The sequence below is a fragment of the Nannobrachium achirus genome (genome assembly GCF_963921795.1).
Source record: "Nannobrachium achirus genome assembly, chromosome: 8".
In the NCBI taxonomy this organism is placed as follows: Eukaryota; Metazoa; Chordata; class Actinopteri; order Myctophiformes; family Myctophidae; genus Nannobrachium; species Nannobrachium achirus.
Genome location: NC_137817.1, coordinates 14,920,530 through 14,978,029, shown reverse-complemented (window position 1 = coordinate 14,978,029; position 57,500 = coordinate 14,920,530). Strand labels below are relative to the sequence as shown.

Here is a 57,500-nt window from a genome sequence, read left to right as displayed (position 1 = left end):
TGATTTAAACTAGTGAAAACAGCCGATCTACAAGCACACAACGCCTCGCGGTGCGAGGCGTTGTGTGCTTGTAGATCGGCTGTTTTCACTACTTTTGTGCGACGGGCCGACGGCCTTGTATGATTTGCGAAAGAACATACAAATTTGGAGATACGAGATTTCCAGACAGGGTCGCAAATGGCCAGCGGCCCGCCTATTGGGGAACCCTGATGTAGAGCCTTCGTCCTACTCCTCCCGCCCAACACTCCCTGCTGTCAGGTGCCTCCCCAGCCCGTAGGAATACATGCCATGGCCAATATCACCCCTCCCTCCCCCAAACATGGAGCAAATGTGTTTCTATAGACTTCTGACAAAGCCGGATGCACCACGGTGGATTCCAACTTACAACCTCTGTGGTGGTGTGCAGGGACTTTACCACCGCACCAGTGAGTAAGTGAATGCAACCAGCTCAGTGTAACTGGGAGGTTGGGTTTCGATCCCCGGCCGGGTCATACCAAAGAAAAATGCTTGACACTCAGGGGCCTTTTCCACCAAAAGAACCTTGGTTCATGAACCAGTGCCGTTCAACTTTCTTGGAACCTTGGTTCGTTCTTGCGAACCAGCTTGGGTTTCCACCATATTGAACTAGACTGAACCAAAGGAACCAAGGATTTTGTAGTTCCCGTTCCGAACCAACTTTTACGGTTCGGAAACCAACCCGGTTCTTGGTGGAACAGCTCAGCCCGAATTGGTTCTTTGCCGGTCGAAAAGCACCCTCAGCATCAAGGGTTGGATCGGGGGTTAAGTCCCTGTGACATACTAGCGTCATGTCCAGGGGATGTACTTGTGCATCAAGCTGCCTCACGCTACAGAAACAAGAGATAGGCTCCTGCCCTGTGGGCCTCAATGGCTCGGCAAGACATACTTAACATTATTATTACAGTGCGAGTATGTGGCTTCATAATGTATTTTCATAACTTTGGGTCCCGGGGAGACACACAGTGTCGAGGTGGATCCATGAGGACCAGGAGAACGTGCTGCCTGGAGCCCAGTAGCAGTGTGAGGAGCTGGAGGTCTTGGTGGATCAGGGGGAAGCTGTAGAACACGGTGCTGCCTGGAGCCCATCAGCACTCTGTCTGTCCAGCACTGACTCAATGTAACTGAGCAGAGACGAGAAAAACTGAGGGACCCCCTCATAGCCTACAGAGAGAGCACAGAGGTAGTCAGAGTGTGTGTGTGTGTGTGTGTGTGTGTGTGTGTGTGTGTGTGTGTGTGTGTGTGTGTGTGTGTGTGTGTGTGTGTGTGTGTGTGTGTGTGTGTGTGCGTGCGTGCGTGCGTGTGCGTGTGTGTGTGTATTACTATACTTATGAGGATCAAATGTCTAGTAGAATTTGAGAAATAGACCTTAAAGGAGTGGTTCACCCCCAAAATGACTTTTTCTATTGATTACTCATGCCATGGAGAAATAATATTTTTTTGTATTTGTCGCATTCCTAAGACAATAATTTGATTACAATAAATGTACCCCCATTGATTCCGGGTCCCCATCCGGAATCAATGGGGGTAAATTTACTATAATCACATTTTTGTCTTAGGAATGCCACAAATACAAAAAAAAAAATATATATATATATATATATATATATACTGTATATATATTATTTAACTGAAGTCTCCATGGCATCAGTAATCAATAGGGAAAAAAAGTCATTTTGGGGGTGAACCACTCCTAACTTGTGAGGACCATTTTCCTGGTCCTCACAAGAAAATAAATTGCTGTTTTATGATTGACGAAAGACTTTTAGAGATAGGTTTACTCTTAGGAAAAGATTCAGGATGGCGTTACTTTTAAGATCAGGTTGGGGTTAATGTTAGGACCAGGCATTTAGAGTTTAATTTAAGGGCTAGAGCTAGATTTATGCCTGATTTATACTAACTTGCATGCTGCTGTCGTGCACCGAAGGAAGAAAGATTGCGTATTTTATAAAATAATATAGTTAGTCCTCACAAGTAATAGTAATAGAAACGTGAGTCTACCTGGGAAGATATTGATATCGATGACGGTAAGGGTGTGCGTGTGGATGTTGACGATGACGTCCACTCCAAACAGAGCCATGCCCAGCAGCACCCGCAGCTCTCTGACCAGAGCAGCCACGGCCTGCGAGCTGGGAGGAGGCAGGCAGGGTGTCTGCTCATCCAGCTGGGGAGGAGTCACAACACTATCTTAAAGCAGCTGTATCTCGGTCTTCTCAGGAAACTGACACGTTTTAAGTAAGGGATAACAGGCAGGGACAAGCTGGGCCCCTGATTCAGCCCGGGAAAAACAGTTGCAGAGGCCCTCATTGCGCGCTATAGAGAGAGATCTCTCTCTATAGCGCTGCTGCTACTTTGCCATTTCAGATCATGACAAGTGACAAGCCAGTGGGCCAATTACATGAGTTATATTTCGTCGTTGTCGGGTGGAAACCGTGTATGTCCAAAACCGCTTGTTTTGTATTTATCATTTAAAAATCAAACCTCGGTTCGAAGTGGAGCGGTGAATCTGAGCAGCTATACCCTGTGTGTGTTGCTAAAGGCCTAAACTGTAAACTGTAAACTGTGCCTGTGAGTGAGTGGTGAGTGTGCCTGGCCTGCACAAAACAGCGCACCTCCTTTAACTAGTGTGTTGTGTGTGGCCACTCAAGGTATTGCCAGGCTACGGACACGGCCAGCCACCCAGCCACCCACCCAGCCACCCAGCCAGGGACATACCCACGGACATACCTGTCTATTGGGAGCGCTTTCACCGCTCCAAAATGATTTAAACTAGTGAAAACAGCCAATCAACAAGCACACAACACCTCGCACCGCGAGGCGTTGTGTGCTTGTAGATCTGCTGTTTTCACTACTTTTGTGCCACGGCCTTGTATGATGAAGCAGGGATTTGCTTTGCAAAAAGATTTACTAATTTGAAACTTGGAGATACGAGGTTTCTGCCCGACAGTGACATTTTATTTTTCTTTTTTTCCTAATGGCTGGCCTGGACCGTCCGGGAATGAACCGGCTGTTCGGGAGTTTTCCCGCTTTTCCCAATGGCCAGCACGTCCCTGACTGAGACGTTTTAAGTAAGGGATAACAGGGTTATCGTGTGATAGGAGCCGGACAGGTTGATATGCCACCGACGGGGCAGCTGTAGCTGAGTGGTTAGGGAGCCTCCCTGGGGAGCCAGAGCTCCTGGTTGTCACAGGTACGATTCCCGGTTAGGCAGCTATGTGTCGATGTGTCCCTGAGCAAGACTCTTAACCCCTAATTGCTCCTGGGCGCCACATATGGCTGCTCACTGCTCCTTGATATAGGATGGGTAAAATGCAGAATTAAATAAATTTCACGTAGGTGCAAAATAAATGTACTGTGACAAACAACTCCCCAAGGAGTGGGGCCTATATTATTTATTATTACGCGGAGCAGAGGTGGCATATCAACCTGAAGGGCTCCTATCACTCGATAACGACCGCTGAGCGAGATGTTATCATGCTTATTGCACGGTTACTTAATAAATAAATGAATACATTGACCCAAGTAAAAAAACAACAGAAGTGAAAGTGTTGCACTGGCCGTCCGCAGAGCGCAACGTTGCCTCAACGCAAACAAGGAAGTGTTGATCAAACAGAATCCATATTGGTTAGTGCATGGTTAGTGTCTATTTCTCGCTTCAAATGTTTTCAAAAACATTCTTGAGAGCAACGTTTAGTTGTAAATGTCGCTGTGTGTTTGTTTACATGGCTGACATGTTGGATACGGCACAAGATTCACACAGTGCAGCCTCAGCGCAGCAGGTGTTCTGAGCCTTTGATTAGGCATCGGTCTGTTATCAAGCGGGGCGGTCTGTTATCCAGAAATATCAAACCACTGATTTCGGCGATTGACCAATCAGAATCAAGCATTCAAACAAGCCGTGCAATAATGCTTAGTAAACACACCCTGACCATGGTCTACAGCCAGGTCACTCACTGAGAGCGGTTATCACTTTTATCATTGTCTCCTGGTCAGTTAGAGATAGGAACAAGCTCAGCCAGGTAGTCAACCCACCCTGGCCACAATATGCGCTGTGGGCTGCATAACTGAAGTGGCGGAAGTGCTGCGGTTAAAGGGGCCACACCATGCTTTTAAAAATATATATTTTATATAAATATTGGTCCATAATGCGGTTTTATACAGGTTTTAGCCTGAACAACCAAGATCAGATATTGAAATATCATGTTCTGTCTGTCTCTAATTCCAAGCCATTTCAGATGCAATACCAAAATGTCCTTTGTTGGTAACAGGCCGCTGTCTTTGGGCTAAAATTGGAACGATACAGAAAAGATACCATGGCACCATGCTAATCTTCTCTGTATTGTTCCAATTTTAGCACCACTTTACCTCATGGTTTCACCTCATATATAGTCTCAATAGAATATAGCCTCCCAAAAAGTACCGCCCACTTCTCGAGGAGGCCCAATAGGAAATGAGCCCCCTGTGACATAGAATGGGGCTGATTTCAAAAGAGTACCGTTAAGACACGCCCATTCAGAAAATCACTGAAATGAAAGACAAGGCTTAGAGTTAATGAATTGGGTTTTTTGGGTCTGGAAGAGACACTGGGAAGAGCAAAAAACAAGAAAAAAATTAAAAATGTGAAAATCATGGTGTAGTCCCTTTAAGGGAAGTTACGTCATGCAGTGCAGGTCTGTTTACATCCCCCACCGAAACAAACCTAAATAGATCGTAGCTCTTACCTCGCTCTTAATAGGTGTAACTCTGTCAGAATCCATTAACTAAAAAGAAGGATTACAAGAATTTGTTTGTGCCATCTGCAGTGGATATTTTAAAGCATTTTAAGCCTGCCACCCAATCCCTACAGCCAACGATCACTGTTGCTGTGGAATGTATTTTATACTGTAATTTATCGCATTTGTATATTCTATGTATTAGTTGTGTTTTTATTGTTTGTATACTGCTAGTGTGCAAATGGTAAATTTCAACTTTTATGTACATTTCTAATGAATAATAAAGTTTTCTTCATCTTCATTTGATAATTTTATCGGTTTTCAACCTTTTCATTGTCAAGGACCTGCAGAATGAAATGCATTATTAGGCCATTGGACCCGCATTTGATATGGTCTTTGGCTGCCATGTATAAGTGATAAAATGGGTGGACCGCAAACGCTTTCACGACAGGACAGTTGCACATAGCATGTTACAGACAGCTGAGTTGACTGTACTGTATGTGGATATATGATATACTGACTGCGTTGAGGTGAGAGCTGGACTCTGGCTTGGACACTTCATGGCTGTTGAAGAAGATAGTCTTTCTGTCTGGAGACATAAAATAAGAAAGATGCTGAAAATGAAACATGTGTGACATCGTCCTCCTTTTAAAGTTTAAAATTGTATTTCTCAACTGGGAAAGCATCTGTGTCATTTTAAATTCTAGCGTTGGCTATTCAAAAACTGCAGACGTATAAGATCACAGCGAGCTTGCACATCTGCTATTTTTGAACATTTTTGAAAAATCTTGAAAGTATTTGAAAAGAGTTGAATAATTTTGAATGACGAAACAGTTTGAGAACTACAGATTTAGGCACTATGTTGTAAAATCGGTCTCGGATCTTAATGGGTTCATGTGAAAAGGTGGCAGCAGTGCCCCGTTTTGTATTTTGTTTAAGCCATTAACTGTAGACCGGGGATGCAAATCTGTGCCATGTTAGATTTGAACTACTTTAACCATTATTTTATGCTTTAGCTATTGAAAAAAAGCAGATCTACAAGCTCACAGCGCGGCACAGAGTGCCGCTAGATCTTGTAGATCTGCATTTTTTTTTTAATCGTGAACATTTGTGCAAGTCTTTGAATATTTTTTGACCCGATCTATAAATGTCTTCTAAATCCTTCCTCTAAATCAATCATTTCATGTCAAGGACCCCCAAAATTACATGCACTTGCCCGCGGACCCCCATCTCAAAATATGTTGTTCCAGGGACCCCCCAGAAGAAAATATTTGAGTTACAAATGTCCGCTTTTAAAAAGATATATTCAAAGACTTGCAAAAACAAATCGCAATTTTTCAAAAAATAGCAGATCTACAATCTCACAGCGCGGCACTCGGTGCCGCGCTGTGAGCTTGTATATCTGCTATTTTTCAATAGTTAAAGCATTAAATCATTCTAGGCCTAAACGGGTTAAAGGAGAACAGTGTGAACGTGGAGGAGGTCTGCTCAGCTGAGACGTGGACTGACCACAGGGTCCAGAGGGGAAGTTCTTCAGCGAGGGTCTGTCCACACAGTAGTGTTTGTCTCCCACCACAAACACCTTGTGGAGCACGGCCCCGTGGTTGACGAAGCTCTGGAGCACGCAGGGCGGCCGCACCTCAGCCAGGCTCCCTGCACCGAAGATCAGACTCATCTACAGCACATCATAGTGACGGCAAAGAAAACACCTTAAATATAGGGCTGTGACTGTAAAGCCCTTTGCACACAGACACAGACGATTAATTTCTTTTTAAGAAAACAATGATTCTCTATGACCTCATGCACACCGGCTCCGAATTTGCCATGCGGCAGGTGGCTGCGGCTATGCGCTTTTTTCCCGATCGAACCCAGTTCGATTCGCTGCGGTAAAAGCTCATTGACTCCTTTTATGACTCTTCGGATCCACAGTGTGGATTCCGCACAGCCTTGCACACCAAATCCAATGCGTTTTAATCATGCAGCAAACGGAAAGAAACGCAACGGTCCTGTGTGCAAAGCCCTTAACTCAGTCCTTACACTATCGATTACTTATTTTTTATACCGGTATATTGCTGCAGGCGGGCAGAAACCTCTTATCTCCATATTTGTAATGTCCTTCTTGATCATACTACAGTGTCACACAAAAGCATCAAAAGTAGCAGATCTACAAGCGTGAAAATCTGCTACTGAATTTGAATCCTGTAAAGTAACGGTTTTGGACATTCGAGGTTTCTACCCAACAGAGACGATATATACCGGTACATATCAACAAATCGATGTGAGGAACTTGTAATTGTTTTGTTTGTTTCTTTAGTCTGATTCATCATACAACAAATAGCTAAAATAGCCAATCACTAAAAGTAAAATAAAAGTATTAATCATTATGTGAAAGATTAGTGCAGGCCTATATAATGACAGTGTGGACAAAGAAATTTGCTGCTGATTGGTCCAGTGGTTTGTGAGATAACCTCCAGATACACAAAGACCATACATTCTCCTTTTGGTACGGGGACAAAACTGCACTCACCTCGTGGGAAAGGGAGCCGTGAGCCACTCTGGTTTTACAGACTGAAAGAAGACAAAGGGAACAAGGTTCTCACGAGGGTGTGGCTTAACCCATTTAGGCCTAGAATTATTGAATGCTTTAACCAGTGAAAAATAGCAGATACACAAGCTCACAGCGCGGCACCGAGTGCCGCGCTGCGAGCTTGTAGATCTACTATTTTTGAAAAAGTCGTGAAAATGAGTGCAAATCTTTGGATATATGTATATTCAAAGCGAACGTTTGTAACTCAAATTTTGCTTCTGGGTGGGCCCTGGAACTAAATATTTTGAGATGGGGGTCCGTGGCCAAATACATATCATTTTGGGGGTCCTTGACATGAAAAGGTTTGAGAACCACTGACATGGTAGTCTCTCAAGAACAGACTAACTGAGCTCCAGTAAAGTGAAAAGGACCTTTTCTTGGACGATGGCTGGCCAGATTGCTGACATAGAAACATAGGTTTTTCAAAAAATCTTAGAATGATTCAAAAGACACTTATAGAATCGGGTCAAAATTCAAATTTTCACGATTTTTCAAAAATAGCAGATATACATATCTGCTATTTCTCAATAGTTAAAGCATAAAATAATGATACACAATAATGTGTACCCGTTCACAAAGTGGGCACACACTAACAAAACGAACATACAGACAATTGAATGACTTCATAAAATAAGAGAAAACGTAAGACCTAAAAGCAGGCAGTGTGAGTGAGATTACAAGCCTTATCGTTAATGCTACAGTATATGTGCATCTGATGGTGCTAAATACAGGAGGTGGAACCAGCAAAGCCACAGCACTAAGTGTTGCCCTGATAAGCAGCTGAAGGTGTGCTACTGACGGAGAGGGAAGCTGAGGCCTTTGCTTTCCATTGCTTCCTGGACAGATGAGATGTCCCCGACACTGCTGATCTCCAGGTATGGTGGACTGCAGATACGCCAGTCTGTCATACACAGTAAACACAACAGAGCATTAGTGTGTGTTTCTTTCTGCAGGATCTGTTGTATTTAAACGATATATTCGTTATATGATCTTTTTCCATTTCCTGAACGGTTTTGGACATACTGTATACAAAGTACAGTAACACCCCACAATAAAGCATTTCACAACTCCACCCACCCACACATTCACATGATACAGCATTTATGACACCCTGCCTCACCCACACACTATCTCACACAGGATACAGCAAGACACACACAAACACACACATGCACGTACACACCCACGCACGCACGCATGCACGCGCATGCACACACACACACACACACACACACACACACACACACACACACACACACACACACACACACACACACACACACACACACACAACACACACACACACACACACACACACACACACACACACACACAGACAGACAAAAGACTAAACAAAGCGTCTTTCTAACATGGAATCCATGACAGTGCTGGATAAAAAAAATATCCAGCGAAGGAGAAATCCTTATGAGTCTGTTTGCTACTTAATGCTCACGTGAGAGGTGTCTAAAGCATGTGAGACTAAGCCAGGGGTAGACAACCTTAGGGTGGCACGGGTGCCAACATTGGCACAAGGGAGGGTGATCCCTGGCACACTGGCATAAGTGTGAGACAGAGGATTCTTCTTTTAAAATTCACGTCCGTATGCAAATTGCATTCTGCATATAATGTTACATTAACACTCTGAACACTGACTGGGGATGGAGTCTGAGATAGCTTGGGTTATTGCTCTATTGAGTCTAATGATCATTTAAATCCTGATGTAAAAAAGGTTGTTATGCATATGGACAATCAAAATATGTTTTATGTTGTGTCATAATTAAACGCAATGTTGATTTGGTACTGACTATCAAGACAAACATGGCACTTAATGTCAAAAAGGTTGGACCAGGCATTGGTTTTTAGTTTTTTTAATTTGGAAGAAAAAATCCTTTAGCACACCTATGGAGACAGAGCTGCGTTGGAGTAATCAACTGCACCTGCACACTGTCTTTCACTTACAATATTTTATTAATAGGGAAACAATGTTTTGGTGACTCAGACTTGTGCCTCTATGCCTATTAATACATTTTTGTAAGTGAAGGAGAGACCCTTTTTCTGCTCTTAAGCCTTTTCCACTAGGAAGATCATCACTGGGCAAACTGCCAATGAAAAGTTTATAGAAGAAAACGTCATATAATTTTGTTACAGAAATCTGAGGCTTTCATTCCCACTTAATCTGCAGTTAAGAGTTACATAAATATTCAATATGCACCTATATGGAACATTGCTAGTTGAATTGTAAGTGTGAAAAGCTTAACTAATGAGAGAATATAACACATTTTATTTGACAACATGACACAGAGAGACAGGTGTACTGTGGATATCTCTCTCTCTCTCTCTCAGTGATTTTCCTCCTCATGTTTATTCTAGGGCTGGGATGCGATTAAAAAAAATATCAAATTAATTACAGGCTTTGTAATTAATTAATCGCATTTTAATCGCATATTAATATTTTATCCGAGAAGCATTTTTTTCAAGTAAAACACATTTTGTTGTACGAGTGAATCAACGAGTGAGTTTTTTAAATCTACATTTTGCATCCACTGGGCCAAGCAAAGCGCTCTGATCGGCTACTTCTCCCTTTGCGTTTGTTGTCTCTTCTTGATTTGTGCATCACTATGATCGGTATGGCCGAAACGGAAAGTTCTGTGGTGCAAAAACTAAGTGTGATTAAAATGTGTTAAATTTTGTAATCACGTTAATTTTCTGTAATTAATTAATCACAATTAATCAGTTAAAGTCCCAGCCCTAGTTTATTCATTTACACATATTAGCTTCTGAATTGTGTAATTGCATAGTTAGATATGTATGTTTATGTTTCACCCATGTTCTCTTTAACTTGCCGTGTAAATGTTTCGTAACGCTGTTGTCCTTCAGTGTGCTGCACCAACCGCACCAAGACAAATTCCTTGTAGGCACATACCTAGCAGACAATAGAAAGGATATCAGCTGTAGCCTGTAGCATACCTCTGAGGGAGTTCTGCAGCGTGCTCATAATCCGGTAGGAGGCAAACCGGTCTAGTAGCTGGCTCATAGCAGGCAGGGGGTCCAGAAGAACTGTGCTGGGATGAGCTGACACATAGCTCTGCAACGTTAAAAGACACAAGACACAGAGCATGATACTCTGATGAAGGCTCATAGCCGAAACGCATAAGACATTTTGGATGTGCTACCTTTTGGGATTTTTTTTAATTCCTACTTTTTATACTGTATGTATACTAGGGCATTCACGAATAGTGATTTTTAGTATTCGAATTATTCGACCTCAAAGTATTCGAATAGTCGAATATTCGACAGGACTCGCCAAACATCATCGTCAAATATAAAGTACAAGAGACGAACATTGTGAAAATAGCCCACATTAAATGTTATACCTACAATTCCAAGTGCTTGTCAGGGTGGGGGTCCCAGTTCAAATATGTTTATTTTGGGGGTCACGGCCTAACCCCTGGTATAGAGCATTAACAAATTCATCCACCAGGGGCATTGACAAATCATGACTTCCTATCTAGCCAAGTGTTATACACTATATGTTTTTTAAAGAGAAAACAATAGAAAAACTAAAATAAGCGAATATTCAACTTCGGTGAACAACGTCGAATAGTGACTTTGATATTCGAATATTTGGTGAATGCCCTAGTATGTATACTGGATTGTGGGTCTAGCACTCCACTGAGAAAAGCCATTGTTGATGCACATTGTGCAATCTCTTTTTCTTATTTAGTATACTATATAGTTTGTTTGTTTGTCTTTTTTAACCTGGAAGTTGGCAAGGAGCTGCTGTGATTGGCTGTCATGCTCTGCCTCCACTATGACATCGGAGAGCTTGTGGACGATGACATCGAAGGGTCCCTGGGACATCAGGGGCCGGCTGAGGTCAATCTGAGTGAATAAGTACAAGGTACAACATGCTTCTTCACACTTCACAAAACCCTTTAAAAAAAATCAAGGAGGGACAAGGGTTTGGCTTCTTTTACAGAATACACAAATGCACACGCACTCACTCACTCACTCACTCATTCACTCACTCACTCACTCACTCATGATCAAGACCCACCTTTTCACTTTAGAGGACTGCTAAGTTCACTTGTTGTTTTGTGTTTTTTTTGTGTGGGTTGTGGGTGTGTTGTGAATTTAGATGAAAGGGTGCTGAATGAGTCACGGGCACACAGAACAAGATGACACTACTAGGCAGTATCACACGACAAGTTCAGGAGCTTATTACACAAGTAGATAATATATAGGCTACAGATGTCAGTGGTTCAACACTTTATGGGTCAGATAAAGACATAACAGTGTGTGTGTTTAGTTTCTACTCCCTCCTGTTGTGACTAAGTGGCAGTGTGACTGAGTTCTTCTTGTCCTATTAGTCTAGTCTTTCATCTTTTTTTCCCGCCTCCTTCTTTTCTCTTTCTTCGGACTGTGCCCCGGGCCAGTGTAATAACTGGATAAATGCAATTTCTCATAGAAAGGAGGTGTCATTCACTGTCCTAGTGTCCTAAGTCTGTCTTCCTTGGCTGAGTAAGGAAGGCTTGTGTGGAAAAAGGATCCATCAATTCTTTTTCTATTTTCACCAAAGCTGGAGCATCCGATGTTGTTTCTGGCAGGTTTGATTTAGACAACTGGCTGAGTCATCATCAACATCATCATCTTCGATGACTTTAAACTGGCTGAGTGAGAATGCATAATGGTACCAATCTAATCTTGGGCACTCCAAACCACCATCCTCCGACCACTGCCACATATAGCTTCTTCTTATTGAATAAGGGCTTCTTGTGCTGTTTACATTTTAGTCAAATAAAGTATTCAATCAATCAATCAATCAATCAATCAATCAATCAATCAAATACCTATTATGACTATAATTATGACTATTGTGCAAAAGATAATTGTGGTTATCTGAAATGATTGTGATCGGGCGATTATGTAATGATTGTGCCAGCCCTACAGTAAGTGCTCTAACTGGTTGAGCCACCAGGCGCCTCTTGCATTTGATAGAGATGGTGGCTACAGGCAGGTGGCCCTGACACAGAGTATAGCATGGAGGACAGCTGTACATGACACTCTGGGTGTGTGTGTGTGTGTGTGTGTGTGTGTGTGTGTGTGTGTGTGTGTGTGTGTGTGTGTGTGTGTGTGTGTGTGTGCCTATGTGTCCTTTAAATGTGTAAAGACAAGCACCCACTTAACTGCAGTCACTACAGTCTACACAACAATCACAGCCAAATGGCAGCATAATATTTTAATGGTTTATGATAATTGCTATGATTCACAATCCTAGCCCTTTCTGATCATGTGTTAGAAAACCCAGCAAATAACATCTTACCTCAACCACCTCCACCCCATGGCATCTGTGGAAAAGAATCATAAATGTACACAAATTCAATAATTAAGCTATTTACACTTTCACAGTTAATTGGCTAAGTACTGAACCACTGATAGCCTATCCTTCTATTTCTCCAACGACAGGGAGTTGTTAGGCTACAATAGCCTGTTCGGCTGTTAAAGTTGGTTGACACCCCTCACGCTAAATATAACGTTTTTAAACTTACGCACAGAGCTCAGCAAATGCATCCAGGTTCATCCTCCGCCGTTTCTTCTCGCTGAGGCAGAAGCCCACCTTGCGAGATGACATTGGGACCACCACCACCTGCTGCTACAGCTATACTACACACCGACTGATCTGACTCCCCGCAACGAGAGAACGAGGAGGGAGGGAGGGAGAGAGAGAGAGAGAGAGAGAGAGAGAGAGAGAGAGAGAGAGAGAGAGAGAGAGAGACTATGACTGTGAAGATAACAGATTGTTACCTGCAGGTTTCCCAAACAGTGGGTCGGGAGACCAATTTTTATGGGTCATGCATGACTCAAGTAAAAATCCCATTTTCTTTTTCTACATTTAAAAAATATACACACCTACCTTTCAAAAAGTTGTATAATGTTTTTCTTCTTCAAATAAACAGACAAATCTAAGGGGGGAACAATATAAATAAATAAAAATAATTAAAAAAAATGCTAGTGAAAATAGCAGATCTACAAGCTCGCAACTGCTGAGCAGTTGTGAGCTTGTAGATCGTCTATTTTCATTAGTTTGGGTCGCAGGCGATCGAACGTCTGATTTATTATTTGGGTCACAAGCTAAAAAGTGTGGGAACCACTGGTCACTTGACTTCCTTATTGGCTGAAATCGTCTGTTATAAATCAGCAGCCCCGTACAGCACTGCACGGTAACGTATCATCCTAAATAGAAAGAGAAAGTAAAACATTCACGGGGAAGTTCAAGTTCAGCTGCTCTCCTGATTAATCCAACAGGCTGTGTCGTCGTTATTGTGTTGTTAGTTTAGTTACCACCCCACATAAAACAGGCTATAAGCTCAAGAATATCCCAGATAAAGCTGTGTGTGGTTGGTTAGAGTTCAGGGTGAGGTCGTGGGGTTGCTCCAGGTCTCCAGGAAGGAACCATCATGTCCCGTGGAACTAACGCTGGCTTCGACCGGCACATCACCATCTTCTCTCCGGAGGGCCGCCTCTACCAAGTCGGTGAGAGGATTTCTTCTTTACTCTACTACTTCTTCTACTAGGCCTACTTCTTTTATACAGGCCTATACTATATCTACTGCATAGTACTGTGTTCTATCCGTCTGTCATTCAATGTTAGGTCTATATGAGATACTTCAATGGTTTCCTATATGGAAATAAGCTTAGTCTTTTCTAGGATCTCCTTTTAGTTGACCTTGTACCAGTGAACTGTACCGTCATGAAACTGTACCTTTTTCTATGCAAACTTCTAATAAAGTATTCAATCAATCAATCAATCAATCAATCAAACTACCCAGTAGACCTACTTAGCCCCGTTCACATTGAGCCGATCTAAGCTGGCCGCACACTAGCCGATAATCGGGCTATTTAATTACCCCCCCGACAATCGGGCTTCCTCCGACTGAAACGTGCCCGACTATCGGGCATGAACGTCGTCTAGCGTGAGGTCTCACAGATCCACTCGGAGCCCAGCCGAGTGGCTCGGAGGACGATCGGGGTAGCCCGACTCTTTTCAAACATGTTTGATATTTTCCTGGATCAGTACTGGTCTGGAAGACTGGAATAGCAGCAGGGAACTGATTGAAGTGACAGAGCTATCTCTTTTTCTCTCTCCACACACACACACACACACACACACACACACACACACACACACACACACACACACACACACACACACACACACACACACACACACACACAGGGCCGTGCTTACCATACAGGCAAAATAGGCAGCCGCCTGGGGCCCCACACAGGCTGGGGGCCTCATGAGATTTTTTTTTTTTTTTTTTTTTTCACTTTTTTTTTTTTTTTTTTTTTCTTTACTGGGCATGGGCCCCAGTTGGGCTGTTGAACAGAGAACAGTTGAAGTGGGGGTTAACATGAAACAATTGCTTTGGACATATTAGCTCATTAGAATCTGAAAAGAGCTTGGCTCTCAAAGGTGCAGACCAGATAACAATGGCCCTGATTACCCAAGCAGTTCGTTCATGTCTGTTCTGTGATGTCACATACAGTACATCTTTAAGAGGCCCCAGTAAACCCTCTGAAAATGTTATCTCATCCTGGGGGGCCCACTTCAAACTGTCCAGGGCCCCCAAAATCAAAGGGAGTTCATGTATATATCAATTTGGGGGCCCTCAAAACTTTTTTTAAATGTAAATATATTTACACAGATTTGAGAAGAAATGTATCCATTCCGGATGCAGGGAATGGGGGCCCCCCAGGATGAGATTAATTTTTCACACACGGTTTAAACTCATGATTTATTTTCTCATTTCTTAATTATTTGAAAATATTTCCAAATAATTAAAAACAAAAATGTAGGAAACCAAATGTAAACAGGCATTTACTTGCGACCCCTAGAAATTGGTCCGCGACCCACACATGGGTCCCGAACCAGGGGCCTCAAACTGGGGTTTGCCTGGGGCCTCCTAGGCCCTAAGCACGACCCTGTACACACACACACACACACACACACACACACACACAAAATCAATCAATCAACAAAGACGTAAAACTAGGCCAAACCAATTAGTGCAAGAGCCACAGCTGTCTGGACTCGCTAATAACTTTCCAGCTCTGCTCTCCTCCTCCAAGTTACATTAAACTTATGGTTCTCACTCTTAAATGTATGATAAACCTGTGCATTCTCCATGTTTCCACCTCAAAATGCTGGATTACAGTTCTTCAAATGGACCAGACAGAACCGTCCTCTCTTTCTTTCTCTCTCTCTCTCTCTGGGACATTGAATTTGGATCTCCGTGCCCTCGGATCTTTATTTAATGATTATATTTGATTGATCCATCCGCCCACACCGCGATAATTTGTTAAAAGACAGGGATTGAAAGCCTAGGCCATGGCCACTAAAGTAAAAGCAGACACTTGCCTGTCTTGAACTTGAATCTGTCTTGAACTTGAACCGTCCGTGGTGGAAGCAGCCTACAACAGCAGCTCACCCCACGTCAGTCACTTTCTCTGATGGTCCGTGCACGGTGCAGTTATGTAATCTCTAGGCCTACTCCTTTCAAGTTCCAATTGGCCATAGGTACAGCGTGTAGCTTAATTAATGGGCCATCATCAACTCGTTGTTTGATCTACCAGCAGGGCCGTGCTTAGCGATTTGGAGGCCCCAGGCAAACCCCAGTTTGAGGCCCCTGGGTCGGGAGCCATATGCGGGTCGCGGACCAATTTCTAGGGGTCGCGAATAAATACTCCCTTATGTTTTGTTTCCTATATTTTAGCTTTTAATTATTTGAATATATATATATATATATTTTTTTTAATAACACAAGTTTAATAGCCTATAAACTCTAGCACTTTTTCAAAAGAATTCCAGAGAAAATAATAAGAGGAGGAGGGAGAAAACAGGGGTTGAGTGTTTTACTCAGGGACACTGCAACACATTGCTAACCTGGCCTGGAATCGTACCTGTGACAACCAGGGATCTGGTTCCCTTGGCAGGCTCACTAACCACTCAGCTATGGATGGCCACAATGTTTGACATATAGAAGATAAAGAATGAGCTTCAACTTCTCTCACCAGAAGCAACTTACACAGGACAGGTAAAGTAATAAGAATAAGAATACTGAGTTAAACATTACATTACATGACCATGTTAACATCCTTTTGTTAAGGGCCCTTTTACTATTTATATATGAGGGTATTGAGAGCTTGAGTTTGAGAGCTGGTGGGGCACCAAATGAATTTGGGGGCCCTCAAAACGTTAAATATAAATATATACAGTATAAATCTTGTTTATATTTTTAAGGAGACTAAAGTAACTTGTGACATTAAAGCTCTTTTCAGATAATCAGAGCCCATTGTTGCAGCGACAGGCCAACTTCTTTCAGGTGGTAATTAGCTGCATGTCTGTGGCAGAAATGTCATCTAAGGATGGTTGCTTCATGTTAAATAACACACTTCAGCTCACGTTTCATACACTATTAAACCTATGAATTGAATCAGTTTTATTACTTATAGTGTTTTAAAAAAACGTAATTATAATAAGAATATAAATAACTTTTAAGTGCATGTTTTGCAGTGGTTTTCAAAGACAAAGTTTGTCTCACAGGACAGTCAGTGGGTTAAAGCTATACATATCCATTCGAAGTTAAACACATACATTACATAACTATGTTAAGGGCCTTTTTACTGTTTATTTATATTTGACGATAACTCATGGAGCCCCCTGGGTGTTTCTGTTTGAGAGATTGAGAGGCCCCAAATGGATATATTTGGGCCCCTCAAAATGTTAAATATAAATAAACAGTATACAAACTATGCGTGCCATCTTTAAGAAGCCCCAGTAAACCCTGTGAAAGTATTTCAAGTTAAACATCACATTTCATGTTAAGGCCCTTTTTACCCTTCTTTTATATTGATCTCATCCCGGGCCCCACTTCAAACTATCTGGGGCCCCCAAAATGAAATGGAATTGATACACATATGTGTCCCAGCACCCCCAGCAGCTAGTCATCTCGGGGACTGTCATTATTCCCTGTAGCCAAAATGATTTTTTTTTTTTTTTTTGCATTTTTTTTTTTATGCCACAACAGCATCTCATAATATCTAGGCTACATTTCACTTAAACGCCAGAGCTTAACTCTGCATGTAAATAAGACTTTTTTTAATTAATGTGAGAGATCGGTACATAATTCTGTTAGTCCTCCCAGTTTATATTAGCTAAAATGCTAACTAGCCAGCCTTTGTTAGCCGTTTGTAGCCAAATGCGGTAATATCGGGACTCCATTACTTAGCGAAGCAACCCACAGTATTTATCCCATTAATTTAATGCCACGTGTGTTCCAAATGAACAATTATTAACCACGTAATGTATGATTTTGTGTATTATTATTTATTATTCTTCCGCCGTTCTTCCGCTGTTTCTTCTTCTACGCTGGTGAAATGATCCGTTCCTGCCTGGAGGCGTCTGTGACGTATGCGTTTGTCTTCTGTGAAGCTCCGGTGCGGAAGCTTCCTTTGTCACTGAGTTAGCTTAGCATTGAATAGATCAGCGTCGTCCTAAACTATCTAATTCTAACGTTCAGGGTGTTTGTTTTTTTGGACAATAAATTGACAGCCAAGAAAACATGGATGGAATGCAATCGTTCACTCGCCGTCGGAAAGTTGACTTTAGAGTAGACTATTCTGGTTGACTGGCTATGAGTGGCTAACGGCTAACGCTAGCTAGCGTAGCTAGCGTTAGCTAACGGCTAACGCTAGCTAGCGTTAGCTAGCGCTAGCTGCAGCGCTAGCTGCAGGCTATAAACAAATAAAACGTGACCCAACTCTATTGTTGCTCTCTTCTACAAGCTCACAACGCGAGGCGGTTAAGCCTGTAGATTGTGTTTTATTATCAGGTCAAATAATCCTTCTGAAGTTACACAAACACTGATTATGCTACATTTAGCACAGTTAGCCCTGTTGCACACGTCATAAATTCACTTCAACCTCGTGTTGAGCAGTTAATCCTATTTGCTACGTACGTCTACAAAAACCTTCATATTTCAAAGATAACGTGCTTACTGAAGTCTCACAGATGTCACAGTATGGTACGCTCAAGCAGAATTACCCGTATCTTTCGTATTGTTTAATAAACTGCATTTTAATCCGATCAGATGCCATTTTCTGTTGTTTTTCAGCCATGCGACCCCATCGGTTGCGAGGTGTACTGCACTTAGATACATTAATACCTTTTTAAGGAAACGACGACCGATCGGATTAAAATGCTCCTCATTAAATAATACGATCATTACGGGACATTCTGCTGGAGCGTACCCTATGGTGACATCTGTGAGCCTTCACTAAGCAATTTATCTTTGTAATCTGACCGTTTGTGTAGACGTATGTAGCAAATTGGTTAAACTGCTTCACGGTTGGCGCACTGTAGCGTCTTTACATTTAGCCCAATAATGCTTGAGATGCTGTTGTGGCATTATCTTTTTAGAGAGCAATAACTAAAGTTTAAAACATACATAAACCACTTTAGCCCTATGTTATACCAAGGCTATTTGAAAATAGACAATCTACAAGCTCACAACGCATTGCGGTGCGACGCGTTGTGAGCTTGTAGATCTGCTATTTTCAAACATTTTGTACTTTTACTTTTGGTACTTTAAGTACATTTGGATACCAATACTTTTGTACTTTTACTCAAGTACATTTTTTATTCTGGACTTTTACTTGTAACAGAGTGATTCTACATTGCAGAATTGATACTTTACTTTATTATAAAATGTTGGTACTTTTTCCACCACTGTGTAAACGTTTGTGTTCTCATGCCAATAAAGCTTCTTTGAATTGAAGATTGAATTGAAGATTGCTCCCCATGTGGCGGAGTCAGGTCATTGCAGGTTAGAAATTTATTTAAAACTTGAATATCTCAAAAGTCCTATTTCAGCATGGCATCATTCTATAAGCCATATCTTCAAAACTGTTGGGTCAATCTCCACAACCAATATATCATTTTGTAGCTATGATCCCCAGCTTTCAAATGAAATGAAAAAATGAAAATGAAAAAAATTGCAATGACTGGCTCCTGGGGAGATTGGGACACATATATTATATGTATATATAAATATGGGGGCCCTCAAAACTTTTTTTAAATATAAATATATACACACACTTTAGAAATAATGTATCCATTCCCTGCATCGATCCTTCTTAAAGTTAAAGTAATGTATGTGACATCACAGAACAGACACAAAAGAACCGCTTGGGTAATCAGGACCATTGTTCTCTGGTCACACCTTTGAGAGCCACGCTCTTTTCAGATTCTAATGAGCTAATGTTAACCCTCACCCTCACTTCAACTGTTCTCTGTCTCACAGTTGAGAGCTCAACTGGGGCCCCCTGATGGCCATGTTGGTTAAAAAATTAAATAATAATAATAATCTCATGAGGCCCCCAGGCTGTGAGGGGGCCCCAGGCGGCTGCCTATTTTGCCTGTATGGTAAGCACGGCCCTGTCTACCAGCTGGGTTAACAACTCCTGGCTACTCCGGGCACAGCGCGCCCCGCATAGCCAGGCGTTTCGCATGCACAAGTATTTTAACAGACAGCAGGTTTAGAAAATATGCGCGCACGTTACCTTAACTATTATAAGGTTGTATCATGGTTGTATCATGATTGCTTGCGATGGGAATTAAAACTCAATGGTCGCGAGTTTGTTTTATATCAGCAGAAATAGTCACTACCAGTCAGTCACAGACTGAAGTGGGAACAGCACACGAGTGCAAGTAGCCTACGCGCCCACTGCCTGATCTACAAACCCTACAATGTGGCGCGGAGGGACGCAGTTTGATCTTGGAAATCTAATGTTCTGTGCGCCACACACACAGTCATACGACTAATCATAAATCAGGCACCATGAGAAGCAGACAGCACGCAGCACGCAGCACGATGGTGTGTTGTGTGGATAACGTTTATGTGTTGTTGTGTGCGTGTGCGTGTGTGTGTGTTGCAAGGCGAAGAACAGCCCTGTGACATTTTGTATTTTATATTATGTAGGCTATTATTGCTTTGTTCAGGCCCGACTCAATCTGAATAGAATCCTGTAGCGTGCGGAGCGCCCGACTGTTCAAAACGGCTAGTCTGAGCCCGTTTAGATTATCTGGTAAAATAATCTGAAAAAATGATCCTGTAGTGTTTAATTCTACCCGATTCAGTCGGGCCCGATTATCGGCTAGTGTATGGCCAGCTACCCGTCTGAGTCTCGTACCCGCCCCTCTTCCAGAAGCCTGGAATCCTCCTGGAGAACGGAAGTTGGTCGTTTACTAGGCTAATTTAGCCTACCCACAAGGAAACTTATCTTCGGTCCATTATATCTCCCCTTAATAATACCAATTGGTATTGTGTTTTATATAATTTTTATCACTCACCTTTACAACGACTCGAGGTAGGCTAGTCTATAGCCCTGAGTTTCAGAGCTAGTCTGACTCTACAGCTCGTAAGAATCAGACATTCGTGGAATGAACAACACAGCCAAACGTGTGGGTAGGCCTAGTGACCCCCAAAAAATGTGCCAAAGTTAAGGGGAGATAATGGACCAAAGTTAAGTTTCCGAACTTTTTGTGCGTAATTTGACATGCACATCAAGAATTTGAAATAGGCTATTGCGCCTTTACTCTTAATTTGCCTCTTGTGTCAATGTCATCATTATGCGTTGTTCACGAGGCTTTTGAGGGTGTAATAATAATAGGCCTATAGTAGGCTATAAAGCATCTGCCTGTCTGCCACTACCATGATTCATTATATAGCTATAGTCTATTAAATCAAGACATGATGAAAGTGCTATCCTGAGGTCACTCTGACACATTTTGCAATCATTTTCCTGGCTAATGTGCTCAAGTGGCTCTAGCCTCTATTCATTCTATATTCACATTAATTTTCACATTCATGTTATTTTCTGCTCTGTTGTGTTGTGTTAGTTTCTGTTCATTGTGTAGCTGTTGTAAACGTGTAATGAAGGATATTGAGTAGAAATGATGGATGTTCGTGTTCCCTTTTCAGAGTATGCCTTCAAAGCCATCGCCCAGAGTGGGCTGACATCAGTGGGGGTCAGAGGAGCAGACAGCTCTGTGGTGCTCACACAGAAGAAAGTGCCTGTAAAGATCAAGCAGAAACACGCACGCACGCACACCCAAAAAAATAATCTCTCAGTTGAACACATTTTAAATGTGTGAAACTTTTCCACCCATTTTATATGAGTAAATTTATATATGGGATATATGTAGTCCCAAGTCAAATCTACATTCAATGCAATGCATGTTGTTCAATTAGTCCAACTCATTTTCATTAACTTAAGCCAAGTTAATTATATGAACTTAATTAATTTACGTTTGTCCAACTCAAACAAATGTTAACGTAAATGTGTTGGTTCAACTCATTTTTATGGAATTAAGCTAAGATAAATAAAATACTTTTACATTTACATAAGAAGAGTTCGGTTTCAGGTTTTCTTCTGGATGATTTGTTTCAAGTTTTACAATATCAACATACAGATGCATAATGGATATATGCAATAGCAGTGATTATTGAATAATCAGAACATTTAAGAGAAAACCAACGCAATAACCTCAAAGTTACCATGAGTTCTTCTCTTTTAGCCTAGCATGGGGAGGGAGCTCAAGCTTAAACTAGCAGCCTAGCAGTTAGGGTTAGGGTTAAGGCTCAAATACTGACAAATCAAATTCTGACATATGACAGTCATCTTGCCAAGGCAGACACATTGATATGATACATTTAGCATTTTTAGCTCCCGAAAGCTTAAACATTTACCTGAAAACCTAGAAAAATGCTGTTCCCAGCATGCTTTGCATAACATGTGACCAACTTATTTGACCAATCAAGGGAAAGGGCTGGAGTCACTTCTCAGATCTGTAAAATGTACTTAATAAAATTGAGTTGGATTCAAACAATATTCTCAGAATGATTTCAGCCTTAAAAACTACTCAATAAAATTGGTGAGAGGCGTGGTTTATGGGACTCTGGGAGTTTTCATTGGAACTCATTTTCAATGTGTTTTTAAATTCCATTACTAAGATTTGAGTTACATGAATGTAATATAAATGCATAATGTTAAATGAATAGATTTTGTATAAGCACTATTAATTACATTTGAGTTGGAACAATTTAATAAAAATGCATATATTGTAAATGTATATATTTAAGGTAAGCACGATTAATATTTGTTCAGTTACATCAATTCAATACATTTGCATATATTATAATTAAATACATTTAAATAAAGCCAACATAATGTAAATGTATCACATCTGGCACTATTAATAATATTTGAGTTATATCAATTAAATGTATATGCTTATGCCTTGAAGTGAAGTAATTAAATAAAGCAAACATAATTTATATGTGTCACATTTATAGGGGGGTTGAATCAGTTTTTTGGGTGCATGCACTCATGCACGCACGCACGCACGCACGCACGCACGCACACACACACACACACACACACACACACACACACACACACACACACAGGGACTTGCAGAGGATGTTAGAGGCAGGGGCTGACATTCTAAAGGAGCCTTTTGGTGGAAATATCGAAAATAGCAGACCTCCAAGCGACGCGTTGTGAGCTTGGAGGTCGGCAATTTTTGGGCGTGATACCACACTGAACTAAGCATAATCATGTCATTATTGGAGTTATGTGTGGTGTACGGCATGGATTTCTACACAGAGAGGGAAATCCTTTGAGCATAAGATGCTGCATTCAAGTTCAGGAGAGTTTTGGACAAGGCAATTAACTTGAATGGCATGGAAACGGGGCATTTGCATTCATGGTCTGGAGAGGGCAATTTTTACAGACGGATAAAAGGGCAGGGGCTCAAGCCCCCTTTGATGTCTATGTGTGTGTGCACGTGTCTGCCTGCGCACACACACACACACACACACACACACACACACACACACACACACACACACACACACACACACACACACACACACACACGCACGCACACACACACACACACAGGCTCACACACACGCTGAGATGATCCAGTGCCAGTGAAGCCAGACAGAGTGGGGACTCCAGAATTCTGCTGATTAATAAGATAGGATAATGAGATAAGACAAGAGAACATCAAAAAGCATCCACTGCTCATCTTACGGACATGCATCCTTACACCTGTAGCTTTTGCAGTGTGTACCATTTTCACTATTACAAGTTAAATGTACTACTACTATAGCATGAGCAACAAAATGATCATCCGAAAAGACGCCACCATTTTCTTCATTTCCATCATCATCATCATCATCATCATCACCATATTCACTTTCTTCAACTGTTCCTTATCTCATCATCATCATCATCATGACCACTGTCATTATCATCTTAACAATCTTAACCCTATTTAAAAGTAATAACTCAAAACGTGTTGCATCATGACACGTTGGATGCTATTTTCACTATAATTGCGACCGTAGGTCGAAGTTAACTAAGAAAACCGCCACATCTTGTCCGCGTATCCGTACAGTACAGTATTATGTATATCGTTGCTTTCGGGCAGAAACCTCTTATCTCAATATTTTAACTTTTTGCATTTTTTTTTTTTTTGTAAATTAATGACTTCATCATAATACAGTGTCACACAAAAGTATCCAAAATAGCAGATCGACAAGCTCGGAACCCGGCGCAAAGCAACACGTTTTGAGCTTGTCGATCTTCTATTAAAATAAATAAATAAAGTATGTCCAAAAAGTAACAGTTTTGGACTTTATCTGTCTGTCACTCAATGTTATATAGAGTTAAAACCTCAATTGAAACAAGACATAGGCTTTTTTGGGTGACATATAGTTTCATGACAGTACAGTGAACTGTACTGTCATGAAACTGTACCTTTTCCTATGCAGACCTCTAATAAAGTCTTCAATCAATCAATGAGGTTTCCATCCGATAGGGACGATATACTGTATGTACTGTATGTATACGTGTGTGTTATGTGTTTGTTCACCCAGGACAAGCTACTGGATCCCTCCACAGTGACCAACATGTTCAAGCTGACCCAACGCATTGGCTGCTTGATGACCGGACACAGTGGTATGTATTCCTACATTTCCTAAAAAGTAACAGTTTTAGATGTATGAGGTTTCCACCCGATAGAGGAAATACTACGTTGCACGGAATCCCCCAGGGCTCTAAACTTGGTCCTTGCCAATCTCTTAGCCGATCCTCTCTCTCTCTCTCTCTCTCTCTCTCTCTCTCTCTCCCCGGCATGCAGCGGACAGCCGTTCCCAGGTGCACCGGGCACGCGTGGAGGCAGGGGACTGGAAGTACAAGTTTGGTTATGACATCACGCCAGACGTGTTGTGTCGCAGGATGGCCGACATCTCCCAGGTCCACACACAGAACGCCGAGATGAGACCGCTGGGCTGCTGTGAGTGGGCTGGGGCAGGGGGTCTGTTCTGCTGTGAGTGGTCTGGGGCTGGGGCTGGGGGGGTGGCTGTTCTTGACTGTGCTCTGCCTCTCTCTGTTCAGCGTGGTACTTCCTTGTTTTAATTGGAACTGGCAGTGTGGCCATCAACTTGAGGCGGGACTGTGCGAAAACAGATGAGACAGAGCTGGGTATCACCAATTTATTTTTCACAGTACCGTTTTGATTATCCCATCTGGGACCCATTTGTGGGTCGCGGATCGATTTTCGTGGGTCCCTTTATTTTTTTTTCGTGATTTCTTTTTAATATTTTGGAATAATTATATTAATTGTTTTTTTAAAGAAATCTCAGAAAACTAAAAAATAAAGCATAAATAAGCAAAAAAACATATTTACTTGCGACCGATAGAATATGTCCGCGATAGAATATGTCCTCAGTAGAAAACAGCCAGATTCGGTCCTAGATGAAAAAAGAAAGAAAGACATGCTATCTCCGGTTTACTTGCCGTATCTGCGTGAAGTAGGTGGCTGCCTTTTTAGGAGACCGGAAGCAGGCTGAAGTCTATTATTTCCAAGAGTGAACGTGAACACATGTTTAGCCCCATGGCCAATGAACTAATTGGACACAGTCATCAGACTCATCACAAGAGACACAATCCTTTCATACTAAATGGCTTTTTTTCAGGGAGACAAATCAGGAGTAAAACAACTTCATTATCAACCTTTCTCTGTCCCAGTAACACACTCTCACGGGATCTAGCACCCGTAAACATCAAGCGTTTGCGAGATCTTCCACCAGATGCCGGCTCCCATTTAGGAGATTATTTGCAGGATTTGTGTACCATTTCACCCCTATAGGCTCCAATTGGGATGATATTTATTTTCGAAGTCAACCATCTTTGGATCGGTCTGTCCTCATGACCCCGTCATCCACGTCTGCATCCTCCCCTCTCCCTCCTCACACGTCTCCCTCCCTCCCTCCCACAGGTATGATGCTGGTAGCAGTGGACCCCCAGCTGGGCCCAGTGCTGTATAAATGTGACCCGGCTGGCTACTACTGTGGCTTCAGGGCCACGGCGGTGGGGGCCAAACAGATAGAGGCCAACAGCTACCTGGAGAAGAAACTGAAGAAGAGACCTGACCTGAGTCATGACGGGACGGTGCAGGTATACCAGGGGTTAAAGTTCTGTCCCGGGACTGATTTCAGTCTTGAGGATTCCATAGGGGCTATTTCTGAGCTCAGTGCAGATACACAAAAAAATAAAAAATAAATAAGGGGGAGGTGTAGTGATGGCCTCGGCGTAAATGACAAAGTCGTCAAAACGCTAATCAAGTGAGCTCCAAACTAAGCAGTTATATGAGTATTTGAATTGGCCAGACTAGCATAAAATACAACAGAACTTCAGAAGATACTTCTATGAAATGAAGCATGGATTGACACACACACACACACACACACACACACACACACACACACACACACACACACACACACACACACACACACACACACACACACACACACACACACACACACACATTCAGTGAAGGCAGTTCAGCAGTTCAATATTTGGGGGAAAATCACATATTGGGACATGGTCTGAAAAGAAATTCAGTCTTGGGATTCTTTGGGGCTTTAAAGGTGTATTCAGTGATAATGAAAGTGGCCGGGGGTCATCTTGTCCCTTACTGGCCTTACAGCGTGGACATATCTATTTTTTTATAGATTTTTTACACCATTATAATGCTCTTGTTTTGATCATTAGACCCAATCACTGAATATCGGTAGGTCTACGTCTCCAGCTTCAGGATATGTATGATACTGATTTACTACGAGACTGTGGCATTTTATGAGTTCAGTAGTTTAAAATCTAGGCTTAATTCAGAGCGACTGTGGTTCTCAAAACTTTTATTTTGACCATCATAACTAAACATCATAACATAACTCCGGCCATACTCTACCCTGATTGGTCGAGGACTGGCTGGCCACCTCTGAAATCCGAATCTAGCTATGCTCGTAACACAGGCCTTGGTGGAAGTCCTTATATGGTCAGCACACATTCTAGTGAGGAGAATTAATGGAAAATGTACCAATTATATTTTTATTTGAATGAAATTCAATCACTGAATATACCTTTAACCCCTGTATACAACAGTGACCTCAAGAGGAGTGACCTTTGCCTGCTACTGTTGTGCTCCTGTTGTGAGATATTCTGGGCTTGTCATAGTAGGCAAACATTCTACAAAAATAGGAAACAATTTTTCATAAACTTTTGATTGACTGATTGAATTCTTTATTAGTCAGAAATGTAAACTGCACAGGTTACAGTCTGACATTAAGGCTAAAAGGATAACACAAAAAAGTCTTATGAATGTAGTAAGGCAACAACAACGAGGCAATTCAATGTGCACAGAAGATCATGCAAAGGACACGGCTGCTCCTTTAAGGCCTTCGGTAAGGTGTTCCACATTTTGGTGGTATAGCAGAATAGCAGACCTGTATACTATATATATATATATATATATATATATATATATATATATATATATATATATACTGTATATACAGTATATACTGTGTATATATAAATCCACAATATACTGTATATATTTCATATATAAACCCACAATATACTGTATATATTTCATTCAATTTACTTGCACAATGGGGACACTTTAGGCAGGCCTGTCAATGCTCCTGGACCAATGACCCCATCCCGTCAATGCTCCAATGACCCCATCTCCTGGGAATCTCCTGGATTGGCAAATCTCCTGGATTTCTCCTGGATTTGGTATCAAACTCCCCAAATTCACCAGAACACAGGAAATTACATCTACTATGTTAAAAATGTTCTGGGGGAGGACCCCCAGACCCCCTGCTTTAGGGGTGGGGGCAATGCATGCAACAGATATTCACTTGAGTAATGACTTAGAGATGAGAAGTCATTTTTAAGGATGTCTTACTTTGCTTCAGTCATCACATCTGTACTCCTACATTTGGCATTTTAAGGCTGAAATTGTACCCATGCTAGTAAAGCAATCCTGATAAAAGTATCAAACATGCACAAAATTCACCAGAACACAGGAAATTAAATCTACTATGTTAAAATGTTTCTGGGGGAGGACCCTCAGACCTCCCGCTTTAGGGGTGGGGGCATGCATGCAAGATCATACAGATATACACTTAAGTAATCACTCCAAAGGGACATCCCTATGGAATGAGAGCAGATACTAGACTTTTGAGGCTTCAGGCTGGGGCTGCGACTCTCTCCGCCACACTCACCCCCCTTTGATCTCCTCCTACGGGGAAGCCCGGATCCGGGTCACGGCACCAATGTAACGGAGGTGAATCGGACCACCCCACCCGGGCTTCGAACCCAGGCCTCCCATGCAAAAGTCCAATATCTAAACCATCGCTCCAAAGGGACATCCCTATAGAACGAGAGCAGATACTAGACTTTTGAGGCTTCAGGCTGGGGCTGCGACTCTCTCCGCCACACATACATTCTGTGTTCTAGATCTATACTTTCTATGTGCTTTAGTTCTATATTTTTATGAATTCTGAATGAATGAATGATTTTGTCTGGAGGGCCAAATTGGCATGTGAAGCTTGCCCAATCCTCAATTGGTCAAGCATGCACGGGACATGTACGGGACAGACAAAATTGACCAATCAGATGGCCCACATCTACGGGACATGTACGGGACAGACAAAGCCACACCTTGGAAGCGGCTTTCACCGCTTCAAAAAATAAGTCTCCTGGATTCTGACAGTCCAATGTTGACAGGCCTGCTTTAGAGTAAAACCAACTTTTACGGTTCGGAACCAACTGGGTTCTCGGTGGAAAAGCTCACCTCTGGTTCATCCCATAGGCGGGAGAAAGAACCTGAACCGGTTCTTTGCCGGTGGAAAAGGTCCCTCAGTGTCGGCAGCTTTTGATAGCGAGGTGCGAAAACCGCAAATGTGATTTAGGGAGACAGACTTAAAAAGTCCATCTTAATGTGTCATTACACCCACATCCATGAGAGCTGGTGTTTTGTAATTGCTGGTATCAGTCTGTTCGTTATGTGTGTCTTTGACCTTCACAGCCATAACTGACAGTTTTGATCAAATTTGATTCAATCTTCTTGGCAGATGAGTTGGGTGTGGGGTCAGGACCTACAATACTCTATTGATTTATTTTCTTCCAATCAGTCAAAGATCAAGGCAATAGCACAAGGTCAAACAAAGTTTAGCCCTATGCTCATACACTACATAACATGTCCATTAAAATCGCAACCTTCAACATGGTGTCCCTAATTTTGGTATGTTATAGGCAGAGGAAAAGCAGATCTACAAGCTCACAACACATCAGCTATTTACGTTATTGATGTATGATGATAATGATGTCTATCCTGGTATTTAAAGGAGTAGTTCACCCCCAAAATGACTTTTTTTCCATTGATTAGTCACGCCATGGAGACTAGAGTTCAATAATATTTTTGGGCTTTTGTCACATTCCTAAGACAAAAATTTGATTCGAGTAAATTTACCCCCATTGATTCCAGATGTTGACCCGTTTCGAAATGGGTCCCCATCCGGAACGAATGGGGGTACATTTATTGTTATCACATTTTTGTCTTAGGAATGCGACAAAAAACTAAAAATATTATTGAACTCTAGTCTCTATGGCGTGACTAATCAATGGAAAAAAGGTCATTTTGGGGGTGAACTACTCCTTTAAGTATAACTTATTTAGTCCAGGGAGAATGATTTAATCCCAGGGAAGGCTTTTCAAACCACTGAATGCTACCTCTTACCCCTCACATCACATCATCAGTGTATTCCTGTCTCTTCCATCAGTTGGCCATTACCTGTCTGTCTTCTGTCCTGTCCATGGACTTCAAGGCCAGTGAGCTGGAGGTGGGCGTGGTCACAAGAGAACAACCTAAATTCAGGTATTTTGACCATGACCTACATTATACCAAAAAACAGTCGCACGAAGTTTAATTCTACCTATGAGGGTGGATTCAATGGGAACACTGCGTTGTTTTGCAAAAAATCCAACAAATCACTCCGTTCCTCCATTGAAAAGCATTGGCAGAATACGGCCTCATAGGTAGAATTAAACTTCGGTATGACTGTGTCCTTATGAAGGATTTCATTGATCATTGATTTGTACTATATTAGTTTCGCCGAGCCAGGTGATCACAGAGATCTCTGCCTGTAAATTCAATGTACAGTATGGGCATAAACAGCCGTGGACAAACATATGAACAGCTTTGCAGTGGTTCTGCAATGCAGTTATTTTTTTAATCTCCAAATTGTTTCTACCATTTAGCCCCTATATTGAATTTGCATTTCAGACATATTGGCAGAGATCTCAGATCATGTGGCTACAAAAGACTACAGTAGTAACGTACTTTAGTCTTTTTTTACCGTGTCTCCATTCTGTCACTTCTGTTCATTTTCCTTTCCCACCCTCTTATCTTCATCATGGCCTCTTTTGTTTTTCTCTCTGTCTCTTTTAGAACCTTGACAGAGGCAGAGATAGAAGCCCACCTGGTTGCCATTGCAGAACGGGAGTAGTCGCTGCCTCACGATAGAAATCTGTTTTCAATGTGTACCATTTAAGGCCCATTCCCACTGGGCCAGATAACAGATATCTGGAGATATTTCTCCAGATATTTTTCCATGCAAAGTGGATGGTAGATACAGATAAAAAAAAGTCTACCACAGATATTTGCCACAGATACTTTTATCTGTGGCAAATATATGTTTTATCTGTATCTACCATCCACTTTGCATGGAAAGATATCTGGAGAAATATCTCCAGATATCTGTTATCTGGCCCAGTGGGAATGGGCCTTTAGACTTACGCACTCTGGTACTAAAGTGCATCTTTAGTACCAGTGCGTAAGTCTAAATAGTACACATTGAACACCTACTCTGTATCCACTCCAGAGAACTAAAGCATACCTTGCAAAGGTCAAGTTTTTAAGCCCGAGTTATACTTCTTTGCGTACAGGACGGGTGTCTTCAATGCAGGACACCTGTGCACAACTGAGAAAAATCAGGCAATATGGCTTACATGTGTTTTGTTTGTTTTTTGTTGTGTGTATAGAATACTCACACTAATTTCAAAGCCTACTGTTTATCACAAGCAGGCTTACTGTCACAAGAAAAATAACTGCAATTGGGCTACAACAGATCACTAAACAAACTAAAACTGTTCAATAAAAGACAATATGCCATCAGAGGTGCACTGTCTGTCATATACAGTATATAATAAATCATTTTATCACATTTCAAAAAAGGCGTATTTTGTGGAATGTGTTTCAGTGGAATAATATCAACCGTGTGATAATGAATGGCATGCATATTAGGGTGAGAATAATGCTTGTTGGAGTTGGGCCTTTTTTGCTTGAGCTCCTGCCCCCCAAAATGTCTGTGCACAGCCATGGTCTGTTTTGCAGGGCTTTTTTTTTTTTTTTATTGTCACAATACACACAATTCTTTTTTTTTTTTTCAGGACAAAATCTATTGTGACCCAGTTTGGTCAGCAGGTGGCAAAAATGAGCAAATCACAGGAGCTACTATTCCCCATTTAGACATTCATAATTTCATATTCAGCAGGTGGGCAATTAGCCCTATTCCCTATAACTTCCTGGTGCCAACGTCAGTTTTGAAGGGGAAATGAATACAGAAATAGCTGGACTTAAAGCCAACAAATCATTATTTCGAACGGTAAAGTAAATTATAATGCTTTGTGCCTTTTACCATCTTGTGTTCTTGATCATGCTAGCCGTATTTTATACTTTACCTTTCGGAAATTGCATTAAATTTGCGATTTGTGTTAACTCTATGGGCTTTTAGCAGGGTTTTACCCTTCAAAACGTGACTTCAGCACCAGGGGGATGCTGAGTGGGCGGGCCGTGAATAGGGCTAATTGTGACTCTTAACCACAATAACCCTCGCTATAGCGTCATAGTAAAAAGTGATAGTTTATTTATTGTGTAGCACACCGGTACCGTAGGGAATGGAGTAAAGGGGCGTTTTTTACCCTGTATTTATCATATAAACCACATGGCTCGTAACGCGTATCCCCATTTTAAATAAATGATCAGACCACACTTTAAGGGTAATCAAATTTACTGAAAGTTTTTTTTTTCCTACATCATGTGTTTTACCCTTTTTTAAACATTAAATCAAAATAAAAACATTCAATTAAGACAAAAAAACTGGTAAGTCAACCCTTTAAAATGAACCCACTAGTCTAATGCCTTTTATAAAATCAAAAATAATGTAAAATATCTTAATTGCCTTTACAAAAAAACACAATTGACTTGGAAAATCAAATCAAAAGCCCAACTCAAAACCTTCTCGAATAATCGCTTTGCAAAATCCCTTGTTCACTTAATTCAATCTAAAAAGGCTAACACCATTTTCAAATTAAATAATACAAACATCTTCATTAAGTGGGCCCACACACACAAAACAAAAAAGGTGCAGGCCTGATTGATGAGATCGGGAGATGGTGAAAAGTCCAGCAAGAACTGCTCTGGGGAACAGTTGGTGATGGGATAAGGTGTGTGAGGTGAAGCAGACGGCAGGAGGGTAGAATCCTTGTCCAGAAATATACTCCCAACAGTCTTTTAAGACAGTATTGATGTCCTCGTGTTGATTAATCCACTGACTTTTTCCCTCAGCACAAACAAACTTTTTCTCTACTGCCAAATAATCATTCCCTTTTTATAATCTCTCCTCTTCCCACTCCCACCAAAATCCCCAATCAGAACAAATCACCAACAGCATAAAACTCAGTTGCCTAGTTACTTAAAGGGGAAGACCACCCATTTTCAATATTGAACTATGTCATTAATATACCTTAGAGGAGTTGTCTGGAAATAAAATAAAAAGTTCCCCCTCTTCTGTGTTGCCTAGAACTGGAAATTGATGTTGGGGTATTGTATTGCAAATCACAACTTGATGACATGCATGTCCACACAACTCCTAAGGTATATTAATGACATAGTTCAATATTGAAAATGGGTGGTCTTCCCCTAGTTCCCCCTTTGATCAGAAACTCTTCACAGTAAACTCTTTGATCAGTAAACCCAGTAACACTGGCAGGTCTTTTCTATAATAGTCTCCTTTATGAATATGAAGATGACCTTCCTCCTCCAGCTCCTCCTAAGGCTCAGGGATGAAGGTCATCGCACCCTTGTCTTCGCACGCTACGGGAAGGTTCTGGACATTCTCCAGCGAGTGCTTTCCAACAGGGGATTCAAGGTGGGCACTTGTTGACAGTCTTATTTGCTGGGCGGTTTGGACAAAATCAACACAAATGTTTGACTAAATACCTCCACATCAAACGCAATCTGGTTGGCCTCGTAAACCAGGCTCCCCCCTGCCTTCTGAATCAGAATGAGGAGTCTAGTTCACGAGGCTACAATCTGGTGATGTCCTATAGGAAGAAACCACGCCACTGACAGGCCAACTACAGAACTAAATAAAAATGTATGTTTGAGTTCTGAAGAATAAAGTTGTTGATTTGCCATGTTAAAAAAAAAAAGTCTAGGGCTATATTGTATGTAGCAAAATGAAGCCTAACATCTCATTCCAAACCAGAAGCCAAGAATTGTGCTACTGCTCAGGGTCTAGGGGTCTATTTGTACAGTGAAACTGCAAAAGGTTCAATAAATCAGTTTGGGTCCACTGAAAGGTAGCCCCTAATTATGTTTCTACTCTTAAAAAGGGCCTAGGGCTCACCTCAGCCAGCTGTCTAGTAGCAAGCTCAAACAGTAAGAGACCACACCACTGACAGGCCAACTACAGAACTAAATTAAAATGTATGTTTGAGTTCTGAAGAATAAAGTTGGTGATTTGCCATGTTAAAAAATGGGTCTAGGGCTATTGTGTGTAGCAAAATGAAGCCTAACATCTCATTCCAAGCCAAAATCCCAGAATGATGCTACTGCTCAGGGTCTAGGGGTATATTTGTACAGTGAAACTGCAAAAGGCTCATTAAATCAGTTACGGTCCACTGAAAGGTAAAGGGGTGAATCTTTTGGTGAATGATGAAGATGTCCAGAACCTGATTAAGAAAAAGGTCTATGGGAATCCAGAATGGGGGAAGGAAACCGCGAACCAGGTTGTGTAAATTACGTCACACTTCACTACTCTATTGCAGGGGTTCCCAAACTTTTTTATGCACTAATGAAGCTAATTACAACAACAAAAATGTTAATGAAACCAAACGTTCTGCTAATGATAAAAAGTTGCAGCAAATTTTTATTGTTTAAAAAAAAAGAATTCTACTTTTGCATTAAAAAAAAAAGTCTAGGGCTATATTGTGTGTAGCAAAATGAAGCCTAACATCTCATTCCAAACCAGAAGCCAAGAATTGTGCTACTGCTCAGGGTCTAGGGGTCTATTTGTACAGTGAAACTGCAAAAGGTTCAATAAATCAGTTTGGGTCCACTGAAAGGTAGCCCCTAATTATGTTTCTACTCTTAAAAAGGGCCTAGGGGCTCACCTCAGCCAGCTGTCTAGTAGCAAGCTCAAACAGTAAGGGGGTCTTTAAACGAGTTCGCTTGGAAACGCTGCCGTGTCTCATTTTTGATTTATTACCCAAAAAACGGCGCGTTTACACCTCGTTGTTGGTTCGTTTTTCTGCGTTTAAACGACAAGTTGACAACGCATGAATTCAAGCAAAATGTGTCATGTTCCCACTCCAGCCTACATAGGCCTAGCCTATACTGTGTATTTACCCTTCAACTATAAAATATATATTGTTTTTAATGAGACATGCTTTGTAGGCTATGCTCCCAAATCCATATTATTATCGTCTGTTCGCATATTCAATGAGTCCCGCAAAAGGAGGTTTTTTAGCAAGGTGAAGTGAAACACCAACAAAAGTCACCTGGAAGATGAAGGTCGGAACATTTATAGCCTATGGAGCACATTTCTGGACATTATCTACAGGGATGGGCAATATAAAGTGAGTTCTGTCTTCTATCTGCAACACAGAAGTATAACGCATCATGCGAGGCAGCGAACGGAGTAGCCTACAGAGGCACATATGGGTATGGTAGTCTACCATACCTTGATTACAAGGGAAAATAATAATATGTACTTCTTAAAATAAATTCATCATGCCTGTTGCTAAGTATTGGCAACATGACTGTCTTGCAGCGTGCCTTCACACGTGCAAGACCAGATAACAGTCATGTTGCCATACCTTAGCTCTTACTGAACTGACGCACTGGGATGCGGCGCACCGTTTCAAATGTTTTTTATTCGAGCAAATTACAGCAGAGATAAATGCAACAATGCATGCTTTTTATGATGAGCCGTTGCAAAATAAACTAACGGAATAAATTAATGAACTGGAGAGGGAGCAGTAGGTTTAACAGTGGACTGACACACTGGACAGTTTCTGTTTATTCTGTCTGTCTGTCTGTCTGTCAGCAAGACTCAGCATATTACAATAACTCACTCATTACCTGAAGTCCGCTGCTTCTGTGATGTGATGCGGTGCATGAAGAATTAATCCAGTATTTGTTGGTGAGAAGTTGAAAAAGGGGAACGCAAAATAGTCATTAATCATTAGTTTACTTTGCTTAGAATGGAATACCAATCCATAGCCTAATGGTTTAATTTAACTTTGCGGAGAGGAGAGCTGTTACAACTCTCCCTCACGGCCGAATTCCGTTATTACACCGTTGCGAAACTGATGCGAAACCGCACTAACCCACTTCTAGAGCCGAATTCCGAAAATTCGGCTCTGGGTCAGGAAAACGCGTCTTCGTGTGTCAAAATGGCCGAATCAATAGTAAAAGCTATCGTCTTACTTCAAAATCGACCTCATGTAATGACCACCTAAGAGACCACACCACTGACAGGCCAACTACAGAACTAAATTAAAATGTATGTTTGAGTTCTGAAGAATAAAGTTGGTGATTTGCCATGTTAAAAAAGGGGTCTAGGGCTATTGTGTGTAGCAAAATGAAGCCTAATCTCATTCCAAGCCAAAATCCCAGAATGATGCTACTGCTCAGGGTCTAGGGGTATATTTGTACAGCGAAACTGCAAAAGGCTCATTAAATCAGTTACGGTCCACTTAAAGGTGTATTCAGTGATAATGAAAGTGGCTGGGGGTCATCTTGTCCCTTTACTGGCCTTTACAGCGTAGAAATGTTTAGTTTTTTTTATAGATTTTTTACACCATTATAATGTTCTCGTTTTGATCATTAGACCCAATCACTGAATATCAGTAGGCCTACGTCTCCAGCTTCAGGATATGTATGATACTGATTTACTACGAGACTGTGGCATTTTATGAGTTCAGTAGTTTACAATCTTGGCATTTAGTAGACAATACATCCTTAATTCAGAGCGACTGTGGTTCTCAAAACTTTTATTTTGACCATCATAACTAAACATCATAACATAACTACGGCCATACTCTACCCTGATTGGTCGAGGACTGGCTGGCCACCTCTGAAAACCGAATCTAGCTATGCTCGCAACACGGGCCATGGTGGAAGTCCTTATATGGTCAGCACACATTCTATGAATGGAAAATGTACCAATTATATTTTTATTTGAATGAAATACAATCACTGAATATACCTTTAAAGGTAAAGGGACACATCTTTTGATGAAGCTCAGAATTTCTTACCCAGCCGCTGGCGGCCAAAAGCCCAGAATTGTGCTACTGCTCAGGGTCTAGGGGGTATATTTGTAGGGTCTAGGGGGTATATTTGTACAGTGAAACTGCAAAAGGTTCATTAAATGAGTTACTGTCCACTGAAAGGTAAAGGGGTGAATCTTTTGGTGAATGAAGCTGAACATTATGTCTAGAACCTGATTAAGAAAAAGGTCTATGGGAATTCAGAATGGGGGAAGGAAACCGCGAACCAGGTTGTGTAAATTACGTCACACTTCACTACTCTATTGCAGGGTTTCCCAAACTTTTTTGGCTCAGGGCACCCTATAAATATTTTTTTCATCCGAGGCACCCCTACATTATATTCATAATTTTCACTCCCAGCGCCTTATATTTATAGCATATTTTAGCGATTATGTTGCGAGGAAAACATCGGGATAATAGCCATTTTGACTGAAAATAACTTTGTACTTCAAGTTTAAAATGATAGAAAAATATCCAAAAAAAGTGTCCAAATAGCCCTAACCCCTGGACTGCCGTCGCGGCATCCCAGGGTGCCCCGTCACCCACTTTGAAAACCCCTGGGCTATAGGACCAAAGCAAAGGTCCAGAAGACACAGACCAATAATGAACAAGGCGTAGACTCCGACGGCCACATCACCAACAAGGAAAATGAGTCCTAAAGAATGATGCTACTGCTCATAGTCTAGGGGTATATTTGTACAGTGAAACTGCAAAAGGCTCATTAAATCAGTTGCGGTCCACTAAAAGGTAAAGAGATACATCTTTTGGTGAATGATGAAGCTCAACATTGCTTACCCAGCCACTGGCGTCCAAAAGCCCAGAATTGTGCTACGGCTCAGGGTCTAGGGGTATATATATTTTTTTGGTTGAAAAAGCCAAAGAGGAAATTAACTCTAAAGTCTAATCTGGTGATGTCCTATAGGAAGAGACCACGCCCCTGGCCCCCTACAGAACTAAGTTGTTGATTTGCCATGTAAAAAAAAAAAGGAAAAAAAAAAAAGGCTATTGTGTGTAGCTCATTCGCAGCCAAAATCCCAGAATGATGCTACTGCTCAGGGACTAGGGCAGGGGTTCTCAAACCTTTTTAGGCCGTGACCCCCAAAATGAACATATTTGAACTGGGGACGCCCACCCTGACAAGCACTTACTCGGTTCCACAGATTAATATTGTGAAAATGTTCACCTCTTGCTTACTTCAAATTTGACAGTTTGGTATTAAAGTCCTTAAATTGTCACTTTATAAATGTGCAGATACCCTGTCCTGACCCCAAGTTTGAGAACCACTGGACTAGGGGTTGAGTGTTTAGCAAAATGAACCTGAACATCTCATTCCCGACTGAGCCGGAAGTAAATGAAAAAACAAAGAATGACTGTGATGCGCACCTGGGGTTTGCTCCAGCGCTCAAGAGCGTATTTCCAAACGCACCCACAGGGCTCGACTCTCTAATTCCAATGGAGAAATGGAGTGACCGTGCCCACTTAGGAAACCATTTGTGTCCGATTTGTGTCCGATTTTTCATACTTGTGGCAAAGCATGGGGGATGGCATTGATGAATTCTTTGCTTTTTATCTACCAGCAGAGGGATGATTGGTAGAGAGGTGGAGCCATGATGAGCAGGACCAGCGAATGGAAGCCAAAGTAAGTTGGACCGGATAACAGTGATTGGCAGAAGACAGGTCAATCGTCGAATGGAGGTGCCTGTGGAGAGAGGAGAGACTGAGAACACAGCAATGTGGAACAAACAAATCAATGGCTGTATTTATCAATTACTTTAACCATGCACATGCATGGGTGTCGCACCAAATTCTGGGCACAAGGATTCACTGCGGGCCCCCATGAATGTTCGTCATAGGGGGAGGGGGTTTAACCCTTTTAGACTGGGAACACATAATGCATCATTGTGCTTTAACTATTGAAAAATAGCAGATACACAAGCTCACAGTGCGGCACCGAGTGCCATGCTGCGAGCTTGTAGATCTGCTATTTTTTTAAAATCGTGAAAATTTGTGCAAGTCTTTGAATATTACAAATCCTTCTAAGGTTTTTTGAAGAAAACTATGTTTGTGTCAGTGGCACGCAAAACTTTATGTGAAGGACCGCCAAGATCTACAAGCTTGCAGCGCGGCACTCTGCTGTGAGCTTGTATATGAATCTGCTATTTTTCAATAGCTAAAGTAGAAGTAACTCAGTCCCACTTGACATGACACTGATTCATTCATATACTGTACTTGCCATTTTGTATGCATTTCTTAGGCAGAATTCCCAAGCTTAGGGCTTTTCAGAACCTCACCTGCAAATGTTGATGTAGCATTCCCAGCCGAATGATGGTCCAAAACTTGACTGATGTTTTGCAGGGAGTGAATACAACAAATGTTGCATAAAACCAGAAGAGCTGAAGGGAGGAAAAACAACTACCATTAAAACTACATAATGTTCCAGTGCAAGCTGAAGGATACAACCAACCCATTTCACACGCACAGTGCTACGGTCACCTTCTGTCCTTGCAAATTGCAACACCAACCATTAGCAGCTGTGCAATACATCCAACCTTTTTTTATCTGATTGTAGGCCTACTGTATTTAAACAACGTCAAACTCACCAACATTGCGGCTTTATGGAAAGCTTGAATTGTCCTTTATCTGCAAGTGCGTGTTTGACAAAAATCCACCACAGACATGTTATGAGCTTGGAAGTTTGGAAGCACTTGTGTTAAATCACTCAATGTCCCTGTGGGTCCGGTAGCAGCCAGCTGTTTTTAAATGTCACAAAAGAGGACGTGAAGAGTCTGAAGACGAGTGCTTCCAAATTTCTTGACAGAAAGTCTTGATTTTTTATCAAACAAACACTTCGATTCAAAGAAGATAATCAAACTTCCCAATACAGCTGCAATGTCTGTGAGTTTGACATCTTAATTCAAACACAGCAACAATTGGTAGCCTATTGCAACTCTAGATTAAACATTACAAAAGAGTTGCCATTTGCTGCTACTTCATGCCCTTAATTTAATCGAATTAGCTGTCAGTCCACATTACTCCACGTACCTTTTAATAGCCGCTGTTTTCTTTTGCTTGTTGCTGAAGCATGGTTCATTGGAACATTTGGCAGCAGTGGTGTGCAACATTTAGAATCTGTTACTTTTGTACTGATTCTGGGAAGCCTACTACTACTACAGCCTGTTTGCTTATAATCCTTTGTCTTCGTTGACCGTGGTCCAAACGCACTGAGACAACCAGTCAACACACCTGTGGAAATTAAGCAAAGCCTGGTAACGAGAGGACGGTTACACACCTGTGCTGTGTGCAGTGGCGTCAGTTCAGAAAAAAAGCTAAGGTATGGCAACATGACTGGTGGGCGCGCGTGCAAGACACTAGTCATGTTGCCATACCTTAACAACAGGCATGATACATTTATTTTAAGAATTAGGTTACATTTTATTTTTCTAAAGTTTCTTGGGCTGGATATGGCAGCCTGGAATGGTTGTTCAAGTGCAGCTAAACTTGGCATGTTAGTAAACGTGCCACAATTAACAATAATGCATTGCACCTGTGCAACTGACCTATGGAACCTGGGACTATACCATTTTGTCAAGATGGGGCGAATAAAAGTGTGGAGAATATAATTATACTACCTTGTTAAAGTGACCATATTGTTTTCATTTGTAGTTATTTTGTAATTTAACAACATAATAACAGCACAGATAGACAAAGAGACATTCATGGATTTATATTTAAAAGTAACTTTTATTTCCCCCCCTGGACCCAGGGTATGGCAGCTGCATAACCCTGCCATACCCAATTGACGCCCCTGGCTGTGTGTCTAATTAATTACCTGATTGACTTGAGTGACTTAATAGGCTAGTCATGGACATGAGTGAGTCCACCATGGCTTCAAATCACTTCACAAAATTAAAAAAGTGAGCGGTGGTTGTGGAGGCTGCGCAACAGCATTACTGGGTGGGTGCAGCGGGGGTTGCAGTACTTATGGGTCAAATAAATGCATTTCAAGATTGCTCAACAGAGGCACTTGAAGGTAGGTCAGCCAGATGTTGGATGTAAATGGTGCTGGTATAGCAGTGGGGCCAAAAGCAAGGTGAGTGTGATACAGAGACAGTAAGGTTATGGCAAACAATTGTTCTTTCATTAATATTTCAGCTCAAGTGGTGAAGTTTGGCCTTGTTTTCATAGACCTGGTCGCTTCTTTCACGCACAGAATCTGGCAACCGAAGAATTCACCTCTCCAAAAGAAAACACGGCGTGTGTGTGTGTGTGTGTGTGTGTGTGTGTGTGTGTGTGTGTGCGTGCGTGCGTGCGTGCGTGCGTGCGTGCGTGTGTGTGTGTGTGTGTGTGTGTGCGCGTGTGCGTGCGTGCGTGACCCCCCTCCCTGTATGGGGCTTTACTCCCTGTGTGTGTGAGTGTCCCTCCCTGTGTGTGTGTGTGTGTGTGTGTGTGTGTCGTGTGTGTGTGTGTGTGTGTGTGTGTGTGTGTGTGTGTGTGTGTCCCTCCCTGTGTGTGTGTGTGTGTGTGTGTGTGTGTGTGTGTGTGTGTGTGTGTGTGTGTGTGTGTGTGTGTGTGTGTGTGTGGGTGTGTGTGTGTGTGTGTGTGTGTGTGTGTGTGTGACCCCCCCCTCCCCTAGTGTGTGTGTGTGTGTGTGTGTGTGTGTGTGTGTGTGTGTGTGTGTGTGTGTGTGTGTGTGTGTGTGTTGCAGTTGATTTTCAGGCTAGACGCAACAGCACCCTCTTTGGTCAACCAGTGTTACTCCAGGCTACAGACCCACAGACATACATACATAGGCCTACATACACTGATACACACATGGCCGTGCGTGCGTGCGTGCGTGCGTGCGTGTGCGTGCGTGCGTGCGTGATGCTCAGAACATCAGGCTACAGACACATACACGGATACACACTCCTGCATACATCTCAGGCTACAGACACACACACACGGCCATTCTAAGGAGCGGCGTCACCACCGCTCAAAAAATACGTGTCAACCTACTGTATATAGGCGTTATACCTAACCTATCAATAAAGCCTATTTTAGCCTACTTTAGGGCAGACTTATTTATTCATTCATTTAGGACAGTGCATATTAATGAACATTACATGATTTCCTGTAAATATGCCGGATTTAGCTACAGTAGAAGCTAATTTCCACCATAAAAGAGTCAACAGATAAAATATCTACAACATATCACAGAGCCTCGCCACAGTGCAATGGTAAGGTCCCACAGTAGTACTTTATATGACCATTAGATGGCAGTGTTGATTCTTGTCTAATGGTTCAGTTAACCCATAGCATACTGGGCAACTGCATGGCGTCCCAGGGACCACATGCGACCCTTATGCGGCCTGCACGTTGATATTGGAGTACTTTTATGTCCAATGTATTTGTATTTTAAGTTCATAAAGTTAACATAAGAACATGAATTCATTTGAAATTAACAAATAAAATAAAAATAAAGGTGACCTCCAGACTTTCCAGATTCCAATTCAGAAATATAAAAAAATAGCAGATCTACAAGCTCAAAACTGGTCGCATTGCGACGTGTTTTGTGCTATTTTTGCTATGTGTATGCATTGTGGCCCTCTGGAGTGAGTGTGAAAATGTAGTGGCCCTCTCCATCATCAAAGTTGCCCACCACCCCAGTAGGTGAATGCTTATTTCTGCTATTTTGGGAAGTGTAATTCATTTGAAGGAGGTCTATCATGTTTGTGTCTGACTCTCGTTGGTGTATGGAATGAGATATGAAGTGAACTGAGTTGATGATGATGATGATGATGATAGGCCTACTAATAATTATTAGTGTGGTTTCCCAACATGGGGCACGAGCCGCACAAACTTAAACTTCTAGCCAATCAGGAAGCAGAATTCTCTGTGATGTTACCATTATAAAGTCCATTGAGTTCAATGGGGGAGTGGTGCTAGCTTGAGGATCAGGGGCGTCACAAGGGGTAGGAAAGTGGGACTGAGTTACTGGGGCCCAATGTGGAGGGGCCCTAATAACTTTATCTATTGAAAAATAGTAGATATACAAGCTCACAGCGCGGCACCGAGTGCCACGCTGCGAGCTTGTAGATCTGCTATTTTTGAAAAGTTGTGAAAATGTGTGAAAATCTTTCAATATATATTATGTATTTTTAAGGGAACATTTCTAACTCAAATTCTGCTTCTGGGGGTCCCTGGAACTAAATATTTTGAGATCGGGGTCCAAATATATATCATCTTGGGGGTCCTTGACATAGGTTTCTTGCACACATTTTCAAGATTTTTCAAAAATAGCAGATCTACAAGCTCGCAGCGCGGCACTCGGTGCCGCGCTGTGAGCTTGTATATCTGCTATTTTTCAATAGTTAACATTCATGGGGGGCCCGCAGTGAATCCTTGTACCCAGGGCCCAGAATTTTGTGTGAAGCCCCTGTTGAGCATTGGTCAAGCTTCACATGACAATTAGGCTATCCAGACAATAACTAGGCAACCACACTCGCAATTTCCCAGAATTGCATCTTTAGTTGTATTTATTTATTGTGCCTATGTGCATTTGTGGCTGCCATTGCAGTTTATGTTTGCCAGCAGAGTTAAACCATTTTCACACCATACACCTACACTCAACACTCAACACTAATTACTTTTAATAGCCTATATGCTCTAACAAGCCTTATTTGTGAGACACACACACATGCATACACGCATGCACGCACACACATCGCACGCATGCACACACACACACACACACACACACACACACACACACACACACACACACACACACACACACACACACACACACACACACACACACACACACATGCGCGTGTCACTTTTAGTTTCCACCACAATGACCAACCAATCTGGATAAAGGATCACTGTCATCTTTCAATTACTGTGTCTCTCTCTCTCCCTCTCTCTCTCACACACACACACACACACACACACACACACACACACACACACACACACACACACACACACACACACACACACACACACACACACACACTATGCATGGCCCATATGCAGAATGCACACAATGTTTTCAGACACACAGAGAAGCCATTTTGAGAGTAACACGTTTCATACATGTTTATTAAATGGAGGAAGTGCACAATTTAAGGACAATGCAAAAGCACACAACACAATTAATTAATGTATTCTTACAATTAGTAAGATCTTCAGTGGTAACATGCACTGAAGATCTCCTTACTTACCATAACCACAGCATCCCCACTGATGCATAGTACTGTGTTCTATTCGTCTATTGAGATACTTAAAAGGTTTCCTGTGGAAATAAGCTTAGTCTTTTCTAGGATCTCATTTTAGTAGACCTTGTACCAGTGAACTGTACCGTCATGAAACTGTACCTTTTCCTATGCAAACTTCTAATAAAGTCTTCAATCAATCAATCAATCATTCCCCAGCATCCCTATTCTGGGCATGTCATAATAGGCAAACATTTGCAGAAAAAAAAGGTGAATATTTGCCACAAAATAAAGCAAATATGCAAGCTTTAGGAGATTTGGTGTAGAGGGGGAAAAGAAGGTGTCCTTTGACCTGTTATAGACCCATGGGGGGACAACAGTAATTTAAACTTTAAGTTTAAAGGGATATTTCACTTTAAAAAAAAAAAGAAATGTCATTTTATCTTCTAATCAGGCTTTTGGGAATACCCGGGACAGTTTTTAAGTACGGATATGTGAGCTGGCCGTGTTTTTTCATTTATTTAATGAAAAAATGTAAATACAATAAAATGTATATATATAAAAAAACACGGCCAGCTCACGTATCCGGAGGGAATACAAAAAATGTTTAATTGTAGACAAGATACTGCATATTATTAATTCTGTGCGGTATCATAGAACGATGACTGACTAAGTATGTATCTAAATGTCTGTAAAGTATGTTAGGTGATACAGTTTTAACACTTCTTGACTTAAACCTATACTCTTTTGACTGGTATCCCCCGGGGTCAGTAAAAGTTATATATATTTAACTTAACCGATCATAGTGAAACTTTGTCTTTCCTTGTGGCTGAACCAGTTACAGTAATGTAGGCTACTAATCATAACAGCAGTTGTAGGTTTGATTCCAGTTCAGAACCAAGCCGTGTTCAAAGTCATGTCTCCGATTTGCCACTTTCCGGCTTTACTCTCCTATATATGCTTTAATCATAAATGTCTGTGTTTGAAGTGTGCATTTCTGTCACTAGAGTGCAGTGACAGATATCACCCTCCCCTCTCGGCTACCTGGCTGCGCACACGGCCCATTGTGCTCGTGTATGGACCCCCCCAGCCACACCGGAGGCACCGCAGAGGATTTGAATCAATAGTCTTTCACTAACTTCTAAGCGAGAAGTTAGTTATTTTAAAACCAACACATGTTTTGATATCAGGACAGAATAATTTACAATGGGGGTCCATGTACTATAATATCATGACTGAATTTGGGAGTTTGTGACATGAAAACATTTTTGAAAACACCTCTGTTGGCCTAGGCCGGTCCAGGCACCTAGGCACATATAAGCAGCCTGGCGGTGGGTCGTGGGTTCGAGTCCCCTTTCCCAGCAATCTTTACTACATGTCTCTCTCCCCGTTTCCTGTCTATCTCCACTTTGAATTATAAATAAAGGCAGAAAAATATCTTTAAAAAAAAAGAAGGAAAAAAAGAAAAGAAAACACCTGTGTTAAGCTATACAGTTTTGACCCAACAAACAGGGGGTCCAAATCCCTCCAAGACATAAAAGGATTTCTGTGTTAAAGTCATAATTGCACACCTCGGTAGCGGACTGGTGGAACTGTGATTGATTTTATTTGATTACCAACGGCTAATCTTCCAAGAGTCCAGATGTAGTAGATCTGCAGTGTGTTGGTAGACATAATTAGGATTTAAGGCTGAGAAGGAGCAAACCCCTGCTAGTCTCCTTAAAGCTACTAGTGGAGCACCCTCTTAAGTCACTGTGATCGGCCTCTTAACTTAATTCTCTTGGCGTCTCTTCACCTCACAGGTCCTTCATAATAAAATAATACGAAATTGTACCGACAATAGTTCCATGTTCGCTGACTCCTTTGCAGATTCGATTGGGTCAGTGACTCTCATTAATGTGCTCGACTCCTTTGCACATTTTGTCACTGTATGTTTGCACATAACGTGAAATGTGTCCTCTGCATCTAGCCGAATGATACCATAAATCACAGAATAATCTGCTCTTATGACATGCCCAGAATGGGGACGCTATGGTTCGACTGGTTAAAAACACAGGGTAATGTAATGAGGGGAGTAAGAATTGTCAATAGATCAACAGAAAGACATTCATCAGTGACTCATGCTGAATCAAAACAGTGAAATCAATGATGGGAGGTCAGGTTGACAGGCGTCTCCTTTGGTCCTCCCTTCTGGATGGTGGCAAACGAGGAAAATCTGGAGGAAGACAAGAGACAAGAGAGGACAGCTACATTAGTAACAATCCCCCTATATATGTGTGTGCAGTGGTGGGAAAAAAAAACTCAAATGTTTTACTTAAGTATAAGTATCAATACTGCAATGCAGAAATAATCTTGTTAGTAAGTAAAAATCCGGTATTCATGTACTTGAGTAAAGTACAAAAGTACCGGTATAATGAAAGTACCAAAAGTAATAGTACTCATTATGCATAATGTTCCATTTCACATGTTCAAAATGTATGAAACATCTTTTGAAAATAGCAGATCTACAAGCTCACAAGCTCTTATTTTCATAACTATTATGAATGTCAGTCTCCAACTTTCTTCGATATATGTTGACACTTATTTTACTTCCAGTAAGACGCCTAAGGGCGAAAACATCTGTCTTGGCCATATACCGTTATGGATTCTGTTAGTGTGGTTCTCCTAACAGGGCATCGTCTGGGATACAATCCCTTTTATGCCCATATATGGAGATCCCTAAAGCCTCTATCATAGTCCAAGGTGAAGAGCTATCACCTCACCGCGGTGTAGTTTTCTAGCTATCACCTAAAAATGTACACCGAAGCCTAGGTGATATCGAGAAAACTACACTTCGGTGAGGTGATAACACTTCACCTTGGACTATGATAGAGGCTTAACAGAATCCCTTTTATGCCCCTTTAGATATGGGCTTAATATTGATGACACCAGGGATCTCCATATACCGGTATGGATCCCTGTCTGAACCAGCCACACCACTGTGATGTCACCTGTTTATCCCCATATATGGAGATCTCTGCTCTGAGTATCTGACATCACTGTGATGTCACCTGTGATGTCACAGTGAAGTGTCAGAGGAACCACGGTGTCAGGCGTTACCCGTCCGTTTATGGTACATCAACGTGTTAAAAACTAAACTACCCATGCTGCAAAGTAAACATTTGTACACTCTTGTAGTTCATTTAAAACCGAGGATTTTATCTTATGGATGGCTCATCATAGTTAGACCTCTGTACAGTAAATAAAAGAGATATCAAAGTTTAAAAACTTTAACCAAACTTAATCTATTTAAAGAAAACAATCTTTAACATTTTGTCAAGTTTGGAATATTTTAGATGAATACAGATCTTGTTTGGGGGCCCCAAATATTTTCAGATGGGGGTCCGCGGCAAAATCCATATTCATTTGGGGGTCCTTGACATGAAAATGTTTGAGAACCACTGACGTAGAAGATCCCAGCATGCATCTGACCCTTGCCAACCTCCATATGTGATATGTATACAGGAGGTACGGAAACAAATAGAACTCTACAGTCTAACAATGCATCACATCTGTGAGTGTGACACATTGTGAGCTTGCAGATAGGCATGGGCTTAACCGTGGCCTGGCAGACGCTCACAACCTACATGAACCCCAATCTGGAACCCATCGGCAAAAAAACAAACAGGAAAAGAGATTACATGAACCCTAGTTTCTCCATTCTGGCCATGTCTTAATAGGTGAACATAAAAGCATTGTGAGCTTGTAGATTGTCTATTTTCCCTATATTGATGTGGAAAGAAGCCTATGTAGGGTTTCAATTTTAATATTTATGTTTGTTAGTTAAAAGAAAATCTTAATGCCCAACACCCTCCAATCCCACCATTCTTCTTTCACTCCATCTCATTCCTGCTCCTGCCTCACACCTGTTCAATATTGTCGTTGTCGGGTGGACACCTTGTATCTCCAAGTTTCAAATGTGACGGCCCTGCTTTATCAGACAAGGCCGTCGAACAAAAGTAGTGAAAACAGCAGATCTACAAGCACAGTAGATCGGCTGTTTTCACTAGTTTAAATCATTTTTAAAATGATAAATGCGAAACGAACGGTTTTGGACATACAAGGTTTCCACCCGACAACGACGATATGTTCTTTTGCACTCTCTGCTCTCCTTTCCTTCTCAACCACTTCCTCTCCTTGTCTCCTTCCCTTATCAACTCCTTCCCCTCACTTCTCCCCACAGACCTTGACCTCACCACTGCACCCCGTGCTCTCATTTTGGACCACAATGAGACACTATCCAATCCATGTTGGTTGTTGATTGTATGCCAATAAAAGTATTCTATTGTATTCCATTCTATTCTTCCCCTCTTCACCTCCACCTGCCCCGCCACCCCCAACTCCACCTGTTCCTATTCTGGCCACATCCATAACCCCCCCTTTCTCCCCCCACAATGTGATGCGTCTGCACCCCCCCTGCCCCCCCCCCCCCCCCCCCCCAGTCTGACAGGTTGACCCCTGTGTCTGGTATTGCCCAGTACCAGGCCAAGGCGAGTGGGCCCAGAGCATCGGCAAGTCGCCCAGCGTGTGTGTGTGTGTGTGTGTGTGTGTGGGTGGGCGGTCGTGGGCATGTGTGTGTGTGTGTGTGTGTGTGTGTGTGTGTGTGTGTGTGTGTGTGTGTGTGTGTGTGTGTGTGTGTGTGTGCCCGCGTGCTGGGTCACGGCGTGGGGATTACGTGTGTGTGAGTGATTGAGGGTGACAGCGGTCCTGGCATTAGGGGCCCTGCGGCAGATTTGGTGGGCCTGTTTTAGACACACTAAGCTGGATTTACCAGCAGCAGTGTGTCAGCAGTGATGCAGCCTGCCCTGCCTTGCCTGGACCTCCTACCAGCACACACACACACACACACACACACACACACACACACACACACACACACACACTGTACACGTAGACCCCTGGTCACCTCTGACCCTGCGGCGTCTGCCTTGCTCCACCTGTAACCTCGGTGTCTCTCCTATAGCTTCTCTTACACAATCGCATTGTCTATATCTGACCTGACCTGACCAACGTCTTCACATAGGATGCTATAGGCACTATGAACTGTAAAGTGTACCCGAGACTTTAAGCCTCAATTCACTCCTTATCAAGTCCCACCCCATGTCGCTCTGTTACTAGGTGGGACAACAAAGCCAGGGAAGAATATTTTTTATAAAGTGAATGGGGAAAAAAAGATTTTTCATAGCCTCATTATTGCTATTTAAAGTACCAAAAGAAGAACATCTATGTGATATTAATAAAAAAAGGAACAAAAAAGTACAGTAGTTACATTGCAAAACAGCGGTTTTCCACAGAAAATACATGTTTTAATTATAGTTTAATCCTCTGAAACAGGCAGAGGACAGAGAGAAAGAGAGAGCGCAGTGCATCTTGGGTGACTCGCAATGACCAGGAAGTTGTGGAACTATAGGCTCGACCTAAAATGTATTTTAATTGTAATTCTGCCCATTTAAAATATATGTACCTAATCGAATAGCTTAGTTACATCGTTCATGTGAACTAGTTTGTTGAAGCTTATTCATTATACTCATCGAAATCGATATGACCGCGCCGCGCTGTACCGCATCGTGGCCGTACCGCGCATCACAGCACAATGCAGTGTCTAGCAGGAGACGTCTATGCAAGACTAGTAATCCACATAGCAATTTTTTTTTATCATTTCAACAAATATTCACTGTGTATGCACTCCATTGTGTTCCAAAAATGCATTCTTTAGAGTTTGTGACAGGCTCAATTATGGTGGACACGGCAGCAGGAGTCTTCAGGCCTTAATTTTCCAGGTCAAACTGAATGCTGAACTGCTTGTGATGCCATAGTATAAATTAAATAATTGTGACCATAGGTCCCAAGTTTAGTTGCGACCGTAGATTGCAAGTTTAGTATGTGAACGGTCACAGCTTGTCCGTATGTATGTATGTATGTATCTCTGTCACGCCTGACACTGTGGTTCTATGGATTTGTCGCTCTGACATCATGCTCTGACGTCACTGTGATGTCAGGGGAACCACTCTTAAAAGAATGGGTTTGCCGCTCTGACATCATGCTCTGGCTTCACTGTGATGTAACACTAACAGAAACCCTTTTATGACCATATATGGAGTTCCCTGATGTAATCAATATTAAGCCCATATCTAACAGGACTTCATATGGGAATGCCCATATGGAGGCCACATCGACCAAATACCACACTAACAGAATCCATATATGGCCAAGACAGTCTGGGAGCGTGTCGATATTTTCGACATAACGTTTGTTCTATGTCCCAGTATTTCGACGCGGGTGAATGTTAACCTGGTGAAATGCTAACCTGCCGACGCTGGTTAGTAGCTAACCTGCCGACGCTGGTGAATGTTAACCTCTATGCCTAAACCTATAACCCAAACCCTAACCCAACCTCAGTAACCCTGACGCTGGTGAGTAGCTAACCTGCCGACGCCCGTAGTCGAAATAATGGTATGCAACATTTTACAAAATGGTCACTTTAACAAGGTATTAGAATTATATTCTTCACACTTGTATTCTCCCCATCTTGACAACATGGTATATTCCCAGGTCAGCTGCACAGGTGCAATGCATTATTGTTAATTGTGGTGGCACGTTTAGTAACATGCCAAGTTTAGCTGCACTTGAACAACCGTTCCAGGCTGCCATATCCAGCCTAAGAAACCGTAGAAACGGGGGGAAATTTTAATGTACTTCTTAAAATAAATGTATCATTCCTGTTGCCATACCTTAGCTTTTGCTGAACTGACGCCACTGAGAGAATGTTGAAGAATTGTTATTTCAACGTTTTGCCTGTTATTTCTTCTATCGTACCACATCAATACAGCATGGAATTGTGGACAAAATTGTATCCAACAACAACAAAATATTTGTTGCCTTGGGTCCAAGAGGCTAATTCTCATCGAATGGTGGTCCGTGGCTCAAATGCCGAATAAATAATGGACCTTGACATGAAAGAGATTGAAAAGCACTGCTGTAAAGGCACAGTGGAGTCAGTGATGCATACGGGTCCACACCACAGAGCCCTATATAGGCTTACCCCCAATACACTAGAGGTCTGGTTAACACAAGGCTCTGCCAGGTCAGCCATACAGTACATGTAGGTAAAGTACATGTGGAAATGGTTGTATACATATGATCTAGATCAGTGATTCATCTCAACCTTCCCTGGATGGATCAGGGCCCACTTGAAAAGCTTGAAAGTGTTGGCGGCTCACCCAAATGGCTGCCCTATTAATAAGGCAGTCAGTTGGGTAGGCTATGTGCATTTTCAGAGCAGAGTTTATTTGTGTTCCAGCTTGGCTCAATGGAACTAAAGCTCCTATTTTATCTGTGTCACATCGAAAACACAGACAGAATACCATGACATTTTCCTTTTTTTTATTACATCTTTTAATATTAATGTATTAAAATCTTAGTGTTTTGCCAATTAGTTGGGTGACCACTTGCAATATCCTCATGGCCCATAGGTTGAAAATCAATCACTGATCTAGAAAGAAAAAGCTAGTTAGCAAAAAAAACGTTTCAGTGTATGAAATGTGCTACGCAAATAAAGGTTTAAGCTGAGGTACCAGTTGAGAACCCCTAAAGAACCATAAAGGGACAGGTTTCTATTCAACCACTGATTTTTGTGTGTACTCTGTCTTTTGTATTTCAAGGCTTTTGTTCATTACAGTGTGTTTGGACAATTAAATGGCAGTAACTGCAGCGAGAAGGTTACAAAAACTTCTCACAAAGAAAACAGTTAGAATCATTAATTAAAAAGTAACAAGGAAGGACACCATTTATTAAATATGATAACTGCATTGTATAGTCATACATACTTCACAGTATAAGTCTAACATAAATTATTCTGCTGGAACTCAGATCAATCAAATAGTGCAGCCATTGCGTCTTGAATGAAGTTGACCACAATTAGGTCTTGCCTGTTGATAGAAGTATGCATAGAGTATGTTCATGTTGCAGTATACAGTATGTGTATTTTGTTACAGAACTCTAGATGTGAGGGCCAGGACCCCTCTGAGTTACTACAGGGGGCCACAAAGAGTTTGTGTGAACTATTATTTTACATTAAGCATTTGGTTTAAGCAGATCTACAAGCTCACAACACCTTGTAGTGGTTTGGTGTAGGGGGAAAAAGTATTGAGGGTTTAAGTGGTTAACTAACACTGACATTAGTGTGATGTCACCTGTGATGTCACAGTGATGTGTCAGGGGAACCACAGTGTCTGACATTACCCGTCCGGATGGACGTCTACGGACAAGCTGTGACGGTTGTAAACTGCGACCTACGGTCGCAATCAAAAGGTTTAATCTGCAACATACCGGTAATGTTATACAATATGTAGTGGGGGTCCCTGCTTCATCTCTCTATCGCTCTTCCTTGGCCTGAAAAACGTTGAAAACCCCTGCTGGTGTAAGCATTCAGTGGTGTTAACAGATTGTTTTGGCCACGTGTCTCATCTGTGTGTTTCGACATTTGCTCACCCCTTATTAGAGGTCCATATTCACACTCTCACAGTTAGGTTACAACTCATTATTTTACAGTGTACCTTTTTGTGCCTTCCGTGTATGCATTTATGCATGTGTGTGTGTGTGTGTGCGTGCGTGCGTGCGTGCGTGCGTGCGTGCGTGCGTGCGTGTGTGTGTGTGTGTGTGCATGTGCACATGCAGTCAAGCTAGTGTATGCATGATCAATACAGTATGTGCGGCACGCGTGTGTGTGTACAGTACATGTGTGTGCAACTGATTGATTGACATTGTGTGTGTGTGTGTGTGTGTGTGTGTGTGTGTGTGTGTGTGTGTGTGTGTGTGTGTGTGTGTGTGTGTGTGTGTGTGTGTGTGTGTGTGTGTGTGTGTGTGTGTGTGTGTTCAGATCTCTGCTACAGAGTGCTCATTGTGAAGCAGAGTGTTGAGCAAGATCCTGACCCACTGGCAAGTACTAATCAGACGCATTCCTCAGGATTAAACAGCCAATTAACAATAAGAGAACCATTGTGGCTCTGTCTCCTTGTGCGTCACAGCTAAAGGGTTTTGTGTGTACGTGTTGCTGTGTGTGTGTGTGTGTGTGTGTGTGTGTGTGTGTGTGTGTGTGTGTGTGTGTGTGTGTGTGTGTGTGTGTGTGTGTGTGTGTGTGTGTGTGTGTGTGTGCATGCGTGCATGCGTGTGTGCGTGTGTGCGTGCGTGCAAGTGTCTCCAAATGCAAGGTGTATTTGCGTTTTAACCACATGAACCCCATACGTCCCTGTTCTGGGCACAATTGAACATCCGATGAAATTAGGCAAACATTTGGCAAAGATAATAGCTTCACAGGGGCACGGTGGCGCAGTAGTTAGCACTTCGCCTCACAGCTCGAAGGTCCTGGGTTCGATTCCCGCCGGGGGAAGCTGTGGGCGCTGCAGGGGGCGTGTTCCTCCACCCGCGTCATCAGTGCCCACACCCTAGGTGGGGTTGGCGATAGGGCCTTTCTGTGGTGAGTTTGCATGTTCTCCCCGTGTCTCCTTGGGCATAGGCCCCCACACAAAAACATGCAGTAGTCCTGGTTTCTATACTACCTAGCCAGCCGGGTGCTCCCCAATGTCCCCTGGCGCGGCAGGGGGAGAGTGGAAACCAGGACTACAGGTTAGGTAGTCACCGGGTGAGAAAAATGGGTTGCAAAACCGTGGGATAAAAAACATTAAAAACCTCTACAACCTTTTGAGAACCGCTAGTAGTAGTTGGACTCCAATAATATGCCATAGTGTGTTAAAGGACCACTTCACCTCTGGGACAACCAGATCTTATTTTATTGTTGTTTTGGGACACGATCAACACAATCCTGAGTTATTTTTTGTAAATAAGATCTGGTTGTCCCAGAGGTGAAGTGGTCCTTTAATACGTTTCATACATATTCTGAAGAAAACCTGGAGAGTGCCTGCATGTCATGCATTGTACCATGCAGTTAGCAGTGATGCATGCCAGCCCCGGGCCGATCGGTGTGCTGCTACTGGAACATTCCACCTGCTCTTTATGAGAATCTGTCAGCTGAATACAGTTCAGCGAGCCTTATTAAGGATCATCCACACAAACCATGATATCCATAACTAAAACTAATTCATAACGATCGGTGAGTGTCCATCATACCGATGTTGTTGTCATGATAAATCATGACGTGATAAAATTACATGTATAGTTATAGATGCTAGACCGGTATACTCGAGAACGATGCAAGTTGAAAACGATGCAAGTTGCGCAATACACATGCCTCACCCGGTTATGCAATACCCGTTGGACCCATTGTACCCATGTTAGAGTACTGATTGTACCCATGTTCTATGACTATGATTGAACATGACTGAACAGGAGTGTATCATTTTGCATGCACTGTGCGTGTGTGGGTGCGTGTGTGTGTGTGTGTGTGTGTGTGTGTGTGTGTGTGTGTGTGTGTGTGTGTGTGTGTGTGTGTGTGTGTGTGTGTGTGTGTGTGTGTGTGTGAGTGTGTGCATGCTCTGGGTGGGTGTATACATTAGTGTGGCACGTGTCGAAGTGAGGCTGAGGATTAGTGGGGCTCAGGGCCTGTTGCTCCACTTCCATGATTACTACTGCTGTCTACTGCCATATGGGCCTACTGTACCACACACACACACACACACACACACACACACACACACACACACACACACACACACACACACACACACACACACACACACACACACACACACACACACACACGCTGCTGCTGCTGCACCACCAACCAACCCCCACCACACCATCTTTGTATTCCCTGACCCACCAGCACACACATGCTGCCAGAACACACACACACACACACACACATACACACACACACACACACACACACACACACACACAGACACACACACACACACACACACACACACACACACACACACACACACACACACACACTGCCACTCCACAACTTCATAAAACAAAGGTGATATGTGCATTCATGCGTGCGCTGCAGTGCACCCATATGCCTTATGGTAGGCCGTGCCTGTGTGTGTCCCTGCTTCACGCGTGCATGTGTGTGTGTGTGTGTGTGTGTGTGTGTGTGTGTGTGTGTGTGTGTGTGTGTGTGTGTGTGTGTGTGTGTGTGTGTGTGTGTGTGTGTGTGTGTGTGTGTGTGTGTGTTGTAAGAACTCTGTAAGAACTTTTTTTCTGATAATTGATCCCCCAAATGGTGATCAGTTAATTAGGATAATCTTCTGGTATCATATCAATTTGGACCTGCAGATGTTACAATAACAGTTATTATTGACTCAATGATATTGAGTAACATGATTATCTGGTCATGATAAGAGTGTAATTATATAAAGACATATTTTACATTTGAAAAACGCCATTATCTCTATTCATATTGTGACACCGCACACATTTAATGATAAATGATTAATATGTTTTAAAGAATGAATCAATAATGTACAGCATAATGTCATTTAATTAATAAAGGATTTAGGTTTTCTTTTCATAGTGATTATAGAAAGATTAGGGAAATTGTAGTATTAATTATATGCAAGAAATTAGCAGATCTACAGGCTCACGCATCACATTGCAATGTTTTGTGATAGCTTGTATATCTGCTATTTTTACTACTTTTGTGCGACACTTTTGAGTGATGAAGTTGGACATTAACTTAAAAAAATAGATTTCTGACCGACAGCAACAATATGCTGCATGGTGTACTGTAATGTCTCCGAAGCCGAACGAAAACAAAATACAGCTGTATAAAACGTAATAAGGCCTCAACGCATACCAGCTCCTACACATTAATTGGGTTATTATATGAGTGTATGAGTATGATGATAGGAACAGGTGTAATACTGCTTAATGCCTAATGCCCAGACACTGACCAAGGGGGTGGCTAAATGATGGCACATGCACAGGGGCGTCACAAGGGGGGAGGGGGAAGTGGGACTGAGTTACTAGGGCCCAAGGTGGAGGGGCCTTAGTAACTTTAGCTATTGAAAAAGTGCCGCGCTGCGAGCTTGTAGATTTGCTATTTTTGAAAAGTCGTGAAAATGTGTGCAAATCTTTCAATATATGTATTTTTTAAGCAAACATTTGTAACTCAAATTTTGCTTCTGGGTGGTCCCTGGAACTAAATATTTTGAGTTGGGGGTCCGTGGCCAAATACATATCATCTTGGTGGTCCTTGACATGAAAATGTTTGAGCGCCACTGACATGGAAATGTAGGTTTCTTGCACACATTTTCACAATTTCTCAAAAATTAGCAGATCTACAAGCTCGCAGCGCGGCACTCGGTGCCGCGCTGTGAGCTTGTATATCTGTTATTTTTCAACAGTTAACATTCATGGGGGGCCCGCAGTGAATCCTTGTACCCAGGGCCCAGAATTTGGTGTGACGCCCCAGCACATGCACGAGGGCACGGACACACACACACACACACACACACACACACACACACACACACACACACACACACACACACACACACACACACACACACACACACACACACACACACGCACACCACCTGCTGCCGTCTGCCGTGGATTAGGAAATTGTCTACCCTTTCAAGCCACCAGGACACACCGCGGGAGGCTGACAGTTTGTGTCTGTCTGTGAAATTGATCAATATGCTTACAGAAACGTTAAGGACAGACCAGATGCTCACATAGACTATAGCGCAGGAAAACTCCTCTGGTATGTGCACAAGACCTGTGTCCTTGCGGAGTGTGGGATGCTGGCTAACATCAAATCAGCAACACTGATATGCAGTGTATGATATCATCTATCATTCAGTGGTTCTCAATTATCTCAAACATTTTAATGACCCCCATAACTCTGAGAGTGAAAGACCTGTAAGGGTCCATTTGGTTCCATACACTCAGAGTCACAGACCTGTAAGGGTCCATGGTTTCATTTGTCTCTCGACTTCCAGACCTTTAATGGTCCTTTTGAACCCCCTTAAGAGTGTCCCTTGGACCCCACTTTGGGAACCACTAATCCCACTCTATTCTCCCCAAATATATAAATGAAGACATTTCATTTCATACAGTATATACTGTATATATTTTTAAATAGTTGAATCAAATTAGAATGCATTCACATAAACAGTGTTTATTTTTTTGTGAAGAGTGACTTTAATTGCCTTTGATACATGAAATGAAGACATTTCAGACTTCAAATATATATATTTTTTAAATAGTTGAACAATCAAATTAGAAGGCATTCACATAAACATTGTTTATAGTTTTTCAATAACAGATCATTTTGTGAAGACTGAAGAGTGACTTTAATTGCCTTTGATACGTATTTTATTGGTATCGTTATAGTGTACCAGTATCCAGAAGCAAATTGTGTTATGGACATTCCTGATCAATCAGAGTTTGTCTATTATTTAACTTAAAAAGCTGAGTAGCCTATACACATTTTTGGCCATTTGTTTTACTTCTCTGTGTCATGTACATACCGGTATGTTCAATTCACTATGTTCTTGTAAAATTATTAATACCAATGATTGCAATCCAGAGTATTTTAAAACGTAAGCTTATTAACATTATACGAGCACTGTCTGCCAGGGAACAGGTACAGGTAAATCCGGAACCAAGACTAAAAGTACACCTAAAGTACACCTACACAAGCTATATACACCTAAACAAGCTATATTTATACACCCTTATGTAGTTCACCCTTATATAAGAACACATAGCCCAAATGTTCTTCACCTTTAGCCCAGACCTATATACAGACACTGTTACAACTGACTGCTGCTATCCCACAGAATGGACACACACTCACACGCACACCCGCGCACGCACACGCACACGCACACACACACACGCACACACACACACACACACACACACACACAC

At 42.0% G+C, this 57,500-nt stretch overlaps 2 protein-coding genes across 2 annotated transcripts; one reads left to right on the top strand and one right to left on the bottom strand.

Moving 5' to 3' along the window:
* Positions 1-1,063: 1,063 nt before the first annotated feature.
* LOC308289951 (inositol-tetrakisphosphate 1-kinase-like) lies at positions 1,064-12,946 on the bottom strand (the record flags this gene model as incomplete). Its single annotated transcript, XM_080731731.1, has 10 exons — positions 1,064-1,179; positions 2,017-2,179; positions 5,249-5,316; positions 6,237-6,402; positions 7,255-7,295; positions 8,114-8,215; positions 10,282-10,399; positions 11,074-11,196; positions 12,638-12,662; positions 12,864-12,946. The coding sequence occupies 10 exons, from the start codon at positions 12,944-12,946 to the stop codon at positions 1,064-1,066; spliced, it is 1,005 nt and encodes a 334-aa protein (XP_080587857.1).
* A 666-nt stretch (positions 12,947-13,612) lies between these two features.
* LOC308290464 (proteasome subunit alpha type-6-like) lies at positions 13,613-30,347 on the top strand. The gene is made up of 7 exons (XM_080732311.1): positions 13,613-13,848; positions 21,360-21,454; positions 24,327-24,408; positions 24,590-24,745; positions 25,730-25,908; positions 29,586-29,680; positions 30,254-30,347. The coding sequence occupies exons 1-7, from the start codon at positions 13,773-13,775 to the stop codon at positions 30,309-30,311; spliced, it is 741 nt and encodes a 246-aa protein (XP_080588437.1). The 5' UTR covers positions 13,613-13,772; the 3' UTR covers positions 30,312-30,347.
* Positions 30,348-57,500: the final 27,153 nt, after the last annotated feature.

What these genes read in the sequence shown, in the direction of transcription:
- LOC308290464 (XM_080732311.1), top strand. Translation starts at nt 13,773, where the DNA reads ATGTCCCGTGGAACTAACGCTGGCTTCGACCGGCACATCACCATCTTC. An exon ending in TCACACAGAAGAAAGTGCCT is followed by an intron (nt 21,455 to 24,326) that starts GTAAAGATCAAG and finishes TTGTTCACCCAG; the next exon opens with GACAAGCTACTGGATCCCTC. An exon ending in GATGAGACCGCTGGGCTGCT is followed by an intron (nt 24,746 to 25,729) that starts GTGAGTGGGCTG and finishes TCCCTCCCACAG; the next exon opens with GTATGATGCTGGTAGCAGTG.